Source organism: Sus scrofa, chromosome 6 (genome assembly GCF_000003025.6).
Source record: "Sus scrofa isolate TJ Tabasco breed Duroc chromosome 6, Sscrofa11.1, whole genome shotgun sequence".
NCBI lineage: Eukaryota > Metazoa > Chordata > Mammalia > Artiodactyla > Suidae > Sus > Sus scrofa.
The window spans coordinates 3,012,399-3,082,231 of NC_010448.4; the positions used below are offsets into that span (position 1 = coordinate 3,012,399).

Here is a 69,833-nt window from a genome sequence, read left to right on the forward strand (position 1 = left end):
GCCCAGACTCAGAGGGGGGCCGCCCGGCTCACACACACAGCGAGGTGGTGACACAGTCGGTCTGGAGACACAGGCTCGCGCTGTCCTCTGCTCACCCCTGAGTCACCAGCAGCAGGGGCCGTCCGGCCAGACCCCTGTGACGGGAGGAAGGTTCTGTCCTGAGAAACTGTCCTCAAACATGCAGGCGCACAAGCCGATTCTCTTCGCCTGCTCTTCTGGGTCACAGTGGGATGGTGGCCCAAAGCTGTGACGCCTGGGTCAGGGTGGGGGGACAGTGGGCAGGCCACTGGGCCGCAGGGCTCCGGCGTCTGGGGTGGGCTTGTCCTCTGTGGGGAGGGAGTGGCTCCGTCCGTGCTTGGTGCCTGAAATCCCTAGGATCCAGGGGTCACACGGGGCCTAAAGTGTCCCTTCTAAGGGTAGAAGCCCTTTCTGCCATCAGACCTACCCCAGCCCTACCACACTGACACCCAGAACGGGAGCCCCACAGCCCACGCTGCCTCTGGAGCCGGGCACCTTCACAGGGGCCCTTAACGGGGGCTGGGAAATGGCCACACCGTCTGTAAACAAACCGGAAATCCGTGTCAGAAGACCTGGAACGTTCGTTCGGCGAGCTGTCCTGTGCACCAGGCCCCTGCAGGACGCTGGAGACAGGATGCTGCAGCAGACATGGCCCACCCGGCACTAACGGTCTAGACTGAGGCGCCACTGGCATTCGGGGCCGTGGTGACAAACGCCCCCAAGAACAGTAAGGCCAGACCCCGGCAGAGAAAGCAAGGCCAGCCCTGTCTGAGGAGGCGACATTTGGGCAGAGCCCTGGATGCAGCACAGGAGCCGCAGGAACGGTGGGCAGAAGTGCGTTCTAGGAGCGGCAGTGCCCAGGCCCTGAGGACAGCAGGGAGCCCGTGTGGCTGCAGAGGGATGGGGGTGCCCGGGGCGTGGCCTGGAGAGGTGACCGGGGACCGGACCATCGTGGCCGCCCAGCAATGCCACTCCCAGACATGATCCTAAGAGAACAGTCAGAAAGAAGCACAAGCACACCCGCAGGCATTTGCAGCATCGTCCCGGAGGATCAAAAGTTTCCAAACCACCCTCGCGGGGCGAGTGTAACAGAGCACGGCCCGGCCGCCCCAGGGGTGCCCACAAACTCTTCAGACAGTGGGCAAGGTGTGGCAGCAGTGAGGAGGGCATGCATGATATAATATGCTTTTTAAAAAAAAAATCACAGTTCCAAATATATTCTGGCACCAGAAAGACGACCAGGAGCTGTTGGGTTAGTGGGGGCCTGGGGGAGGGGATGGGGGAACAGTTCTTTTTTCAAATTTTATATAATGCGGTTGCTGTATTATTTTTATAATTTAAAAAAAAAATAAGAGGGAAAACGTGTCCCAACCAAACCAAGGCTGGGGCGGGAGCGGGGGGGTGGGGGGGGGCAACGAAAAGCCTGGTTTCCCTTCCTCCTGATACCAACCCCCCCACAGACATTTCGGGTTTTCTCACCACGGCCGCCTGGAGCCCAGCCAGCCTGGGGACGCTGCGCTCAGCCCCACGGGGCCACCTGGAGCCTTGGGAATGGGGAACCTGGCCCCGAGGAGCCGCCGTGCCCAGAGCATCCGTGGGTGTTCTGTCTGGATCGGGCGTGGGGGTGTTCTAACCGGACAGCTGGGGAGACCGCACCCCCAGGTACCTCCCTGGCTCCTCCTGAAGCCCCAGCACTTGCGCCTCGGATGAGTCGCGGGGCTCTCCTCCCAACCCCATGGAGGCCGTGTCCTCTCCCTCGCGACGTGTTCTCAGTCCCAGGCAAGGCCAGGTCCGGGGTTAACCAGGCCCCAGCCCACTCTTGTGGTTGCCGCCCAGGCCTGCAAGCCAGTCAGAGGCTGCCTGGCCCCGGGCGGCCACCTGCTGCCCTGGGCAAGGGGGCACGAGGCCCTGAGGGACCACAGAGAGCCTGGCTCCCACCTGCTTCACCCACTGTCCCCTCTCCCAACCTGCCCCCTGCCCCAGTGTCAGACAGCCCACCAGTCCTGTTGCTGAAAGGCTGCTGCTGCTCCCTGGACTCAAAGCGTCCCGCCTGCCCAGCTCTGGGCCTGGCTGAGCCCTTGACACTCAGCTCTGATGTCCCCTCCTCCAAGCAGCCCTCCGAGACCTCACCACCTCCCAGGGTGGATCAGGGCCCTGGCCTGGCCTCCTCTGTCCCTCCAGCCTCTCTACCTGCCCCCTCCCCACCCCCACCTGTGCGAGTGCCCAGGGCCCCTGCTGAGAAAGCCGTGGAGTCAGGGACCAGGGCTCTGTGAGCCCTGCCCTGCCCAGGTCCCCCCTGGGGCCTGCATGGGACTGTGTCCTGCAGAAAAGACAGGGCTTCCTCTGCCAGCTTCACGCACTGACTTCCACGTGGCGGGAGTCTGGCTTCTTTTTTGGCCAATGGAAATAGCATATAAATTGTATCCTCCCGATACTAAAAAACAAACCCAAAAAAATGCTCATTGCAAAAATAAATTCAGAGCACATGAAAAATACAAAGACAAAACCCAGAATGGGACTCATTTTTACACCCACCCATAGAAGGATCTGGAAACATCAAAGAGAACTTTAAATAGGGGTGCTCAGCCATGCTGCCCATTTGAATCCCCTTGCCAGCTGTTCGTGTGGGTTTTTGAGGGCCGCACCCATGGCATGTGGAGGTTCCCAGGCTAGGGGTCCAATCGGAGCCACGGCCACAGCAACACAGGATCCAAGGCGTGTCTGCGACCTACACCACAGCTCACGGCCACGCCAGATCCTTAACCCACTAAGCGAGGTCAGGGATCAAACCTGCATCCTCATGGATGCTAGCCAGATTCGCTTCCGCTGCACCACAGCAGGAACTCCTCGGCCAGCTTTTTAAAGCACAGATGCCCAGGCCCCCTGCAGATGAGGGGGGCACCGGGTGAGGCTGAGCCTGGGGGGACTTTGCAGCCTCCGATTCCAGGGGTCCAGGGAGGCAGCGGGGGCCTTGCTACAGGGTCCCAGGTGCATGGTCCCAAACAGAAGTGCCCGGGAGCCTGAGCTGCCTCCGAAAGGGTTTGCTTTCCAGCTCCCGCAGAGCCTTTCCACGTGGCCTGGGCGGGCAGGCCCGTGTCCCAGCCAAGCCATGGAGGCCCGTCTGGCTCTAAGGGGCCTTCGGGCCTGAGATTCTGCCTCAGTGACCATGTCTCTGGTCCCTCCCATGTCAGGGGCACAGAGAGGCCACCTCCCTCAAGATCTAGTTCTCTGATTTCAGCTGCTCCCTTCAGGTCTTACACGGCCCCCTGATGCTGTGAACATGGACTCTGTAGCCTTCACCCCCAAACCCGCCCCATCACTCCAGACCCACAGATGGAGAAGCGGCCATCAGAGAGGCCAGGGCTTCTAATGAGCGAATCTCCAAAACTACAACCAAGGGGCCTCAGGAACCATTCCGCTTGGGGCTCCCGAGTCTGAACAGTTTCTCATTTTCGCCTTCCTCCTCGCTCCCAGCTGGTGTCGCCTCCACAGGCAGTGGGCCCATGAGCAGGGTCTGGGTGGGGAGGGTGTGCTGAGGTTTTGGGTCAAAGCCCATCTGTGACTCGAGGGGCTGAGAAGGGGACGGGGTGGGGAGCGAGGGGCCCCCTCCCGCCTTGTGTGTGGTTTCCGCATCTGCTCAGGCACGGGAATCGGGGCGGGGGGCGGGGGGTGGCTGCGTCCTGGAGCATCAGGATGCGGAACTCCGGAGCCCCGAAGAGGGGCAGGGGAGAGGACCAGGCCCCTGGCTCTGGGACCTGCGCCGAGGCCACAGGCCGGTGGCCATTCTGAGCCCTGTGTCTTCACCCCTGCAGTGGGGACTGTGAGAAGAGCCAGGGTGGTAGGCCATGGTCCCCCGAGACGTCCCACCCCGCTCCCAGGTCCTGTGGGTGTCCGATTACTTGGCAGAGGGGATTTGCCCTGGAAGACGAGTCCAGCTTGCTCATCAGCTGACTTAGAGATGGAGAACAAAGCCCGGGGCAGGGTCCAGGTGGGACCCACGGGAGTCACTGAGGTTGAAGAGAGGGAGGGGCAGTGAAGCCGAGGGTTCAGGCGGGGCTCCGGGGGCTGCGCTGGCGCAGGGGATGGAGAAGGAGCGTGAGCCGAGGCCCTCAGCGCCTCCAGGACCAGGAAGGACGGGCAGGGGGTTCTTCCTGGCACCTTCAGGAGGCACACGGCCCCGCCAGCACCTTGCCTCGGCCCGGAGAACCCCCTGTCGGGCATCAGATCTCCGCAACTGTAAGATCGCATGTTCGCAGCCGCGTGCGGGGCTGCAGGCGGTAAAGGGATGTTTGTACACACGCCCTCAGCGAACGCGAGCCATTCTCATCCCGCAGGACAGGGAGCCCGCGCTTGGGGCCGACCGTGCCCCCCACCCGCCTCCCATGACCCCCACCCCCGGCACCCCTGCCCCCCAGGACCCCCACTGCCCCCAGGCTGCAGGAGCCCTGGGCACAGCCGGCGAGTGCACCTTCTAGACGGCCCCCGGGGGCTGTGAAACTGGGCCCCGGCTGCCTCGGACAGACCATCAGAACAGCCTGTTCTTGCTCGCTGGGCAGAGCCGTGGGTTTAAGGGGAGGGAGGTCACGTCAGGCTTTTCTCGAGCCTGACGTCTGTTGCCCTCCCGGGCGGCGCGGGAGCCACATCTGCCCAGGCGGCTCGCAGGCCAGCCGTGCTGAGAACTGCAGACCCCAACTGCCTGGTTAAGAACAGTGGCAACGGGGCCACTCACAGTGGATGGGGCGCTGGGCCAACCCCCCACCCGTGGTGTCTACTAAGTCCTCAAACACGTGGGCGTTGTGGGTGCTGATATTCGCCCACTTTACAGATGAGAAAACAGGGGTTCAGGAGCAGGGACCCTGATCAGGGACCCACGGCCAGCACCCACGGTCTCGCAGCTGTGGAGGGAGGGACCCCGGACTGGACATCGTAACTGACCCACGTCGCCAACTTCCAACTTCCTCCTTAGCCAAGAGCCCGTACGTCCTTGCCCAGCACCCCTGTGGCAGGTGTGGGCTGCAGTGGAAAGCTCACACTGCTTTATTGGGTTTTTGTCTTTTGGTGGGATCACACCTGTGCCGCCACAATGACGACGCCAAGTCCTTCCTTGCTAGACCACCAGGGAACTCCCTCATGCCGATTTACATACCTGGGGCGGGGGGAGAAAACTGTATCTTCCATCACTGATTATAGAACACGTCTTGGTCTGTGGCTTGCTTTGAAGACACACAAAGCCTAATCACAATGAGTATCTCTGCAAATAAATGCCACATATTTTCAAAAAGATGCTTCGTGCACAATGCAGTGGAGGTGTGTTTGGCTGGAGGACTAGGTGTTTCGGAGCATGCCGAGGCCCTCTCCCAAGCCCCCTGGAGCACCCGCCGTGGAAGAACTGGGTTTATCCCTCGCTACATCCGGGGGGGACCCTCCCCATGGGGAACCGCGGGGCGGAAGGGTGTTCGCGAGAGGCTGCCGTGGGTCTGGGCTTCGGGCGGAGGTTTGGGGAGGGTCTGAGGAAGTGGGGTTCACTCTGTATTGGGTGCTGTCGGAAACGGGGGCAGTTCTGTGACAGGGATCTGACACGCAGGGCCGGGGGGTGGGGGGCAGCACCAGCGCGAGGCTGCAGTGGGTGTAAAGCAGGAACCCCTCACTGGGAACAAGCGGAGGCACGGTTTGCTGTTGTGTGGGTGCCCTCCTCAGTTGACCATGACCTTGTGTGAGGTCAGCGTGTGGGAGGTGGTTTATGTCCATCAGGAGGACAGCATGGTCCAGCTGGGAGCCGGGCCAGTGCCTGGGTGTCGGGCAGGGGGCGGGGGGCTTCTGCTTCCTCACAACTAGTAAGAGGGAACCCTTCTTCAAATATGCCCCCAATTCCTGCTTTTCACATCGGCCTCCCCTCTGTGCAGGCTCTGGGTTGTCGGGGGGTGGTCTTAGACACTTTTCGGCTCGACACCTCTGCTGGCTTGTTCACAGAGTTAAGCCATGTTTCCCAAAGCGTGTCCCATGTGACACTAGGTTCAGGGGAGTCATGGAACAAAAAGCATCCCTGGATGATGGGGTTTGGAATGCATTGGGCTCTTTGCTGCAGGACTTATCAGAGCCTTGAATATGCTCCCACGCGTTGTGAAATGCCCAGAAAGAACTAGGGTGCTCTGAAACTTTGTTTGGCTGTGAAAACTCTTGGGGTTTTGTTTTGTTTTATTTCCCCAGAACCATGACCTATAGAACAGGGTTTACAAAATGCTGAAAAAAAGGGGGGGTTCTAAAAGAATGGAGTCCAAGTGGGAGGACACGGGCTCCTCGGGAGATGAGGGGCTCACAAGGACTTCCCACCCTGCTCTTTCTCACACACGTGTACATGACTGCCGTTCAGAAAGACCAGAAGCTGATGTGATTAACAGAGCACAAATCTGTCGGCCGAGCATCTAACAGAATTCAGCGCGGCGTCAGATCATTTGGGAGGTTCCGTGTGGGGAGAAGCAATGTTAAACCCTCTGCGGGCCCCGCGAGGTCCGCTCTCCCCCAACCCGCCCCGGTGGCCTCAGGTGACCCTCCTGCTAAAACCGGACTTGGCCAGTCCATCGCGGAGCCCGGCTCCCCACGGGCGGCTCCATCTCCACCTCCCCCACGGCGGTCGGGGCACGGTCCCTGCTCAGCCTCACGGCCCCTTTCCTTGTTCTTTTCTGGCACCTTCCACGCTGTGATTTTCGTGGGTTCCTCTCCGCATCTGATCGTGTCTGTTCCATCCCCAGAGAAGGCGCCGTGTCCGTTTTGCTCACTGCTGCAGCCACGAGGCCTTGTACCAGGCTGGGCACACCCTAGGTGCGTGATAATCTCGCGTTGAGGGACCACAGGATGTGAGGCCTCCGCGGCGTACTGTCACACGGAAAAGGGTCTCTGAGACTCGAAAACGTTGGAAGCCGCAGCTCAGAAGGATGCACAAAAGGATGAAGGGTTAAAAAAATACCCCAACCGTAGGTGAGGGGTGGCAGGCAGGGGTGTGGGTTTCCTGGAGGAGGGAGCGACGAGGATGTTCTAAAACGGACTGTGGTGAGGGTTACACAACCTGTGAGGACACCCAAGGCCCCTGAAGGGTGCCCTTCAGCAGAGCGGGTCGTAGCCCATGTGAGCTACGTCTCAAAGCTGGTCCCCCAAAAATGGGTGCCTCGCGGTGGAAAGGTGGGACAGCACTCTCGGCCCTCGTATGAAAACGTTTCTGTCCGTTTGCAAACTGTTCCGCACGGTCGCGTCGGGTCCCTGTGTCTCGAGCGGGCAGGGTTTGAGGGACCCTGTCCCCCGCTCCCTCGTTCAGTGGACGCTGCGCTTGCTCTCCTCCCGAGCCGTCCCCATCTCTATGACAAGCCCCTGAGGACTGCTCAGTCCTGCCAGCCTCCCTGGGAAACAGGCCCATTAGCTGAGCCACTGTACAGATGGGAAAACAGAGGCCCATTCGGGGGAGCAGCTCCAGGACCCCAACCCAGAACGTCTCACCAAAGAGTGGGGACGCCGGGCTCCTGGTCCCTGAATGCAGGCGTGCATGTTGGCACAGGGCACGGGTCCAGAGACCAGCCCGGGGCACAACGGGGCAGGGCGGTGTTCTTTTCCAGGGGCTCTAATTCCGTCTCTGGCACATGTTTTGCCCACAGCACCTGGGCTGCCTCCTGACCAGAGGGGCCGCAGAAACCTCAGCAGCCGTGTCGCAACTGTGCGGCCCCGCCACCCGGCCATGCCAGCAGCTGCCCAGGAAGAGGCAGGTGTTGCCAAGGGTCGGGCTGCCCCGGCGATGTCCGGAGGGAATGCCAGGGCCCCGGGACCCCCCCCCCCCCCGCCCCGCAACACGGGCAAGGAGGTGAGATCCTGAAACCAAACCTCCCCCAGCAGTTCCCCTTCCCCCGCAGTGAAACGAGGGACTTCCACCAAGGACGCGCTCCGGGGGCGTCGCTTGTTCCCTCGGGTGGGACGCGGAGCCCTGGATTCAGGAAGTTGCAGGGCGTCTTCAGTTTGCAACTTCGTGTTTTCGCTTTTCTTATCAGAAAGGTGCCTGACTAATCCCGCGAGCCGGGCACCTTGTCACTATGGAACTACCTTGGTCTTCATGGCCTCGAAACTTCGCTCGTTTCTCCTGTGAGCGCGTCAAGGTAGGGGCCTGAGCCGAAACGAAATTCAGAATGAGAAGAGCTGAAATAGAAAGGAGAAGAGTGGGAGCCAGAGCGGGAGCCGGTCACGCACTCCAGAGCCCAGGCCATCCCCCCCACCCCATCTCTGCCAACAGGCGGGGGTCCCACTCCCAGCAGCCGGCGGGGGACGCAGAGACCTGGCTCCACCACGGGCCACGGCCCCACGCAGCATCACGCCTCTCCCCGAAGCCTCAGTTTCCACGTCGGAAAGACAGGCGACAGTAACACCCGCCCACCAGGTGTGGCCCACAGCCACACATGGGTCCTGTGAATTCTATAACCATGACTGGGGTTTTGCGGAGCCCGACTTATTCCATCCACCGAACGGTATGAGCCAGCATTTCCCTGTTCCACCCCGTCCTGCCCCAGGATCGTGCTGAACACTGCCCGGTTTCCTTACAGAATCTTTCCACCCCCGAGTGACAAGGGCTGACGACTCCTGATTTTAAAAAGTGAGCAGCCCAGCATGGATCTAGGTTTATGGGCCTTAAACAACTCGGGGTCCTCGTTCAGATGAAGAAAATAAAAATAAATTGAATTTTTAAAAATTAAGTAAGAGAATACAGAATTTGGCACGCAGCCGAGTAAAGGACCCACACGAGAAAACAGGGCTAGAATGTCAGCGGTGTGAGCCCCGTGGTAGCCCTGCTGCTGAGCCAGGAGCCCCCTCCGCCCCCACGCCCCCACCCCGGGTGGAGCCCAGCGCCTGGACCTCAGCCTCTTCACACAGAGAAAGCGCATGTCACCCTGGCACGGCTGCGAGGGGGGAGAAGAAGGGCAGGCGTGGAGCACGAGATGCCAAGGGAAGCCGAGGGCAGGGAGGGGGTTGGGGGGGCAGGTGGGAGGGAGGCAGGGAGGAGGAGGAGGAGGCCGTGTGGGTGGGGGGCGGCTGGGGCCTCAGAAGGTACCACCACTGATGGTTATGTAGAGATGGGAGGTGGCCAGTGACCCCTTAAGAGCCAGGCTCTAGATCATTCTGCTTGGCTCTTGTGTGGATGATGGAGCAGGAGCAGGCAGCCTGGAGACCCGCTGGGGGGCTGTCACGACCTAACTTGTTTAGTGCAAATGTAAACAGCCATGTGGGCCAGTGGCTGCCCTACTGAACAGCACGGCACTAAGTCATCATGGGCTTCAGGCTGGGGGTGGTGATGTGACCAGATCCGTGTGGCTCATGGCCAGCTGTCCGCCGGAAACTAGTTACCCCACCAGGGTGATAATCCAGGCAGGAGATGGTGGGGCCCTGGAGGGAGCCAGGGGGCAAGGGAGACACAGGTTTCTACTCAGCAGCTGTCCTTGGAGGAGACACAGAAGCCAAGAGGGGGGTGGTTTTGGGAGCAAGTGCAGTGGCCCAAATAACAAATTCGAGGTGAGATAATCTGGTTTTCATTAGACGGTTCGGGAATCTATCATGTCAGTGCTAAAAATGTGGATTTGGACATCAGTCAATGGTGGAGGCTGTGTCACCCTAGGAGATGGCAGATGAAGTGGCAGTTATCTACCTGGCCACCCCGGTGATGACACCAGCAAGAGGCTCACATGGCCTTGTCATATGACCGTCAGGAGAGCAACAGCCACGGGCGTCCAGCTCTATGTCTGCCAGGCCTGCCCCAGGCTCGCTGCCTGCCTCTCGTCCTTGCTGCCCCCCTGCAGGTCCAGGGCTGAGGCTGCCACTTTGCTAGAGGAAGCTTCTCTCTTTGCACAGTAGGCTCAGGATTTAAAAATAAAGAAAAATAAAGCTGGGTTCAAAATTAGCACAAGACTCGCTACAAAGAACACAAGACACACAGCTTCCTGTGTGTTTTTTCTCTTCAGCTTTTTTTAAGACTTCCAGAAAAGTTTCCTCTGCGAAGCTGAGACCAAAAGGGTAAAAAATGCAAATGTGATGGTCTAGCCTTGAACCATCAGCTGTATGTGCCCAGCCTGGGGCACCACGCAGGGGCTGAGGACAGAGGAATCCAGGCCTAAGGTCTCAGAAGCTCCAAACAGCAGTGGCCTGAAATAATGCGAGGGCACCAAGACTGTGGGCGCCTCTCGGGGAAGGGGCAACGCCTCTGACTCCGGGTCCCAAGCCTGGCACCATGCCTGGCTCGGGGATGGAAAAGGGATGATGGATGGACAGAAGCTGGGTGACGGATGAGGGCGGGTGACGAATGAGGGAGTGAACAAACTGTAGCGCTGCAAACACCGTAACCTGATGGCTAATAGAGCCGATCTGAGACAAGATGCAGCCTAGCGCCTCCGAGAGCAGACTTAGGATTCCCACGGACCCCGATGAGAGCCCACGCTCCACCCTCGCTGGCCCTCCATGCTCTTTGGACCACTTATTCCTGTTATTTTGAGGCTTTTACTCTTTTAGGGGACGGGTCTGATTCCAGCGTACCAGGACCTTCCTGCCGAGAGGCCCTGGTCGGAGTCCCTTTTTGACCTCTCCTCTCCCAGACACTAGTCAGCAAGGCCGCTGAACAAAGACATCTTGGAGGCAAACCATCCTTCCCTCTCGTGCACCAGTCAACACGGATGGCTTATTCGGGAGGGACACCTGCTCCTCCAGCTGAAGAGGATATTCCCTGACTTGGGCCTCCTCGCCTTCAGAGCCCTGCCGCTGCCTGGGCACCCACCTATCCTAGACGGTGAGGAGAAAATGCTCAGCCATGTGACCCAAGCTCACCAATCAGGTGGTAATCCTCACCTCCCGGCATCCCTTGCAGCATGGGGCAGGGTGTAAATGCAGCCATGTGACACAGGGTCACCAATCAGATGTTAGGCCTCACTTCCCAGCCTCCCTTGCAGTGTGTGTCGGGGGGAGAGAATGAAGCCACAAGTGACTCAGGCTCACAAATCAGATCCTAATCCTCACCTCCCAGCCTCCCTTTGGTGAGGTGGGGGGAGAGGAAATGTAGCTATGTGACCCAGGCTCACCAATCAGGTGATAATCCTCACCTCCCAGCCTCCCTTGCAGCATGGAGGTGGGGGGGATGCAGACATGTGACCCAGGCTCACCAATCGGATGCTAGGCCTCACTTCCCAGCCTCCTTTGCAGCATGGAGGTGGGGGGATGCAGCCATGTGACACAGGGTGACCAATCAGATGTTAGGCCTCACTTCCCAGCCTCCCTTGCAGCATTGGGGGGGGGGTAAATGCAGCCATGTGACACAGGGTCACCAATCAGATGTTAGGCCTCACTTCCCAGCCTCCCTTGCAGTGTGTGTCGGGGGGAGAGAATGAAGCCACAAGTGACTCAGGCTCACAAATCAGATCCTAATCCTCACCTCCCAGCCTCCCTTTGGTGAGGTGGGGGGAGAGGAAATGTAGCTATGTGACCCAGGCTCACCAATCAGGTGATAATCCTCACCTCCCAGCCTCCCTTGCAGCATGGAGGTGGGGGGATGCAGACATGTGACCCAGGCTCACCAATCGGATGCTAGGCCTCACTTCCCAGCCTCCCTTTGGTGTGGTGGGGGGGATGAAGCCATGTGACCCATGCTCACCAATCAGATATTTGCCTCACTTCCCAGCCTCCCTTGCAGCATGGAGGTGGGGGGATGCAGACATGTGACCCAGGCTCACCAATCGGATGCTAGGCCTCACTTCCCAGCCTCCCTTTGGTGTGGTGGGGGGGATGAAGCCATGTGACCCATGCTCACCAATCAGATATTTGCCTCACTTCCCAGCCTCCCTTGCAGCATGGAGGTGGGGGCATGCAGTCATGTGACCCAGGCTCACCAATCAGATGTTAGGCCTCACTTCCCAGCCTCCCTTTGGTATGGTGGGGGGGGGGGGGGATGAAGCCATGTGACCCATGCTCACCAATCAGATATTTGCCTCACTTCCCAGCCTCCCTTGCAGCATGGAGGTGGGGGCATGCAGTCATGTGACCCAGGCTCACCAATCAGATGTTAGGCCTCACTTCCCAGCCTCCCTTTGGTATGGTGGGGGGGGGAATGAAGCCATGTGACCCATGCTCACCAATCAGATATTTGCCTCACTTCCCAGCCTTCCTTGCAGCTCAGAGGGTAGGGTGGAAGCATGCAGCCATGTGACCTAGACTCACCAACCAGATGGTAGGCCTCACTTCCCAGCTGCCCTTTAGAGGGGCAGGGTAATGCAGCCCATTGACCTAGGCTCACCAATCAGATGCTAGTCTTCACTTCCCAGCCTCCTTTGCAAAGGTCATAACCATGTGACCCAGGCTCACCAACCAAATGTTAGGCCTCACTTCCCAGCCTCTCTTGCAGCATGGGGGGGGGGGTGTAAATGTAGCCATGTGACACAGGGTGACCAATTAGATGTTAGGCCTCACTTCCCAGCCTCCCTTGCAGCATGGGGGGGGGGGTGGGGGGTAAATGCAGCCATGTGACACAGGGTGACCAATCAGATGTTAGGCCTCACTTCCCAGCCTCCCTCTGGAGGGGAGGGGCACCCAGCCCAGTGACCTAGGTTCACCAATCAGATGCTAGTCTTCACTTCCCAGCCTCCTTTGCAAAGGTCATAGCCATGTGACCCAGGCGCACCAATCAGATGCTGCCACACGTGGGTCTGATTAAAGAACAGGAGACATTAAGGAGGCGCCGGCTTCCTGGCGTCCTCTCCACAAGCTCTTTTTTGGCATAACTCAAGGGCTGACGCTTCTGTCTGCTTCCCGCGTGTAGGGACCTGCTGTGCCTCCCACGGGGGACAAGCACACGGGGGCCCTGCTCTTGGAGAGCGTGGCGCTGCGGCCGTGCAGGGCTGTGACGCCGTCCTCGGAGGACCCGCGGCCCCCACGCCGGCTGCTCAGGGAGGGCTGGGGAAAGCGAGGCCCAGCTGTCGCTGCTCCGGATCATCAGCCGCCGTGGGAACCACACAGCCCGCGAGCGCGGACTGAGGTACGACGCCCATCGCAGAGGTGCAGCTTCCAGGCACATGAACTCCGGAGCATCCGCGGCAGAGACGGCGCTCCGGGTAAGTGGCGAGACGCTCCGGACGTTTTCTAGCTCGTGACACTTCCGAGGGCGCCTGCTTTTGCGTGCGATTCGATTCTTCGCTTACACGCCCGCTGCGCTGGGGCGTGGGCCGCGCAGGAGGGGCCCGTTGTACCGCTGAGCGCAGAGGCCGCAGGGCCCTCCTGCTTTTCCAGCGGGTAAAGAAGGGAGGTTGAGGCCAGGAGGAGGAGAAGCCAGAGACACCCTCTGGGATGCTCTGAGCAGCGAGGAGCAGAAATCCCCGGGCTCAAGGGAGCATCTGGCCCTGAAAGTCAAAAGTACTAAACTGAGGCGGCCTGGGACTGGTGCTTCTCACCGCCCCCTCCCAAGGTGTCAGCGTCACCCACAGGCTGGCAGCCGTTGGGGCAGCAATTCCAGCCCCTGCCCAGACACAGCCACATGCCGAGGAAGGGGGGACCGTGTCCCCCCCTTAAGAGCAAAGAGACTCCCCCAGAACATCTTTTCTTGGCACCCATCACCATTAGTCAGTTCCAGGTCCTCCCCTGCACCCTCACTGCCAAGGGCAGTGGGTGACACCCGTGTCTTAGAGACGGGGGTTTACAGCTGAGTCGGAGGAGGGGCCCCGCTCCCTGAATCCCCTGGAGGAGGAGATGCTTGAACAAAATCCGGGCTCCGTGAGCGAGGAGGACGTGCGGAGTTGGATGTCACCCCCACACAGCAGTGCCCCCATCACCTGCCAGCCTCAGGCGAATTCTGGCCTGTCCCCCACCCCTGGGCAGTTTCCCTCCTTATACGTCGCTGAGGCTCAGTTTCCTCATCTGGTTAATGGGACTTGAGGTCTTGTGAGGCTGTCGAGGTTCTCAGCACCCGTGGGTCCCTTTCCTGATCTGGAAGCTGCCCTGTTCCACTGGTTCCCACACACTCTCGGCCTTTGTGCCCCCGGGGTACGTAGTGAGCCACGGCTGGCTGGCTGTCCCCGCCAGGCTCAGAGAGCTGGCTCCCACCTGGCCCTCCGGTCCGTGAAATGCCCCTTAGTCCCCATCGAGCAAGACTCTCAGGGTCGTTGGCTCCGCCAGATAAACTGTTCAGGGAGAAAGCCGGCAAGTCAGAGGAAGAGCTTGAGGGGACCTGGAGCGGGTCGTGGCTTCGGCGTCACGGCTCCCCGGCTTCCGTGTTCACTCGTCACTGGCAGAATGCACTTTTTGGAAGTCCACAGGCCATCTTTTCGTTTGACCGACGGTTTCCTTTGCTGTGCTAAGGCTTATTAAGTGTGGCTGGCTCCCATTTGTTCATTTTTGCTTTTATTGCTGCTGTCTTGGGAGAGTGATTAGAAGGCGTCGGTCTGATTCCTGTCAGGGACGGTCTTAGGCCCTTTCTAGGAGTTTGTGGTGTCTTGTTTTTAGGTCCTTGTGCCGTTTTGAGTGTAGTTTTCTGTGCGGGGCAAGGAGGTGTTCAGACGTCACTGATTTACACGTGGTTGCTCAGCTGTCCCAGCACCGCTTGCTGAAGAGACCACTCACTTGGCTGGTTGTTCAGCCAACCTCCCTTAAGCACCCACCGTGTGCCAGGGAGTAAGCGGGACCCCTTCCTGGCTGCTGTTAGGTCGAGCCTGTATGGGAAGCACAGGCTTTTTTTTTGGTTGTAGTTATTTTAACACCTTTGGCATTTTTGAAGCATTCCTACCTGAAATGAAACAGAAATTGTAAGCCTCATTTAGAAAATAATTCCTTTCCTCCCACACAAGCTGAGATGTGGCGTCAGATGATACTGTTCAGATTTTCCAATTGCAAATCACCTTTCGGTCAAGCCCGAGAACTCGCTGGAATAGAGGAAAATGTGTTAGGGCTGCGCCATCGGTGGTTTTGAGTGGAAATAGCGTCTTGCCTGTCGTAGCATCATGGTTGAATTTCACACTAGAGAAAGGAAGCACCGACTTTAACCTCAAAACGAGGAAGGCTGTAATAGTCACACCTCAAAAGAAAAACAGCGCTTCTCTGTAGCCGGGAGCCCCAGGTCGCCGCGGGCCAGCCTGGAAACACAGCAGAAATCTGTCCCCAAGCACAGAGTCTTCCAGACCGGTGGACAGCCTGACCCAGCATGCCTGAGGGCCTGGCTTTCGGGGAACTGAGCTGAGGAGCTGGGAGTGCGGGCAGATGCCAGTGAAGCCGGGCTGGCAGGAGCGAGTCAGGAGGAAGTGGCTTTGCGAGTTGTCGACCTCACAGCAGGCTGAGAAGCAGAAACTGAACCACACCGGGTACAGAGCTATTTTCAACCTTGGGGTTTTCACCCCCTGTCCCCAGTGTGCTGGGCAGTGTGGCTCACGTATGTCACCGTCAGGGCCCTGAACTCGGGACCGAGGGGCAGGCGGGTCTGAGAAGCAGAGGTGTGTGTGTGGGGGGGCTGCAGCGGCGCAGCCCCTCCCAGAGCCTTGGCCACGGGACGCCCGCTCTCCGGGCCTCAGTCTCCTGCTCGCTAAGGTTCTGGATCAGTTTCCCCTGTCGCAGATGACCCCGAACTTAGTGGCTTGAAACAGCACACGCCTGTGCTCCCCAGTTCTGCAGGTCAGTAGGGGCTGAAGTCAGGTGAGGGCCAGGCTGCGTCCTTCTGGAGGCTCCAGGGGAGAATTTGTTTCCCAGCTTCTAGAGGCGCTGTTCTCCTTGGCTCGTCTTCACAGCTGACAGGTCGCATCTTTCCGTCTCTGACGCTGGCCGTCCTGCTTCCCCTTGTGAGGACACGGGGCCCACCCAGGCCGTCCAGGCCGTCTCCCCATCTCGGGGTCTTTCACGTCTTACCACCTGCCAGGTCCCTTTTGCTGAGGGTCACCAGGATATGGACCCGTTGGGGACATTAGCCAAAGCTTCGCACAAGCTCCTAAGCGCCTGGGTCAGAGGCGAGTCTTCTGTGAGCCCGCTGTCGCTTACAAGGTGGCTGATGTTCGGAGAGCACCCCCTCCCCGGTTACCCCAGCGCCCCATCTATTCCACCAGCAGCCCCCCGACGATGAGCCCACCCGCATCTCCCGTCCACAGAGCAGGAAAGTAAGGCCTGGCGTCGGGGATGGTCTTTGATCTGCCGCCTTCCTGGGGGACGTCAGCAGCGGAGCCTGAGCTGTTGACCGCGGCCACAAGCGCGGTCCTCGTGTCCCACGGAACTGCGCCTGCGTAGTTGAATCAGCAGGGATCCGAGGGTTAAAAAGCAAACGGAGCCACGGCCCCCTGCTCACTGGTTCACTGCTGCTGGGGCTGCGGGGCGCACGGCCACATTGGAGGGCAGTTTTGTCACAAGCAGACGTGTCTTCAGCCTGTGCCCCAAGCATTCAGACGGAGAAGCTGAGAAGGGACTTCCACGCACACCCGGCCCGGGCGTCGTAGCTGCTTTATTGACAGTCGCTGGGCGGGACAGGAGCCCGAGCGGCCACGGGGCACGGAGGTCGTGAGACGCCACCAGCTTCACCACAGTGAGATGTGAGCTCTTGAAGGAGGACAGCCCAGCAGGAAAGCCACCCCTGTCACCACGGCGACCCGGCCGCTGGCGTCCTCACCAGTCCCCACACTGCACGCTCACGTGCCTTGACCTTTGGCCCCAGCTGTGCCTTCTCCCTCCTGGCCATCCTGACGTCTTGTTCGTTACATCCTGGGCCCGTGTCCCCTGAGAGTGGGCCGGGGGCCCCTCTGGCCATGGGCGTCTCTCCACTCAGCGCTGGTCCACGGCGCTGTCAGTTTCCTTTCTCTAGACCTGAGCCGGGGAGGGGGCCAAGCAGTGACGTGCCCCCGCTGGCTCTGCACCCTAGCACCGAGCCTGGCTCCCTGAGCCCTCAGTGGGCGGCTGGCCGGCCCTGGGTCCTCACGTGGGTTCTCCGCCCTGTCCTTTCTGTTCCCACCGCCCCACGCAGCCCAGGGGCCTCCTGCACGCACACCTTGCCCTGTGACACCAGCCCTGTGGAAGTGACCAGCAGCAGCCCTGCTCCCAGGGCCTCGAGTGGCCCATCGTCTCAGCTCCACGGCATCCCTAGGAGAGGGGAGGGTTACAGCCAAATCCACTCCGCCATGAGGAGGCAGAGGCGCGGGAGGGCCGGGGGGGCGGGGGGGGCTGGCACACACTCGGAGCCAGGAGGGTCACAGCCAGGTCCACACACCTCAGCTGGGTGCCTCCTGCGTCCTTGACCTCAGCCTTGACCTCAGCTTCCACCTCCGAGGGTGCCATTGTCCAGCGGCGAATCTAACGCACAGACGCGTTAAGGCTGTTCCCGCTGCGGCTCCAACCCCAGGCCTTGCCCAAGACCCTCTGCACACCCACGTGCTGCAGCCCCCGCCCCACCCCAGCTCTTCTAGAACCCCCTTCTCTCCTTTGTCCTGACATCACATGTTTTTATGCCCCGTCTGAGATGTGGGAACAAAGACAAAGCCAGGCTGGATGGCGGAGCTGCCTGGAGGCCCCAGACCTGGGTGGGCTGCCACGCGCACACATGCTGAGGGGCCCGGGCTGGGCTCAGAGGCGCCGGGGCCACCAAGACCTGGAAGAGGAGCCAGAACAAAGCCCAGAGGAGCAGCCGCACGTGTCCCTGGTGGGGTCCCTCTGCACCCCACGTGGAACCTGAGTCATTTTGTGACTTCAGACCTTCTGTTGGTTTCACCCACAGCTTGTCTATCGGAAGGGCCCAGCTGGGGTGAGCGGGGGTCCGAGGAGCTCTTCAGAGCCTTTGCCATCCCGCCAGGCGCTAGGACGAGCCTGCGCTCCCACCGGAAACCAGGGTGAGAGCCAGCCCTTGTCCTAGCGGCCAGGAGCTCAGGCTCAGACCCTTCACTGAAGTCCTTCTTCAGTAAACAGACACCGGGAAGCCCAGAGCCCTCGGCCATCAGAGATGCCAGGTGACAGCAGACCAGAGGGCGTGGCACCACCTCAGTGACCCAGCAAGATCGACTCAAGGTGCCAGAGGGGATGTGGGGCACCGGGCACCTCGCGCTCCACGCCCACCACACACACCTGCGCCCCGGAAGTCTGGGAGGAGGTGGGTACCACGCTGCACCCTGGACCCCCCAGGACGGCCAAGCCGAGACACCCAGCGCCCCACTGCGCCCGTGGAGGGGGGGACAGGCAGGACGACGTCAGGCACGGACGCCACAGCGGAGCCAAACCACCACGACGGCGACGCTCCTGAGTGGGGGGGGGGGGCGGGGAGCGAAGCCAGACCCGCGGAACGTGTGCGGCGGTTCTGGAAAATCCCGACACGCAGGTGCTTAGCGGCCGCTTGGGAGTAAAGGTGTCAGGGAGAGCGGGAGGCGGTGGCCGGGAACCTCAGGCCAGTGCTGCGGGGGAGGGGCGGGCGCTCAGGATGCATCTCCCGCTCACTGTGCAGCATCCCAGGCCCTTCGACAAAATCTAACTCACTGCGGCTTTGCACTCATTTGCCCGACGAGGAGACCGAGCCCGGAGAGGTGGGCAGCGGTCTGGGGACGGCGCCAGGGTGCCGCCGCGCAGAGATGCGGGGAAGTGATCCCGCTCACGGCACAATCAGGAAACGAAAGGCGAGGCGAGGGAATTACCTTGAGTTTCAGGACGGCTGCGTCTCGCACCTTCGCGGGAGACTTCCGGAAAACAGGCTCGTCTTGAGTAAAACCCTGAGCCTGGCTGGCCGGGCAGGGGGTCTGCTGTTTGCCCTCTGGCTGCCCGCAGGCCTGGTTTCCCTCCAGAGACCTCCAGGCCCCAGCGCAGGCCGCCTCCCCTCGGGCCACCCTGTCCTCCTCCTCCGTCAGGTCCACCCACGCCTGCACAGCCGTCCACCTCCCTCCTCTGAGCCCCAGTGCGTGTCCCGCCCGGCACCTTCGGCCCAGTTCCCGCAGGGCCGTGAGCGCACGCCCGTCCATCAGGGCCTCTGTTCTGAGTGCTGGTTGTGCTGCAGGTTTCAGAGTGAGCAGGACAGACACGGCCCCTCCTTCGCGAAGCCTGATGGAAGCTTCCTCCCTCCGACCTCCTGCTGGGGCTCCCACTGGCCGAGCGCCGCTGGAGGCCGGAGGGTGGGGACCCGGGCAGTGGTCCGTGGCCGTCAGCCTTCTGCAGAGCGAGCAGGGTGGGCCCTGGGGACCATGCCTGATGTCCCGGCGATGCACTGGGAACCCTGCGGGCCCAGGTGGATCCTCACGCGGTTGAACCCCCCCCACCCTGAGGACAGGCCCTTTTGAAAATCTCAGCTCCGTCTGTTCCATTCCACACCTGCCAAGCAGGGCCCCTGGTCTCTGCCCACGTCACCTGCCCACGAGCGACCTCCGTGAGTCCTCACCGCCACTCCGGGGAGGTCAGGGCAACGAACCTCTCAGCGTCCACATGAAGGCAGGGTGATGGGTAATTTATAGCCGAGGATACTGAAATTCAGGGATGGGGCCCCGTGGCCCCAGGGTCTCACAGCTAATCAGCAACAGAGTCAGGCTTGAAGCCCAGGTCTAGCTGACGTCACAGCTCGTGCAGGTGCCCCAGGCTGGACCTGGCTCCGAACTCAGGGCTTCTCCCCACCTGTCTCCCCCTTTCTCCTTCTCTCTAAACTCCACCCCCGCCCCTCCTGGACCACAGAGCCTGCCACCCAGCGGTCAGCTCCCAGGGGTCCCTGCCTCCATCCTGTGGCCCTGTCTGGCTCAATGACGCAATAGCCCCAGGCAGCCTTGCAGTTGAAATGTTCTGGAATGTACAGTAGACCAGGCCATCTGCTTCCTCCAGACTCTGCCTTCTGCCTCCATCGGGACCCAGCGCAAATATGCAGGGACCCAGAGCAACAGTCACTTTATTTCTGGGCCCAGGGTTTCTAACTGGCCCGATTGCTCAACGCGGGTTTCACCCAGGAGCCCGAGGAGGTGAGGAGCCGGGGCTGCGCGGAGGCTGCAGGAAGGGAAATGCTAGGGGAGACACAGCACCTCGGTCGGCTGAATGCACCGTGATTTCCCCCTGAAAGCTCTGCAAGAAGATGGCCCGAGTCCCTCCCTCTTGTGTTTCTCCGAGAGATTTTTATTTCCAAGACTCTCTGTTCGGCCCTCACGCTGTAACACGGAGGTGAAGGCGGGGTGACTGCGTGTACCGGATGCTCGGCGTCCCGCTGTAGCCATTCAGAAGCCAGGAGCCATAGGGCTCCGCCTCAGAGACGCCCTCCTGATGGAACAGAGTTCTGCGAATGAAGTTCCAAACGGGCTCAGGTGCCCTGGTTTCATGTATGGAGAACGGGGAGCTAGGTCCGTGCCCAGAGGGGTGACCCCATCGCACGAGAGAGGGGCCGCCTTCAGAAGGTCAGTGACCTGTCGCTGCTCCCAGGTTGGAGTGCGGGCAAGTCTCCCTGCCTGGGATTCAAGGGGTCAAGGCAGAAAGGGGTCGGGGGCAGAAGGTTGGTTTTTTTTAAAGTCGGTGGGATGGGAGTTCCTGTCGTGGCGCAGCGGAAACAAATCCGGCTAGGAACCGTGAGGTTGCAGGTTCGATCTCTGGCCTCGCTCAGCAGGTTAAGGATCTGGTGTCACTGTGAGCTGTGGTGTAGGTCGCAGACATGGCTCCGAGCTGGCGTTGCCGTGGCTGTGGTGTAGGCCAGTGGCTACAGCTCTGGTTAGACCCCTAGCCTGGGAACCTCCATGTGCCACAGGGACAGCCCTCAAAAGACAAAAGACAAAAAAAAAAAAAAAGGTGGGATCTCTGCTGAAGCTGGACAACCCGTGACTGCTTTGACCAGCAGAGAGTGGCAGCAGTGAAGCCAAATGGGGCCTGAAGCTGGGTCGTCAGATGCCATTCAGCTTCCCCTTTGTCCCCTGGGCTGCCCTGGGGCCACCATGTCAGGAAGCCCAAGCTGCCTGGAGAGACCACATTCCGAGTGACAGCCCCAGCGTGCCCAGCCCTCTGGCCATCTCCTCCCACACAGGATGTGGATGGAAAGCCTCGGATGCTGCCACCCCGGCCCTCCAGCCACCCCAGCAAAGACCGCGGACGTGCCCAGCACCATGGTACCCGGTCTTAATTCTACCACCAAAGCTGTGAGCACAGTCAAATGCTCCTGAAACCACCAAGACTGCGGGTAGTTTGTTACACGGAGACGTGTGGAGCAGTCCGCGTCCTGAGCTGACCCCATCCTGAGCTGACCCCATCCTGAGCTGACCTCTCCCTGAGCTGACCCCGTCCTGAGCTGACTCCGTCTAGACCGAAAGGGGCCCAACCAGCACTTTCCTCTCGATGCCCGAGATTGCTCACCTCGGACGAGGCAGCACGTCCTAGACACGCTGCAGGCGTCATGTGAGAGCAAATACATCGAAGCCACACTGGGTTAAACGAGTTTCCCGCCATGAGCCCGAACTCGTCAAATGCCCACGTCCGTGCACACATCCAGGAGGAAGATGCAGGACGTGACGGGGTGAGACATTTGCCGCTTCTCTTCCACTTTTGGTAAAGAAGCCAGACTTTCCCCTGAGAAACTACCTCCTCAACTCTCAGCTCACTGAACTATAGGTCATTCTCCACAGAGAATTTCTAAATGCTTCCGAGTAGCTGAGTTGCAAAACTTTCTGTCCTGGCGCATCGGAATCACCCGTGTGACTGGTTTCCTTCTGGTTCCCACAGTTGCTCCCGCAGCACAGAGGCCCTGCCTGGCGGGTCCCCCTGGGGTGGATTCGCCCGGGTTCCCTGGTCCCAGCAGGTCCCAGGGCTCAGCAGCGGGCTCCGCCTGGACGCTACCACAGAAGGGAATGACCATGCATCCCAGAGGGGTTTTGCAAAGTTACTTGGCTACGTGGCAGTCACTCACAAAGCAATTGTCAAACTGTCTCAATCGTGTTGATATTTTTAAGATACAGAGCGTGAAGGCCGCTTGCTTTATGGACTCTTCTCATCAGCTCAGTCCCAAGACCCCAGCAGCTAATTGTTCAGAAGGGTCAGCATCTCAAAACTTAACTCACAGCCAGGACCCAGCCACGCGTTCTAGAAGTCCCAGTTCAGACTGAGGCGTCTGGTCAGTGAATTCCCTCCCCTGGCAGCGAACGCTGTCCTGGGCTCCACTGCCTCGGAGGTCGCTGCAGGAACTGGCGCGGGAAGGGCCGTCTGCATCCGGCTTTGAACTTGGGGGAGAAGAGACTTTATCCAGGCTCCACACCTGGCCCTGACTCCACCGCACAGGATGAAAAAGAACTTGCTGGTAGACACAACCCCGAGAGCCATGCGATGCTGGCGGCCAGCCAGCTGAAGTCATGAGGCAGGAGCTGTCCTGCAGGACGCAGAGGCCCCATCAGTGTCCCTGCCTGGAAACTGAGTGAGAACTGTCCAGTCTGCTGGGTTCGGCTGAGGCTGGAGGGAGACGGCCGCTGCCTGGCAGACAGTGTGTCTCTGTGGGCCTGGCCACGTCTCTGCCACCCACCCATCCATCTGTCCAGGGAGAGTCAATGGGCAGGTCCCATGAAGGCATCTCCATGACGGCTGGACAGGGCCCCTCGTGTCCCCACTGGATCCCACAGGTGGCCCTCCTCCACTTCGATGCCGGCAGCTTGCCGCGTGCTGTCCAGGGCCAGCCTTCACCCACGCAGCCCCGCACCCGCCAGTCAGCTCACAGAAAGCCAGGCGTGAGAAAACCCTCAGATTTTATAAAAACACGATGTGCCCCACCACGTTGTCCCCCAAGGTTCTGTGTGATCTGCGCACCGCCATACCTTTCTGCTGCTGTTCTGGGCATGGGGAAAAGATAAGCAAAAAGTCCTTAAAAGCAAGTGCAGTATTGGTTTGCAGCTCCCCCCTTTAAAGAACCTAGAAGCTGGAGTTCCTGTCATGGCGCAGCAGAAACAACCTGACTAGGAACCATGAGGACGCAGGTTCGATCCCTGGCCTCGCTCAGTGGGCTGAGGATCTGGTGTTTCTGTGAGCTGTGGTGTAGGTTGCAGACGTGGCTCCAATCTGATACTGTTGTGGCTGTGATGTAGACCAGAGGCTATGGCTCTGATTCGACTCCTAGCCTGGGAACCTCCATATGCTGCAGGTGCAGCCCTAAAAAAAAAAAGAAAAAAGAAAAAAGAAAGAACCTAAGAGCTGGTGAAAATGACAAAAGATTTAATAGGCTTAAAAAATAAAAAATGGAATACATATCAGCTTTGAAAAAGCACTTTATTTTAAATGATACATTTTTAAAACAGATACAAAAACATTCATCCAGCATATGAAAGGTATATTTATGTGAAAGACTAAAGCCTGTTTTTATCTGACAAAACTTCAGGAAAAAAACAGGTCTATTATTCTTAAAAACATCATGCTGGCTTCGTTGGCCCGAGAGGACAAGCCGTTTCTCCTGGAGGGTTCCGTGTTCTCGTGGGCGGTGCAGCGTGTCTGGGGAGGCCGTGCCGCAGTCCTGCTGGCCCACCCAGCCCTCGCCTTCGCAGGAGTGCCAGTGGGAGGGAACCCTGGGCATTCCTGGGCTTCTCAGACTTTAAACCAGAGACGCTTGGAGCTGCAAGGCTGCGGCATTGGCTGAGCGGGGACAGTCCTGTCCCCAAACCCCAGCTTATCTCCCTTCTCGAAAGGAACACTGGCAGAGGTCCGGTGCCTTCCTGCCCTGTCCTCGTGAGTGTCCGACGGTGGCGACCAGGCTGGGAGAGGAGGAGGAAGGGAGAAACGTTCTCCTCTCCACCCCAGGGAGCGTGGGAGGGCAGCACGCAGCCCCGCCCCAGCACCCTCCCCAAACCTGCCCAATGTCTACACTGGCTGTGAAACTGACTTGGCCTGATCCACAAACTGCGCCGCCAAGAAGTGGGGCACCTGCAGGCGCGCAGCACACTCAGTCCTGGCGGGCCCAGCATCCTGATCTAGCAAAACACAACGCGGGGGCTTCCTGGGTGTGTGTGTTCATTTCTAAAAACTTTCCTGACATATAGTTGACTTGCAAAGTTGTACTTCTGCTTGTACATCAGAGATTCAGTTACACATGCGCGCACACACACATACACACATGTATACGAATATAAGCCTCCTTTCCCCTTTGGTCACACACACACACACACACACACACACACACACGAGAATATAAGCCTCCTTCCCCTCTGGTATTCCTGAATTTGTTTTCTACATCCAGGAGTCTGTTTCTCTTTTGTAAATAAGCTCGTTTGTGTCTTTTTTTATTAGATTCCCCAAGTAACTGATTTCATATGTTGTCCTTCTCTGTCTGACTGACTCAGTATGATAATCTCTAGGTCCATCTATGTTGCTGAAAATGGCAATATTCCTTTTTATGATATTCCACTGTGTATAAACACCATGTCTTCTTTATCAGTTCCTCTGTCGATGGACACTTGGGTGGCTTCCATGTCTTGGCTGTTGCAAACAGTGCTGCTGTGAACACAACACAGGGGCGCATGTATCTTGGCGCATGTATCTTTTCAAGTGATAGTTTTGTCTGGATGTATGCCCAGGAGTGAAATTGCTGGATGATACGGAAACTCTCTTTTTAGTTTTCTGAGGAGCTTGCATACTATTTTCCATCGTGGCTGCACCAATTTACATTCCCACCAACAGTGTAGGAGGGTTCTCTGGTCTCCACACCCTCTCCAGCGTTTATTGTGTGTATATTTTTTTTAATTCAATGAATTTTATTACGGTTTTACAACCGTAATTGCAGAAGGTTTCCATGCCAAACCCCTAGCCCATCCCTCCCCCCAACCTGTCCCCTCTGGTGACCATAAGTTTTTCAAAGTCTGTGAGTCTGTCTCTGTTATGCAAATAAGTCCATTTGTATCCTTTTTTTTAGATTCCACAAATAAATGATATAACATGATGTTTGTCTCTCACTGTCTGACTTCACTTAGCATGATCGTTTCTGGGTCTATCCATGTTGCTGCAAATGCCATTATTTCTTTCCTTTTAATGGCTGAGTAATATTCCATTGTGTGAATGGACCACATCTTCTTGATCCACTCCCCTGTCAATGGACATTTAGGTTGCTTCCATGTCTTGGCTATTGTATATAGTGCTGCAGTGAATACTGGAGTTCATGTATCTTTTTGAGTCATGCTTTTCTCTGGATAGATGCCCAGGAGTGGGATTGCTGGATCAAATGGTAATTCTATTTTTAGTTTTCCGAGGAACCTCCATACTGTTTTCCACAGTGGTTGCACCAATTTACATTCCCACCCACAGTGTAATAGGGCTCCCATTTCTCCACACCCTCTCCAGCTCTTACTGTTTGTTGACTGATGATGGCCATTCTGGCAGGTGTGAGGTGGTACCTCAGAGGGGTTTCGATTTGCACTTCTCCAGTAAGTAGTGACGTTGAGCATCTTTCCATGGGTTCTTTGGCCATCTCTGTATGTCTTCTCTGGAGAACTGTCTGTTTAGATCTTCTGCCCATTTTTTTGATGGGGTGGTTTGGTTTTTTTGGTGTCGAGCTACAGGAGGTGTTTTTAAATTTTGGAGATTAAGCCCTTGTCATTCAGTTCATTTGCAAGTATTTTCTCCCATTCTGTGGGTTCTCTTTTCATTTTGTTTATCGTTTCCTTTGCTGTGCAAAAACGTTTTCTGTCTTTTTAGGGCCACATCTGAGGCATATGGAGGTTCCCAGGCTAGGGGTCAAATCAGTGCCATAGCCGCCAGCCTACACCACAGCCACAGCAACTCAGGATCCTTAAGCCACTGAGCGAAGCCGGGGATCAAACCCATGTCCTCATGGATACTAGTCGGGTTCATTAACCACTGAGCAATGACGGAAACTCCCTGTGCAAAAACTTTTAAGTTTAATTAGGTCCCATTTGTTCATTTTTGTTTTTATTGTCATTGCTCTAGGAGGTGGATCTGAGGAGACACTGCTGTGGTTTATGTCAGAGAGCACTCAGCCTATGTTTTCCTCTAAGGGTTTTATAGGGTCCACTCTTAGGTCTTTAATCCGTTTTGAGTTTATTTCTATATAGGGTGTTTGACGAGTTCTAATTTCATTCTTTTCCATGTAGCTGTCCAGTTTTCCCAGCACCACTTATCGAAGGGGCTGTCTTTTCTCCATTGTATAGTCTTGCCTCCCTTGTCATAGATTAGTTGACCATAGGTGCGTGGGTTTATTTCTTGGCTTTCTGTCCTGTTCCACTGATCTATATTTGTTTTTATGCCAGTACTATACTGTTTTGATGACTGTAACTTTGTCGTATAGTCTGAAGCCAGGGAGCCTGATTCCTCCAGCTCTGTTTTCCTTTCTCAGAATTGCTTTGGCTTGCTCATAGACCTTTTCTTTTCTTTATTTTTTTTTAGGGCCACACCCACAGCACATGGAAGGCTAGGGGTCAAATCCAAGCTACAGCTGCTGGCCTGCACCACAGCCACAGCAACACCAGATCCGAGCCGCATCTGCAAACTACACCACAACTCATGGCACTGCTGGATCCTTAACCCACTGAGGAAGGCCAGGGATCGAACCCATGTCCTCATGGATCCTAGTCAGGTTCGTTACTGCTGAGCCACAACAGGAACCCCTTTAGACTTTTTGATGATGGTCATTCTGACCGGTATGAGACGGTACCTTACGGAAGTTTTGATTTGCATTTTTCTGTAATAATTAGCAGTGTTGAGCATCTTTTCGTGTGCCCGTTGGCCATCTCTGTGTCCTCTTTGGAGAAATGTCCATTTGGGTCCTCTGCCCATTTTCAGTTGTTGTCATTGAGTTTTATGAGCTGCTGGTAGATTTTGGAAACGAAGCCCTTGTTGGTCACATGATTCGCAGATCTTTTTCTCGCGGTCGGTAGGTTATCTTTTTCCTGTGTTCATGGTTTCCTTTGCTGGGCAAAGGCTTCTAGTTTGATTTGGTCCCATATGGTTTTCTTGGCTTTTATTGCCCTGGGAGACTGACCTAAAAAAGACTGGTGCGGTTTATGTCAGAGAATGTTTTGCCTTTGTTCCTTGCTAGGAATTTTATGGTGTTGTGTCTCATGTTTACGGCTTTAAGCCGTTGTGAGTTTACCTTTGTGCATGGTGTGAGGGCAGGTTCCAGCTTCACTGATTTACATGCTGCTGTCCAGCTTTCTTACCACCACTTGCTGGAGAGCCTGTCTTTTCCCCCAGGCATAGTCTTGCCTCCTTCGCCAGAGATGAACTGACCATGGGTGTGTGGGCTTTTTTTCTGGGCTGCTTGGTTATGTCCATCTGCATATCTGTTTTTGTGCCAGTACCACGCTCTTTCAGTTACTGCAGCTTTGTGGTACTGTCTGAAGCCTGGGAGGGTTTTTTGTTTTTTCCCTCGGGATTGCTTTGGCGATTCCAGCTCTTTTGCAGTTGCATTTAAATGTTAGGATTGTTCTAGTTCTGTGAAAAATGTAGGGGCAATTTGATAAGGACCGCATTCTATATGGAGATTGCTTTGGGTGGTGTGGCTGTTTGCACACTACTCTTTTCTTCCAATCCAAGAGCACGGCGTGTCTTTCCGGGTCTTGGAATCATCTTCCGTTTCCTTTATTGCTGTTTTGTGGTTCTCAGGATGTAAGTCTCTCACCTCCTTGGGCAGGGTTGTTCCTAAGTATTTTGGGGGGTGTTGTTTTTAAAAGCCATGGTTGGTTTACATGTCCTTTCTGCTCTTTCGCTGTTAAGGAAATACAGCCGAGGTCTGTACATGCATTTTGTATCCTGCTACCTTGCGGAATTGGTTTATCAGTTCTCGCCATTTGTGTGTGGAGGCTTTAGGGTTTTCTGTGTGTAATATCCTGTCATCTGCACAGAGTGACAATTACCTCTTCCCTCCCACTCCCTCTCTTATCTGTTGATGTAGTCTGATTGCTGTGGCTGGGACGTCAACACTATATTGAAGAGAAGTGGTGAGAGTGGGCATCCTTGTCTGCTTCCAGATTTTAGCAGAAAGGCTCCGCTTTTCCCTGTTGAGTATTATATGGACTCTGGGTTTGTTGTCGTTTTATTGTGTTGAGGTATATTCTCCCTATACCCACCTTTGTAAGGGTTTCTATCATGAATGGATGCTGAATTTTATCCAATGTGTTCTTGCACCTACTGAGAGGATCATGTGGTTTTTGTCTTTTGCTGCTGTGGTACAATTTTTTTTTTTTTTTTTTTAGAAAAATGTTCCAGTGCTTTTTCATCACAAAAGCGACTTTTAAGACGCCTGTGGCAATGCATCGAGCTGCACCTTGAAAGGTCGGGGAGATGCCATGAACCAGGGAGCCAAGCCGATGTGTGCAGGCCTCTGCCTGGCTCCTGCCTTGTGTCACCATTCAGGGAAACCATGTGGACACGTTTGGGGACAGCAGATGCTTGCTATTTGCTATGCTCGTCAGTAGTGTGAGTTCATCCTGGGCTAAAAACTGGGACTTCGCCGTGGGTTTCCCGCCATGTTGAAGGGCAGCATTTGCTGTGGCCTGGGGTCATCTTTGTTTGGTTTTGCTTTTCATTTTATGTACATTTTACCACCAATCTTTTTTAATTTTTGTTTCTCAATTTTATTGAAACATATTTGATTTACAGGGTTGTGTTATTTCTGCGTGTAGCCCAGAGCTTCAGTTCTACGTCCGTATATTCTTTGATATTCTTTCCATGCAGTTTATCCAGGAGGCTGACAAGAGTTCCCTCTGCTGCACAGTGGGACCTCGCTGATCTAATTCCGATGGAGCCGTTGTGTCTGCTCATCCTAAACTCCTCATTTATCCCTGCCACCTCCCTTCCCCTTTGGTAACCAGCAGTTGGCTTTCTATGTCTGTGAGTCTGTTTTGCTTTGGTAAATCAAGTTCATTTGCGTCATTTTTTCATTTTAAACGACAGCCTATCGTCTCTGTCTCTCTGACCTACTTAATATGAGTCTCTGTAGAGCCATCCAGGTTGCTGGAAGTGGCAGTATTTCATTCTTTTTATGGCTGAGTAATATTCCACTGGCTGTATGCCCCTCTGTTGATGGACATCTGGCTTGTGTCCCTGTCTGTCTCGGCTGTCGTGACTAGTGCTGAAGTGAACACAGGGGGTGACTGTGTCTTGCCAAGTGACAGTTCTGTCTGGTGGATACATGCCCAGGAGTGGGACTGCGGGATCATTATTTGGAAACGCTTGGTTTTTTTGAGGCGCCTCCAGACTGTTTAGACGGCCACCAGCCCGTGAACAAGGAGGCTAAATCGAAGGCACAGGCAGAACGCTTGAACAATTCTGTTACTTTGGGATCTGGTGGTTTTCCATCTTGCCCATTTTATTAAAAAGATCAAGGCATTTTACAATAGGACAATTAATTTAACATACGGCAATTAAAACCAGTCAAAACTATTTAGAAATAAGGAGAGACAGACGTATCAGGATTACTTAATTACAGGAATGAAAAAATAAACCTAGCTCTACAGTTTCTGGCCACCAAGGCCCTAAAGCAGGGTTTCACGGTCTGAAGATGGAAACACACCAGGGTCCCTGGTGATGTCAGGGCGCTGCTGGCCCCGAATTCCACGGCGTGCGCTCTCACCGATTGGAAGGCTGGTATCCGGGTCTTTTCAAATCTTATTCATATGCCTAAAAGTCAAAGGACAGTTCCCACGGAAGCAAGCACAGGAAATCCTTACTAGTCAAATGGAAAGCCGCATCTTTGGAAGCTCCGAGTGCCCCCAAGTGCTGGAGGCCTCGGAGGCCTGAGGAGAACGAGGAAGAAATGCCGCGGTCCCAGCGCACATGCCGGCCGCTGTGCGCGTCCACGGCTTGCTCCAAGCAGGGAAGGGGCCCGGCTCTGCCTTCCTGCCAGTCCTCCGAGCGCCCTTACTGCAGGGAGAGCAGAGGGAAGCCTTCCGCCCCGTCCGAGGGCTCCACATCCGCAGTACCGGAATGCCAGGTGCGGCCGGGGTGGGGCTCCCGAGAGAGACACTTAAACTGTGATCTGCTGGTTTTCTCGGAAGAGGGGTCTCTGGTATGAAGCGCAGATATCGGGAAACATCCGGAAGACCTGGTCTGGCTGGGCCTCCTCCGGCACCTGCATCATGGAGCCGGCGCTGCAGCTCCTGCCGGCTTCTTCCACCAGCTGCCGGACGTAGAGCTGCTCCACCTAGAGGGACGCACACAAGGTCAGAGCCGGAGGGGGAGGGCGCTGGGGCGCTGGCTAGCACCCCGGTCCAGGGCTACCCCTCTGGACCGCCGCATGAAGGAACTCAGAATGTGCAGCTGCAAAGCAAGAGCACGCAGTAGGCCTGCAAGACTCCCACGCAGACTCTCCCAGTATTGTTCCCAGCTCCTAGCAAGGGTCCAGAATCACACCATTAGAGTTTCAGTTCTTGGACTGGAGTAAAACCAGGCAGGCACAGCCCTGATCTGTCACCTAGACCTTAAGACAACTAACTGAACAGGTGGACTCTGTTGGAAAAGGAAGTTCTGATTTTTGAAAACCAAACCAAGCCGAAAAAAGGAGTAGAAGCACAGGCCGTGAGAGTCCTGGAACATGAGAAGATGGTTCAGAGGTGCAAAGACCCCTCTCTGCACGCGAAGGTTCTGCCCGGGCCGGCCCCTGCACACAGGCGGAGCCCCCAGTCCCCCCACCCGCTCCCCAGCCCGAGTCACAGACGGGGCTGCAGTGTGCAGGCGCCAAGCTCTGGCCGATCCTACCTGCACGAGGATGAGCTTGGAGCGCAGGGGCGTCATATCTGGGAACTCTTCTCCAAAGCACAGTACCACCCGGCTGTCGGGGAGCCGGCCCTGGCTGTTATAGAACTGCTGCAGCTCTGCAGGGACACAGGGAGGGGTGGCATTTGCACCTGCCGGCCTCACGACGGTCTCCTCCCGGGGGGGGCTCCCCGGGGCCCTGGCACCTGAGCTCTCCCACCATCCCAGGGCCCCTGCCCTGGGGAGCCCCCAGAAGCGCTCCGGCCGCTGCTGTCCCAGAGAGAGGAGCAGAGCTTCGGGGCACAAGGCACCACCCCCTGGCTGGAGGGTGACCGGCCTCCCCCGTTCGGCCCCTGCAGGAGGATCTCACGGGGCGGGACCCTAACCACACGCCCACAGCGTGCCATCTGTGTGCCATCTGTGTGTGGGCGGGTCTCCCTGCCTGGGGACCCAGCATGCAGACGCGGCGCTGCGGGCTCGAGGTGGGGCCTGAGACCCTGTGTCTCACCAGCTCCCAGGGCCTGGGACAGCCCCCACCACCGCTGCCAGTTCCTCCTGGGACCTCGGCCAGCTGTGCGAGGAAGGAGCGGCCCTGCCCCGCACTCTACCCACCCGGGGTCAGGCAGGGAGGCCCGGTGGTTCCACCGCCGTGCGGGGCAGGCTGCAGGGCCGGGGCGGCGGGGGGGCACTGACCTCGGAAGAACTGGCTGGTGTCGAAGACCTTGACCACCTCGTCGCGCTCCAGCTTGTTGGGCCCGTCCCGGCCCGGCGCCGCGTTGCCGCTGTAGAAGACGCGGCCCTGGCACAGCCGCTTGACCAGCACGCCCTGGCGGCTGCTGTGCAGGATGACGCCGCGCTCCAGGTGCCCGAACAGCTTCCGCGTCACCTGCCTCTGCCGCTCGCTGGGGATGGCGTCGGCCGGCGGGAAGCGCACCAGCTCCAGGCCCTCGGGCCCGTACAGCTTGCCGCTGGGCAGGCCGGGCGGGCCCAGGGCCAGGCGGCAGCCCTCGGGGCAGCTGGTGGTGGTCTGGCCCACGAGCTTGCCCCCGTAGTAGAAGCTGATGACCATCTGGGAGAAGGCTGTGGGGAAGACGGGGGGCAGTCAGGCGCTGCCCCGGAGCGCCCGGCCTCGCGTGCTCCCGCACGGGGCCAGCCCGGGACCTCCGCGGCACTCGGGGGCGTCACGCGCCCCTTCTAGAAGGAGCGTGTTTATCAGCATGAATAGACTCCCTGAGGAGGCCCACGCTTCCAAACGTGAAGGGCGCCGGCCGCGCCCTCCCTGCTTCCTGAGGCCTGGGACTGCTGTGGTCTGAAGGGCAAAGGACGCCGTCACCTGCTCATCTCTTAGGAAGGCAGCTGCGTCTCACGGCACGGCGGGGACCCTGCTGCTCCTGCCTGTACAGCGTCCAGTGTTTACTGTACACGTACAGAAAGGTACATGTGTGTACACACACACACGCAGACACACACAGGGTGTTACCTCCGCTGTAACAACGCGGCCTGCTGCCTCACTCGTGCTGGAAAGCCATGCTGGGGCCGGCTTCCAGCTTAGTGAGCTCAAAGATGTCATCTTTCTCCTGACAGAGTCAGTCTCCCCGGGATTCCCCAGATTTCAAACCAAGACTCTCCCGAAAACCCTTCATCCAAACCTGTCCTTAAAAAACACTCCAGTTGAGGCAGTGTTTACCCAAATGTGCCACACGTAAGAGGATGGGGGGGGCGTGAAATCTAAGATGTGAGCCGGAGACCGGATGCTGTAGATCATCCAGGTATGAAAGTGGCTTTGAAGCCGGGGCTCGGGGGCCTGAAGGTGGGGCACCTCTGAACTCGGGCTGGGGGGTACCGAGGACAGCAGCAAAGCCCATGACACTCCCAGGGGGACTTGCACGTTCACACTTCCAGAACTACACGTGCTGTCCCTCAGCCTGGTGAGTTCGGCACCTTCCGAGGGTCCCAGACCCGTCGGGGCCACCGATGGAGCCATGCGAGCCATAGCTGCCCCACTCCCTGCGCCCCCTGGAGCCGCGCAGCCCCCCCACCTGCACGCGCCCCTGCCTCCTGGGCCCGTGCTGTCCCTGCCTCCCTCCTGCACCCATGCTCCGGGCCCCGCCCTCTCTCGGGCAGAGTTCAGCTGCCTTCTAGAACCACGGGGGCTTCAGGGGCTCTAGCCTGACCCGTTACACTTGACTGAAGAACTGAGGCCCCGGCGGCCGCCCAGCCCCGTCTGCTGGCACCCGCTCGCCACCCTCCCCACGGGCCACGTCTGAAGCATCCACAGCGCCTGGAACTCCACACGCTCCACCCCTTCTCTCAGCAACTGGGAACTCGTCCCAAATGACAGAAATGCCCCAGACTGACCCGGTCCCCACCGAGGCCTGGTCTCACCCTGCGCCCCTCAGCCATGTGATCGGGCTGGTTGCACGGGCGGCCAAGGCAGGGGTCCCAGAGACAGTGGGCAGGCTGTGCCAGTGACCCAGGGGGCCCAGCAGAGAAGTGGCCCAGGTCAGCGCTCCTGCACGTCTGAGACCGCACTGCAGCCCCATCCTTTTCCCCTTTCAGTCCCGCATCCACCAGGATGGCCCCGCTGGGCTACACAGCAAAGACGCCAGGAGCACAGACCCTGGAGGCTGGCCACCTGACCCCAGCTGGGCGACCTGGGCAGGTGGCTTCGCCACCCTGGGCCTCGGCTCCCGGTCAGCGACGTGGAGACGGCAGGGCCCTGGGTGGCTTGAAGCCACCTGAGCCCGCGTTTGCATGTGGCACCTGTAGGCACCATATAAACAGCTGTCAGATGAGCTGGGATGACAGGACAGAGAGGGGTGAGGCGTGGGCAAGACCCCCGAAGCCACGTGCCTGGTCTCATAGCCACACCTGATGCCTGGACCTACAAGCACCTCTCGCCACACAGAGACCCTGGGCGGTGGAGGCTGTGAATAAGGACACCTCCCTGCAGGGAAGGAAACCGCCCTGAGACACCCCTGCCAGGTGGGGCCTGCACGCGCCCCTCTCGCTGCAGCCTGGCTCTGCGTCTGCATGGAGCCGGAGCCGCACTAAGCCACGCGGCCAGTGCTTGACCTGGAGGACACGGTCAAGGGCACAGCCCGGCAGCCGGTGTGCAGCCCACCTGTCACCCCACCCTCCATGTGGGAGGGCTTCTCAGAAACACCCAGACCTCTGGCTTCTCTAGAAAAAATGGACCCATGAGTCTGCGAGTCCCCAGGACGGCGCCCCTCTGCCTCACCCGCCACTGCTCCACGTCCCTGCGGGTTGAGAACCAGGGACTCCTGACACCACCACGGTTACACAGTGGGTGTGCGGACTGAGCAGAGGTGCCCAAGTTCCCGGCTTCTGCGAGAAGGTTTTGGACCTTTTTTGGATGAAGCAGTGGCTGGGAGGCGCCTGGCGCACTGGGTGCTGAGACAGCTCGGGGACTTCCTCCTCCTGGGGCCATCTCCTCACCCGGAGGCGGCGGCCCTGTGCCCAGCTCCTCTCCCGCCCCCAGAGGGCAGGGTCAGCAGAGTCCCCCGGCCGCTAACCAGGTCACAGGCCCGACCCCATGACCCGGGGCCGCACGGAGCCGGCTGCCCAGCGTAAAGCGGCCTTGAGAACAAGCTTGCACCAAGGCCTGGGTCTGAGCCTGCCCCGGTTCCCAGCAGAGTGACCTCGGGCGAGCCGTGTAACCACTAAGCCAGCTTCCTCCCTTGCGAGGCCGGGTCCCCGCGTCCCCAGCGGGCAGGGCTGCCAGGCAGTGGGAGAGCTCTGGAAACAGCGGGGAGGGGGGGTTCTCTCTGGGGGAGACCTGCCTCCACCACCCCAAATACACCGGCCCCGTGAGGGCCTTGGCGAGACGCTGCTCCCTGAGCTGCGCTTCCTTCTCTGCGCCAGGAGGCCCTAGACCCTGGGCCCTGACGTCCTGCGGTCCCTCTTCTCACAAAACAGGGCAGCTGTTGGGAAGACACTGCCTTCATCCACCCAGAAAATGCCACCAAGGAGCCTGAATGTAAATTCCGGGGCCACAGCCCAGTCCCCGGCATAACTAGGCAACAACGCGGCCAGCTCTGTGGCCCCGGGTCTCCGAGGCTGTGCAGTGGGCCTGTAATGGCACCTACTTAGAGCAGGTGGTGAACGGGGAGGGGCCGTCAGAGGCTCAGCGCAGATCCTGGCCTCCAGCTAGTGTTGAGTAAGGTCAGCCCCTGCCGTCACCGTCACTGTCACCACGAGCAAGACCAGCCCCACCATCGGTGTCGGCGTCGCCGTGCGCCTGGGTGTGAGAGCTCAAAGGAAACGGACGGCAGTGGCTCCGACCCATCTCGTCCCTCCCCGAAACTGCAGTGATGCCACGGACGACCCCACGCGGCTCTGACCAGGCGGCTGTCCCTGCCAATGCCGCTTCACCAATGAGGAGCCCGAGGGCCCTCGTGGTTCAGTGACTCCCGCTGCGGTCACACCAGAGGGCAGAGCGAGGCCTTGGGCGTTTCTCCCCCGGCTCTTGCGTGGTGACGCCTGCAGGGAGCTCTCTGGGTCTAGCGGTTGGTCTGACCCAAGAAGAGACGCACGAAGGCCGGCCACCTGCCTGCTCCAAACCACACGGCCCCGGAGCAATGGGCTCACCCACAGCCCTCGTACCCCCACGGGCCCCTCACGCTTGTCTTGGAAGGGAGCCCCCACCCTGCCCCGCCCCACGCACCCGTACCTGAGTGGTGAGCATCGTAGGCCGGGTACCCGGGCACCAGCGGCAGGCCTGTGGGAGGAGGAAAGGCAGCTTCAGCCCCGGGAGCAGCATTGCGGGAACCAGCCCAGGGTTCCTCCCGCGGCCCCGCGAGCTTCCGCCACAGCCCTGCCAGTACAGCCACCGTGTTTCATAAACCAGACTCAGCCCCCAGCGCCAAGGGCAGGAGACTGGGGGACTTCTGACCACGTGTCCGTGTGACACTGTGGGGCCAAGGGCCTGCTCCCAAAATGCCTCTGGACGGCACCCCACTCAGGCCCTGTCTTGAGGGGAGTCCGGGGCCCGGCAAGTGTTCCTGGATGGGCCGTGGTGGCCCCAGGAGTCAAGGTGACACTGTTTCCCTGCAGCCTGACCGCCTCAGAGGCTGCTGGGTCAGCTGTCACCTCCCGGTCTCCCACAGGGGTCAGCGGGGAAGGGGGCGACAGAGGAAGCCAAGGGGCCGAAGCCCAAGGTGGGCACGGTGTTTCAAGGAGCAGGAGGGGGCCCGTGAGAAGCTAATGAAAGCGCAAAGGCCTCATTCCGTCCTCACGACCCCTGGGGGCAGGGCCCAGTGTCTCCATTTCACAGTTAAGTAAACTGAGGCTCCACGTGGGATGCACAGCCAGGGTTCCGAGCTCGCCCCATCTCGGATGCCCTGGACTATCCTTGGCTGTCAGGGGTCTTTGATGTCCTAAAAGACGGACCTAACAGACCTGGGACACACACAGGCCACAAGGGCCTCTTGCCTCTGCTCCTGGAAGTGGGCCCCGCCCCTCCGCCGGCTTCCCAGGAGCCCAGTGTCTCTGGAAAGGACACTGCCTTCCAGGGACAGGAGCGAGCAAGCAGGACAGAGGCAGGACCAGGCCCTGCCCTCGGGCCCAGCTCCCTCCCGTAAAGAAGGGGTCACGGCAGCCCCCGGCCCCGTCCTCACCTGCGCTGGGCTGCGGCAGCCCCCAGTCGGGGAGGAGCTGACTCCGGCAGGCCTCCGGCGGGGAGGGGCTCCTCTTGACCACGCCCATGTAGTCGTCCACGGAGGGCTGCGGGGGGGGGGGGGGGTGAGAGGGGCAGCCGTCACCGGGCTTCCAGAGCCCCGACGGGGTTGGCAAAGCCCTCACTGAAGCCGCACGGTCACCCCGTGGCAGGGGACGCAGCCACGTCTCCCTCCGCATCTTGAGAGATGCAGGCAATGCAGCCACCAGGCTGAGCGCTCAGACCGGGGGACCAGAGCCCCTCCTGAAGGTCCTGGCCCGTGACACGGAACGGCCCTGTCACAGAGCCTCGGATGCCCTGGCAGCGTGAGCAAATTCTGGGAGCGGGTGACGTGGACAAAGTGCCCCGCTCCACACCCACATCGGGAGGCTCCACCTCGCACCCGCCCCTTCAAGAAGCCTGGTCAACCCGCTTAGACGTCTGCGCGCCCCGTGAGCCTGCAGTGCCAGTCCAGCTGTCGCGCTCTCTGAGCTGAGTTGGCGGAAACGCCTTGCATGGACGACAGGACCTCGGGGCAAAGAAGCGAATCCGGGAATTCGCTGGCTCTGCTGCCAGAGCCTCGGGGCCTCACAGCAGCCTCGAGCAGGAGGGCCGGGCAGCCTGGAGGAGGGGACGTTTGCTGTCCACATCCTCTGACTCCAGAGGCTGCCACTGCCGCCACGAGGGCACTGAGTGTTTCCCAGCACCCACGTCGCCTTCTGCAAACACTGTGTGGAGTCACTTCAGCTAAACAGCGTTGGCCTTGCGGCATCCATAGCCAAACAGCTGAAGTTCGTATGCAAAAACCCATGTCTTTGGCCTAAGGAGACCCTGTTAGGTGTTACTCCGACCCCGTGAACTGCGAGTCTACCTACAAGTCTAATGAGCTCGGCTGTGGGGCTTTCCGACCCGTCAAGGACTAAAAGCTGCACGTCACACGACAGCGACAGCGGCCCGCCAGCCCCCAGAGCTGGTACGCGAGTCCAAGTCGGAAGGACAGCCCCGAGCAGCAAGTTTGTTTGTTTTTTTTTCATTGCAGCCTAAAAAGGCAAGGGGAGGGAGTTCCCATTGTGCTCAGTGGGTGAAGAACCCAACGTAGCATCCATGAGGATGCAGGTTCGATCCCTGGCCTTGCTCAGTCGGTTAAGAGTCTGGCGTCGCTGTGGCTGGGGTGTGGGCCGGCAGCTGCAGCTCCGATTCGGTCCCTGGCCTGGGACCCTCCCTGTGCCGCGGGTGTGCCCCTGAAAAGCAAAAGCAAAAGGCTCAGGATCGTAGCACGCTGTTCAAAACGTTTAAATAGGAGCAGGTCAGACCTTCGGGGAACTCCGCTAACAGAGCAGGCAGGTCCGCCCCAGCCCTCGGGGTGACGGCCGGGCACTGGGGCACAGGGGGCTGCCCAGCAGGCGGAGGCTGTCTCAGGGGCCTCACAGCCCATCCCTGTGGGGTGGAGGCTGGGCAAGCCGAGCCCCGGCTGCCCTGGCAGCGCGTTGAGAAGGGCGCCACTCCTCCGGGGACCCCCCGGCTCCCTCCCTCACCTCCTTGATCAGCTCCTCGATCTCCGAGCGCCCGCACTCCATCTCTGTGGCTTCGCTCATGCAGCCAGGGGCCACCACGCCCAGTTTGCCTGCGGAAAAACGGGACAAGGGCATGACAATGACAAAGGGCACCGAGGCATCCCGGTCCTCATGGAGGCTGGAGACGGTGGCTTTTAAAGGCTCAGCCGAAGGAAAAAGACATCAACAAGGCGTCTTCACTGGTTGGGAAAGGCCTACACTGTTTTCCCAGCCTGTTCGGTCCTCTGATGAGCAGCGCCAAGAGAGAAGTGCTGCTGAGTCCAGCACTCCGGGGACAGAGGTAGCACTTGGCCGCTTCCTTGTGTCGGCTGAGATCTGAGGTGCACTATCAGATGAACTTCACACCCCGCCGAGCTGCGAGTTACAAACTGGGGCATTTGAAGACACACACAGATTTCCTGGCAAAAATATGTTTGCAGGTTGGAGTCTTTTTTTAAAGCACATGGGCAGGAAACCTCTTTTCAGCCTTTCCAAATATACACGTGTGCACCTGTGCATGCACGCAGCTCGCCACAGAGACACGCGGATGCCCAGCTTGGAAGCTGCTGGCAGCCGAGCCGCCTAAAGGCACAAAAGTGTGCCCACAACAAGCCTTCCAGACCAGGCTAGTCTCTCCCCGGCTCCAGCCTCTCCTGGGCCAGAAGGGCCTTATCTGTGGATCCGAGGGAGCCTTACTCTGACCCACAGACACGCGTCTGCTGGATTCATCAGGCCAGTGGTCTGGAGCTGACGCACCCTTTATCCAGACTGCACTGGGAAGAGACCTCGCTCAGAGGCTGCTGATGGGGGAAGTAGGGGCAGGTGGGCACCCCCAGGGCAGCCGGGAAACCGCTGAAGTTCAGAGAAGAGCGCCCACCTGACTATGCAAATGCAGGGCCTGGCTGCCCTGAGAAGCACTGCTTCTGTAACGCCCACCCCTGCAGGTGACACTGCAGCCCTCCGCGCTGTAAACAAGCCGGGTCACCTGCCCGTCCAAGGCTGGCTGATCCTGTGGGCGGGGGACTAAGAGAAACTCCCCTCCTCCTCCAAGTCACAGTTCACTTTATGGTGATGCACCCCTATCCCGAACCAGCAGTCAAGTGAGATGGAAACGGGGCATCCCAGAGCACCCTGTAGGAGGTGCCCCCAAGGGGCCTCTGATTCTCCAGGGAGAAGGTTGTTTGCCTTACTGCTGACGACAGATCAGGCTTCAGGGAGGTGTTAATTCACCGACAGTTAGGCCACACGTGATTAACAGACTAGATCCCCCCAACCACGGCTGTGCTGCTGGCGGGACACTGTCAGGCGGGCCTCGGCCTCTGCCTTTTGCTGACCAGGGGCCCCGGCGCTGCCTCTCTGTTAAGCACTCTTTGTCATCAGGCTGGTGCCCTTGTTAAGGAGTTTAAAAACTGTCTAGCCCAGGCTCACCAGATTTTGTCAGGGTCACGATTTTAACTTTAAAAATTCTACTGTCAACATGTTTAACCTCCCTCGGAAACGCAGAATCTGCCCGGCTCAAGGCAGTTTTTGAGCGGTCTCTGTCTTTCCAGAATTACCAGACGAAGGAAGCGTCCAAGGAGCAAGGATGCTGTGTCAGTGCTCCAACTGCTACATTAACAGCAGAGAAAATCCAGGTGCCAAAAGGACGTTTTAAACCAGTGACGGTAATCAGGTTTTCTCTCCCGGGCTGATTCTGAACTGTAGCAGCTGCAGAGCCAGCACTTCGAGAAGACAGAGGCCAGACCTCTGTCTTCTCGAAGTGCTGGCTGATTGATTAGTGCTGTCTGGCCAGGGCACGGGCAGCAGGACCAGGAGACGGGAGGCCGCTTTTTAAGACTTTCATCTCTTCTCCGAGCCTTTCCCGGGATTTTCCAGCAGGGGGGAGACTTCAGGAATGACCACCTCCGGGGGTTCCCGACCGTGATCAGAACCTAGAGTCTAGAAGCCTGTCCCCACTCCAGCGATGACGCCAGGGGTGCAGCAGCATCACCCACCCAGTGGGGATCTCAGCCCTCGACCCCATCAGCCAGGCTTCCCTGCCCGCCTCCTCTTCTCCCAGGCTGCTCTGGGAGCTGCTGGAAACCAGGAGGAGCCCCTCGTCTTGCTGCAGAGGAGCCTTGCTCCTGGCGAGGCCTCACCACACGTTCACCTGACAGTGAGCAGCAGGGGCTCCGTCGGCAGGTGGTGGGTGAGGTCCGGGGAAGGCGGTCCTGACCTCTGCTCCCCCAAAGGAGAGAGCCAAGTGTTTAGATGGCTCAGCCTCGTGGGTGGCAGCCAGGACCCCAGACCCAGGCTCTCTGGTGGGGGTGCACGCCAGGCAGCCTCCATCAGGCTGAGGGCCCATAAAGAAGAGAGAGTTAGGGAGTTCCCACTGGGGCCCAGGGGGTTAAGGACCCAGTGTTGCTGCAGCTGTGGTGTAGGCCACAGCTCCAGCCCAGATACAGTCCCTGGCCCAGGAACTTCCGTCTGCCATGAATGCAGCCAGAAAAGAAAAGAAAGAAAAAAGTAGTTACATTTTTGCTCTTCCTCGGGGACAATGCGGTAAACTTTATATGGTTCAGAGATGTCCAGCTGGGACCGGTCTGTCACTTCCTCAAAATCCGGGCTCTTGTTCAAAGCACAGCGTAGCCTCGTCTTCCACGTGGCTGGTTCGGCCTTGTCCCCTTCCTTAAACTTCCCCTTAAAGACGGCCCAGGCCTGAAGGAAGAAAAAGCAAACACATGAAATACACAGCCGGCCCCTGGGCCACGGACACCAAGGGCCAGGGTCAGAGCTGCTCCTCCTTGTCCCCTGAAAGTCGTCTGTGGCCAACGACTCTGGCCCGGGAATTTCAGGGCTCAGAGACCCCGGTCAGACCACCTTCTTGGACAGAGGGGACAAGACCCAGGTGGAAGAGGGCCTCCCCCCCAGGAAGGGACTCGAGCCCAGACCCAAGGCGCCACACACACACACACACACACAGACACGCGTCTTGGATGTGCCTCTTGCAAATCCCCCCCGGACCAGCGAGCCAGGAGAAGCCTGAGGTCAAGCACCGCAAAGAGGAAGTCGCACACGGTTTCACTAGAATGTTCAAAACGAACCATTTGTTGCTTTTTCAAGCCAACCTCTAGCTAAAATTTAGCATAAAAAGGGAACATTTGCAAAAAGCCTGAATGGGGTCATGGGCGACCCTGCCACTTTGAACAGAAATTTTGTTTTGCATTTTGGCATTTGCTCTAACCCTCCCCACCCCCACCCTGGGTATGCTTAAAATGCACGCAAGTGTATTCCCTCTGGTTTTTCCCAGCTCTGTTTTCTGACCTCTCCAAACCTTAGACTCGGAACTAGGATCAGAACTTCAACGCTGGAAACTTGAAGTCAAAATGTAAAACGAGGCAGGAGTTTTAAAAAAAGAAAAAATCAGACCTGTGACCAGGCAGTTTTTATGTTCCAAGGCTGGAATACAGACACGCACCAACTAGGAGGCCACTGCTGTCAGGTGTGAACGACCGCTGCCGTTGGGCAGCTCCGGACAGGTCTTCCGGCCTCAAATAAGAGAGCTCTGGCTCAGCCCCCCTCGGAAAGGGCAGTTCTGAGAGCCACCTCCCCCACGGTGGCCGAGTCTGGGATTGAACACCAGCTGTTCTGACTTCCAGCCCAAGGAATGCCCACGGTGGCAGCAGGCCCCCGTGCCCAGCCTCACGCGCATACCCGCCGGGCCGGCTCGCTCCAAGTGCAGAGCCCTGGGCCTTGGCCCCTCACGCCTCCCTGGGTGGGGGGGCGAGGTCTGGAGAGGGCATCTGCAGCCAGCTCCGATGCCAGCTCCCGGTGCCCCCTCTTCGCCGCCACCCTGAGCTCAGAGGCTGCCTCTCCGGCCGAGGAAGGGAAACCCAATGGTCCCGTCTGAGCGTGAGCAGAACAGCACGCCGACCCGCCGGCTTCTGAGCATGTTTGCAAGTAAACGGTTTGCAGTCCTTTTGGTCATTTTTCTTCATGTATCAACTGCATCACAGAGCACACGCACGCACAGACAAGGGAACTCTGCACACAGTCAACAGGGATTTCAGGTTTGCGTTAAAATGTGAAATCTGAGGTTCTCTACCCGGCACTGCCCTCGCTGGGATCGGGTCCCTGTGGGGGCACCGTCCTGTGCAGGGTGGGACATGCACCTACAAGATACCAGCAGCATCCCACTCCCTGGCGTGACAACCCCCAACATCCCCAGACCTGCCAGGCGCCCCCCAGGGGAGTAAGGTCACCACCCCACCCTTGGGAACCGCTGGGCGGGTTAACCCACATTCCAGATGGAAGTGGGAGAGCGTGGACTTGGGGCACACGAGGACCAGCTGGTGTCCACCCAGAGCTGCACAGCCCAGGGGGTACCGCCGTGGTCCCTGCTCCAGTCAAAGCTCACACCCCATAAAGAAAGCAGGACACCCACAAAGCAGGGCCGGGCCTGTGGGCAGGGCGTGCGCCAGGCTGCTGACCTCAGGCTCCCCACGGCCAGCCTGCCCGGAGCCCTCCCAGGCCCCCAACTGTCCACTCAGCTGTGTGCCCTCTCCAGGCTCCGCAAGAGCAAACGCTGGACAGGACAGAGTGATGCAGCCCGGCTGGGAACCCAGTGGCACCTGTGCCCACGCCCGCCCGCGGCTCTGCGCCCATCTGCGGCCGGCATGAAACCCAGGCCCACCCTGCCCTTCCCCGCTTCTCATCGGGAGCTTTACAAATCGGTTTTTCCCTCGAAGGCCTACGGAATTTGAACGGGCTACTGCTGGGTTCTAATTGGTTCGGTCTGTCATAAAGTAACAAACCAACCCTCGCCTAACCAGATCCCCTGAGCTTTAGGAAACGGAGGCAGAATACCTCCCGACTAAATACGAGCTGGCCTCAGGGCCTCATCCGTGTACTCGGGGGACCCCAAGAGGCTCCCGCAGACAACGAAGGACTCCCCGGTATGAGCGGCTTCTCAGGATGCTTCGCTAAGGCAGAGGAGCAGGCTCGTGTTTTTTCCTTAACGCAGACATTTGTGAACGGTTTTCTTGGAACACGGGAAACAAAAGGTTCTCTACTGAACCAGAAAATCCCCAATACGGCCCAGGCTGACGACGGCTGCAGAGCTGTGCCGGGGAGCCGCCGGACACGGCGCCTCGCGGCTGGAAGGGAGCACGGCCGCCGTGGACGTCCCAGCCGCCTGGCTCCGGGTGGGCGCCCAGCCTGCCTCCCGCCCCCATTCCTGCCGAGATTGTAGACTCACTTCTGATTGCCACACCGAGCGACTGCGTAACCAACGGAAACACCGGGAATCTTGCACATTTTCTCAACGCTGTTGAAACGGCCGTGAAGACCATTGCATAAGACGCATAAATCTGGGGCTCTATGTCCTTACTCCCAGAGCGAAGCGGAGCAGGCTGAAGGGAGGCCGGCGGGCCCTGCGCGGGGCTGTGCAGCTCCTATCCGGCCCCCTCTGCTCGCCTCCTGAACAGGCTCTGCCGCTGGTCCGCCTGCAGCTGTGCCCTGAGCACCCCGTGCATCCTGGCGGCGGTCAGGCCCTGGCAGGGTTCTCAGTAGGGAGGGAAGAGGGTGCCCGCTGGGGGGCGTCTGGCATTGTCACACTGCGGCAGGGGATGCAACTGGGTGGAGCCCAGGTCCCCTTGGTGCCAACATCCTCCTGGCTGCGCAGGACGGCCTCACACAGGAGTGACCCGGTCCAGGTGCCCAGGTGCCGAGGACTGAAGCCAAGTCGGACCTACTGGTGCTCTGCTCCGGGGCCAGAGTGTAATCTGTCATCTAGGGTTTTCTGTTGGGGACACTCATCCCTGGCTAAGAGTTGGCTGCTACACTGGGGTCGTGCAGGCCTTGGTCCCCCTCACTCATGATGTCTGGGGTCTGGTTCTGGCCCCCCAGACTCAGCCTCCCCTCCCTGACTCTGGCCCCCAAATGCCCACAGAACAAGCACACACAGCAGCAGGTGGAGCACGTCTCATGTGTCAGTTTGCAAACATGGAGGCCTGGGTTCACCTTGGCCTTGGGCTCCGCATCTCCCACAGGGTGAGGCCTGCACTTCTGGAGCCTTAGAGGAGCTCAGAGGGCACTCTGATGACCCACAGGAAGTCTGCTGACTTAGCTGGACAGCAGAGCTGGGAGCTCTTGGACAAGTCACCTCTCTGGCCTCTACAGGACAAGGACAGGAACAGCACCTACGGCATGGGATTGTGGGAGAGGAAGCCGTAAACCACGTGGGGCCGGCCTGGCACAGAGCAAAGTCACAGCCGGCACTGGCCGTCACAGTGCGTGTGGCGGAACTAGAGAGCGTGTCTCCCCACGCTTGGGGAGCTTGCCGTCCTCAAGGGAAGTGAGGCTATTTTGAGACACCTGCCGCAGGTCCAGGATATCCACGTGACCTGGCCCCGGAAGCAGTGTCAGATGCTCTCTCTCATCTGAGCCGACCCCTCGCTGCCAAGCAGAAGGAGGAACTCGAGAGGACGAAAAATGAAGCCTTTCCCAGAATTCTAAATGGAATTGAGGCGGCAGCCAGGGGAGGAGGCCTCTGTCTCGGGCCCTCAAAGACGTTTCTTCCTTTCCGTGTCTGCTACGCCTCGTGTAAGAGGCCCGGCAGCGCAGGGGAAGGAAGCGCCCTTGGCTTTTTCCTTGTGGGAAGAAGGCCAACAGAAAGACCTGACCTCCGTGGTGACTAAGTCACAGACAGATGTAACATCACCTTAGTCTGGTTTGGGTGGCACCTGTGCCCCTCGACCGACTTTAAAGAAACCGGAGTCCTGTGCAGGCAGGTGAGGCAGGCATCAGCCCGGAGCCCCGGCTGCGCGGGGGCGGGGGCCGGGTCTCTACCTTGAAGATGGAGGCGTCCACCTCCTGGTTGTAGTCCTGCTTGCCCGCGTGTTTCCAGGGGATCCGGAACATGCTCTTCTGGTCGTTCTCCCAGATCAGCCCCGGGTACATGGCGCTGTCGATCTGCTCGATCAGCCACTGCCGCAGCCGCCGGCCGCCGTTCCGGTCGCACATCCTCGGGAAGGAGAAAACATCCTGTGAGTGTCGTGACACACGCAGTCTCACGACTCACAGCGCCCCACGTACGCCAGAGCCAAGGGCCGCTCCCAGGACAGAGGTGCCGCTTCAGGGGGGAAACGCCGAAGGTCCAGGAACTCCCGGCCACCTGCCGGGAGAAGACAATGCCTGCTTCCAGGACCTCCAACCCCAAATGGAAACCGAAAGCTCCCTGGGAAGTCTGCAGCTGTGTGGCAGCCAGCTGCGGGGCGGTGGGGGGGATGCTCTCGCCAGCTCTCACCCTGTGCTGTTTCAGACAAACAGCCGCATGTGAGCGCATGGGTCGTCATCCATTTTTACACCAGCTGGGGAAGCGCTTGTACCTCTCCAGGTGCCTCCAGTGAGCAGGCCATCCCTCTGGAGCCAAATCCATCACGAATGCCCCGCTGGACCAGCGTGCGCAAGCATGGCCTGAGAGTCTCCGGGAAGCAGGAGACCCTCGAGGCTCTCCCTTCTGGACAGCGCCCTCATGGCTGGTCTGGGACTGGGCCAGAGATGGGGCGGCACCCCGGCCTCTCGCGGCTGGTGGCCTGGATCGCCGGCGGACAGGCCGGGGGAGCCGTCTGCACAGGGCCTCGCTTGAGGCATACACGGCACCTGAGATGGTGCCTGGACCTTGGGTGCGCCTCCCTTCGAAACACGTGCTGCTGCCCTTCTCCCAGCCGTCTTCCTCAGGGACTCAGGACCCGCTGGGGGACGGGGGACACGGGGAGGGAACCAACCACAGCGACAGCGCAGACAGAGCCCGCGCTTCCAGAAGCCGCCAGGCATCCTAGGGGAGGACATCCCTGCCGGAGCCGGCGGCCTTCCCAACAGCCCCGAGCAGGAAGGGCAGCCCTGCCTGTCGACTCCCAGCCTGTTTACGAGAACAGGGTGGAAATCCCCTCGGCAGTTGGACAGACGCCCACCCAAAAAAAGAGCACTTCAGTTCTTCTGATTAAAATGGGACCTCTTCGGGCAGACACGTTGGAAACAATCGGCAGTGACAAGACCCCATGTCCCCAAGGACATGGTCCCATCCAGAGCCAGCCTGGTCCATAAAGCAAGAAGCCTGTGGTGTGCACACTCCGGCCGCCCTGCGGGGGGCAAAGGGGTCTAGGTCCGAGGGGGCAGGAGGTGCGGGCCCCTGAGTGCCAACCGTGACTTTTTCATCCAATGCCCCCAGCTGCCCACTGGCAGTTTTAAAAGGACTCAAATCTGTGAGATGGGAGTCGGACTCAACTTGGAAACTGTGGCCTTCAGCAAAGGCTCTTCTCTAGCCCCGGGGAGAGTCACCTGACGGCTCTGTGAGGGCCTCCCCGTCTGCAAAGCGGATGGGTCTCAGAGCCCCCGAATTTTAAAGCGGTCCCTCGTGGGCATAAACACGAGGGACAGACTGGGGAGGGGCACCCGGTGAGAGAGAGGAAACGGCATCACCACGCACCCCTAGAGAGTCACCCAGTGGAGCGGGACAGTGCTACAGAGCCTAGGGAGTGAGCCGCGCCAGCCCGCAGCGCAGAAGGGGCAATGTCCCTGCTGGGCCCTGAGCACAGCGCTCACAGCCGAGAGTCTGTGCTCCAGGAGCCTTCTGAAAGAAAGAGCGAATTTTGTTTGCAGGGGATTTTTCTAGAAAGCCGATCAACACCTTCCCATCAAGATTTCCGATGGGTCATAACCCCCAAATGGTGAAGGACAATTATCTTGGTGATTTATAAGAAAAAGAAAAAGGAAAGTAAGAGAGGACACTCAGAGAGAGAGGAAGAGTGAGTCACAGAACACGAATATACTCCAGAAATCATCTAACCCAGCCCCCTTTGCCCAAGAGGGAGAACTGAGGCCCAGAGAGGCCCCCCGACCCCCAGCAGCGCCTCGTCTTCCTCACTGTGCGGAAAAAGCCGGAGGGAGGCCGTCTAGCACGTGGACAGCTCACCTCAACTGCCACTGTCGCCCTGCCACGAGTCTGAGCACTAAAAGCCTGAGAGCCTCCTGCAGTGTGATCCATCAACCAACGTCCTGTACGCTCGCAAATTAATTTCACCAAATGCCGAGCCAAGAAAAATTTATAAGGCCGGTCACATGTTTATAACTTCCTCTTCCTTGATTTTTAGGTAATAATTCTCTTTATAGGTCAGCTCCTATCTGGAGCTAATCTGCATCCCTATAAACGGACCCGGGGTCAGGCTTCGCAGGCAGGAGGTGATAAGAGACTGCCCCGGGCCCACCCAACCCATTTCCAGGAAGGGCCTGAGAGTGGCTACAGGTGCGGGACTGGCCTTCACCCACGCTTCTCAGAGCACCTGGGCGTTTGCCCCGGACCTGGTCAGACCAAAGGCAGAAAAGCCATTTCTCCCTCTGGCCCCAATCTTGCTGAAACACCTAAACCTCTCCCAGTTCTCTCCAGGGCCGAAGCTGCCTTAATCCAAAGGACACACAGAGAACTGTCATTTAAGGGCTGGCACTAACTTAGGTCCCCCCTTTAAAGAGTGTGTTACTTCCCCCCTCATGTCTGGGGATAGTTTCAAAACTCTGGAAAACTCAGTCTCCATTCGTAAAGCACTCACGGCTCTGGTGGGAGGGGAGCGCACCTCACCCTGGAGAATTCTGCCCTTTGCCCTGGCTGGGCCCACCTTTCACCAAGAGGCTCTTTTAGCTGTGACCCGACCCACGAGGACTTTCCTGCCAGGGACAACTGAGCTACGATGGTAGCAGAGGACCTCCAACCCCACTCAGAAATCTTTATTGTCATCAACCAGAATAAAAAACGCGTCCGCCTCGCTGATACACAGTCTAACCCCGGGAGCGGCTGGTCACGGCGCGGTCCCACCGTTTTGACTCCAGCCCTGCTCCATGAGCAGGACTTGAGCGGAAAAGGAGCAAGTCTTATAACAAGGGGGGTCATTACTTCCCTTCATAGTATGGACCATTCTAAAGTTTCCCTTGCAAACTAGATTTTTAAGAAAGATGGGATTACTTTAAAGTATCAGCCAGTCTCTGGGAGCAGCCACAGAATGACCCTCGGCGTGGACGCTGGGTTCGGATTCAGAAGGAGGAGGAGGGGAAAAAAACAGGCCGGCGGCGGCGAACCCCCCGGGCGGAGACCGCACGAACGCGGCACACCTGCGCCGCCGGCCCGGCTCCACGGCCGCCCAACACCTGAGTCCCCGGCCGGGGCAACTACGCCCGCCGCCGCCCGCGACCCCCGCCCGCCGCCGACTTGGGCCTCGGTCTGCGTCCCGGGCTCCAGCCCCCAGCCCGCCGTCTACCTCCGCCGCCGCCCGCCGTCCGCGCCCAAGGCTCGAGCCCCCAGCCCGCCGCCTACCTGAGCCGCTGCCTGCCGTCCGGTCCCGGACCGCGTTGCCACACTCACCGCCGCGCTCCGGCGTTTCAGCGGCTGCCACGGGCGCCCGCGCGAATTTAAGGCCGGGGGCGGGGCGGGCGCGCGGAGCGACGGCCTCCCTGGCCAATGGGCGTGGGAGGGCCGCCGGGACCACCCAATGGGGGCGGTGCGCCGGGCCCGCCTTCTTCGAAGCGCTCCGCTTTCCGAGAAATCACTTTGCGCGGAGGCGTCGGCGGACCGTCCGGGTGTCTTCCGGGGTCTGCTCTGAGGGTCCCGGGAGTGCCCTCAGGAATTCCCAAGGGCCTCGGGGGCGTCCGCCGGCCCAGGTCAAGGTCAGGGCGCGTGGTGGGTGCCAGATGGCGGAGGCCAGCGCCGAAGGTGGAGGTCAGATAGCGCAGGTCAAAGTGGGGGCGCAGAGGTCCTCGATGCTGCAGACGGCTACAGGACCCCGCAGAGTCTCCCCCCGGGGCTCCCACCCAGGCCTGGGCGGACCGTCATCTAGCTAGTGTGCCGAAGTCCCTGGTGCTGTGTGGGAGGCATCCCCCTGTCCCGACGAAGCCCTTAGCAACGTGGCCAGGCAGTAGCAACTGTGCACCTGAAATGTGGTTTCGGAAAGAACCCGCCACGTACAAATCTGGCCCTCGGTGACCAGTCACCTGCAATTGGCCAGGAGTGTGGAAAACAACAACAACAACAACAAAAGCCAGCTGAAGACGTGTCTGAAACCACTGCCCTCTGAAGTTGAGAAATAAAAGCAGCAGTGTTTAGCTGTTAATGCTAGAATGTCCAGTTAGGGAAATTTTCGTCATAAATTCTTTTCCCCAGAAAACATGACTTGTGTTGAGGAAAGTTCCCCTTATGTCTGCATTCAGCATCCATGTTACCTGACACTTCATGGAAAGAGAGGAGTGGAGTCCGGGGGCAAAGCTAAGGACAGAAATGAGAAAGGAAGTCCAGGAAACAGCAGGAATGGGACACGTTTTCCCCTGTTCTCTTCCGGGGGATCCTCAGACTAGAGAAAAGGGAGAGTCTTCATTGCCTTTTATGCCTAATATACACAAGCCGCAGTGTTGACCCGGCCAGTTCAATCCTTGGGCTTCTCAAGGACCGAGGAAAAGATCGGGGGCTGAAAAAGAAATGCTGTGAACCTCAAAATGCAAAAAAAAAAATGCACTGCAAATTTGAAGTGAACACGTATTCAACAAAGATCCCTGAAATACAACAGGTCAACTTCATAAGTGTGATATAATTATTGATCAACACATCATTATATCTGAAAACCACGTGTAAATTAGCAGTCATTTGCTAAGAATTTCCTATTACCATCATGGCCAGGAAGTCACAGCAGTCATAAATAAATTCCCCATCTCCGAATAATTCCAAATGAAAACTCTCTTTACGCTTAAATTCTTTAAGAGTATTTAGATAATGGGGGCGTATTTTAATGTTTGTTACGATGTGGGATGAGCATCCGGAACTCAGAGTGCCGAAGGCCTTCGAAGGTCTTGTAACAGCCTGTGTGCTTGTTTATGCGCCTGTCTTTTTACAGATGTGCCCCTTACACCTACGCAGATTTACTTACCTACACTCGCTGTCCACGGCACACAGATGTATGCGCAGCTCTCCACTCAGCACTCCCCTTAAGCCAAAAGACAGGAGCAGCAGTACAGAGAAGTCAGCGGTGGAAGGGCCCCAGCATATACTGTTGGCAGTAGGTGTCACTATATACATGACACGAATCGTTCACGATACCCTGGCTGGCATTAAAGCTGCTCCTGCAACCCTGTATTTTCCATGTGGTGACGCCTCGCTGCCTAGGATCAATTTCCAGATTTAGCAGCTTAGCCCCACTCTTGTGCCGTGAGCTTTTGTTGAGCACCTCTTAGGCGCTAGAGGTGGTGCCGAGGACAGGAGATCCAGCGAACAGAGGACCCCAGTCTCAGGCCTGAGTTAATTCTGTGCTGCCCTTGCTCCCAATTCTGGAGCGTGGGGGTTAACAGGCAAAACCTGCGACCCTCATTCCAAACATGACCATGGCTGAATTCACCTGCCATCAGTTACCTGTGTTTACCTGCCCAGAACTAGGATGCGTTGCGTTTTCTCGTGCTTCTCTGAGACTGGGGGCTCATGACTGAGGACACAGGAGCCACTCACACCAGCTTTCAGAGGGGGGTGGGAGAACCCGGGCACGGTGGGATGCGAGTCCGGCCAGGAGAAGCCTCTCTTCCAGCTGGGGGCCTCGGGGGCCGACACGCCTCACGGGAACACCTGCTCCGCCCAGCCCATGAGGTTGCCAAAGTGTAGGAGTGGAAGCTCTTTTCCCTCTCCTAGGCTCTAAGCTTCCCGATTTCCTCTGCTCTCCGTGGTGCCTGCCGGCTCCTGCTCTGCTGGCAGCCACGTGCGTCTCAGCGTGCCCCCGGTTTTCCCCTCTGCCCAAGGTTGACTCCAGTGCCCTCCGAGGACAGCTCTGGGCAGAGGGAAGGGAAATTTAGGAAATTTTTCCTGACTGCGTGTTTCCACGAGACTGATAGATGACAAGGGGAATGGAAGTGACCCCCTTCGCTACGACTCTAAATCGAATTTTCTCCTTGAGCCCACATCCACCCAGTGACACTGCTGGATGGCAACACCGAATCAGGGAAATGCGAGGTCACTGCAAGCAATGGGGCGAGGGCTGAAACTGCGAAGGAGCAAACCAAAGAAAACCAGAGAGATAGGCTCACGAAACAGGAAGTAATGAGAGGTCTATCAGTCGGCAGATGGGTGATCTGGCTGATAAGAAAGGCTTTGAAGAATATCAGCGCCCTGGGGTCACGGCAGCCAGTAGGCAGAGATCCAGAGCAGATGAAATAGGACATTTGCCATGAAATAAGCCAAGAGGCAGGGAAACATTAGAGCTGAGGCTGGGGGTGCCGGGTAGGCAAAGACAGAGCCTCCCTGAAACAGGACAGAAAAAGTACTAATCAGGAGTTCCCGTTGTGGCACAACGGTTAATGAATCCGACTAGGAACCATGAGGTTGCGGGTTCAATCCCTGGCCTCACTCAGTGGGTTAAGGATCTGGCGATGCCATGAGCTATGGTGTAGGTCTCAGATGCGGCTCAGATCCCGTGTGGCTGTGGCTCTGGCATAGGCTGGCAGCAACAGCTCTGATTAGACCCCTAGCCTGGGAACCTCCGTGTGCCGCAGATGCGGCCCTAAAAGGACAAAAGACAGAAAAAAAGAAAGAAAAAAAAAGTACTAATCAGAAAACAAAAGCTAGAGATTGGGCTTCATTCAGTGCAAGAGCTTGTGTCCATTAAAAGACAGCATTCAGAGGCAGCAACAAGCCAGGACTGGGAGCAGACACTCACCAGGTAACCAAGCAGGACCCTGGGGGCCTTTCCAGAACAGACCCCCACCCATGCCCTCTGCCTGCCTTCTGTCTGCACTTAATCAGGAGTTCCCGTCGTGGTGCAGCGGAAACGAATCTGACAAGGAACCGTGAGGTTGCAGATTCGATCCCTGGCCTCGCTTGGTGGATTGAGGATCCGGTGTTGCCGTGAGCTGCGGTGTAGGTGGCAGACATGGCTTGGATCTGGTGGTGTTGCAGCTGTGGTGTAGGCCAGCAGCTGTAGCTCGGATTCAACCCCTAAGAACCTCCATATGCCACAGGTGCAGCCCTAAAAAGACAAAAACAAAAGTAATAAAAAAATTTTTTAAACAAATTTAATCAGAGAAGTGAGAGGATGCAGAAAGAAAGGAAAATGGTCAAGCAAGACTAAGAAACACTTTAGCCACTCAACAAAGTCAAGAATCTTTAGTTCCTCCTCAAGGGCTTGAATGTTCTCCGCCTTGTCTTTCTCGCTGTTTTGCAGAAGCTGAAGCCCCACCAGGTGGAAGAAGTTAACTGTGTGCTGCCCACCAGCACGGAGACCCCGGACCGGTGAGAACCAGAAGGTGGATGATGCTGACTCCTAGTGACCGCACCACCAGCCACTCAGAAGAGTGTCCGCAAGCTGATCACGCCCTGCTCCTTGACAACCGTGACTCCTGGCTCCCCCTCCAGGGTGGGACACAGGTTTGAGGGCACTCACCCACTGTGGCCCCCTTGCCTGACAAAGTAATAAAGCTCTTTTCCGCTTCACCCTAAACTCTGTCTCCGTGTTTCTTTCCTTTTTTTTTTTTTTTTTTTTTTTTTTTTTTGTCTTTTTGCTATTTCTTGGGCTGCTCCCGCGGCATATGGAGGTTCCCAGGCTAGGGGTTGAATCTGAGCTGTAGCCACCGGCCTACACCAGAGCCACAGCAACACAGAATCCGAGCCGCATCTGCGACGTACACCACAGCTCACGGCAACGCCGGATCATTAACCCACTGAGCAAGGGCAGGGACCAAACCCGCAACCTCATGGTTCCTAGTCGGATTCGTTAACCACTGCGCCACGACGGGAACTCCTGTCTCCATGTTTCTATTCTGTGCTGACGAACAGAGGCCGAGTCTCCACAACCAAGAACACATACTTCCAAGAAAGGGCTTAGATCCGGACATAGAAAGAAATCCTATGAATCAATTAGAAAAGACTCCATCCTAAATTCTCAGGCAGAGGCAGTTTATTGCATGGATCTCTGCAGATATTTTAAGTGAGAAAACGCAGCAGGAACCACGGCTACTACAGACAGGCACTTTGCTCCGAGCGGAGTTGTTGCCGTATTTGATTATCCGCTTGGTTGTTACGAAAGAGGTCTCACTGGTGGTTGCTGATGTGATAGTATATTAGCCATGCTGCTGGCTGCAGTGCTTTTTTCTTTCCTTTTCTGGCCACACCCGCAGCATACAGAAGTTTCCGGGCCAGGGATGGAATCCCAGCCACAACTGCGGCAACACCAGATCCTTAACACCGGTGCCGGGCCGGGGCTTGAACAGGTGGCTCCGCAGGGACCCAAGCCGCCTCAGTTGGATACTTAACCCCCTGTGCCAGAGTGGAAACTCCTCCAGGGCTTTTTTATGGCCCAAGAGTTCATACCCTTGCCGCCTGGGCAAGTGCTGAGCCTTTTAAAAGAAACAGGACCTATCAGACACAACTTAGATTTACAAGGAGATCCTGCTGAGTAGCATTGAGAACTTTGTCTAGATACTCATGTTGCAACAGAACAAAGGGTGGGGGAAAAACTGTAATTGTAATGTATACATGTAAGGATAACCTGACCCCCTTGCCGTACAGTGGGAAAAGAAAATAAAAAAAAAAGAATGAAAAATATGTTTAAAAGAAAAAAAAAAAAGAAAAGAAACAGGACCTAACTGCACAAAGCCGATCGGTTTTGAGAGACCGTTGATATCCTTGAAGTGTTTTGTGTGGGTTCGAAACAAATGGTGCTTTGGAATTGTCCCTCTTCCAAGAGTATTAAGTCTGCTGAACTTGTGAAGCCATGTCCAGGCTCTGGTTTTATATACTTGTGTCTATCAATAAATATTGCGATACTTGAGTTAAAAAAGAAAATAGAAAGATGGACCCATCGCTGCACTAACCAAATAGCCAAAAAGCACATAAAAAGATGGTCAAAATTATTAGTCAGGAAAGTACAGACGGAGAGCCATAAGACATCACTCCATACCCACCAGAACGGCTAAAATGCAAAAGATTAGAGCTTTTGTCCACTGCTGGTACAACCACTTTGGAAAACGTAGATGAGACCCGTGCCTATCCTAAACCCGGAGATCTAGCCCTGAATATACCCCAAGAGACACGCGGGCGTGAGGACCATGACAAGACACGCGCAGGGACCTTCACTGCGACTCAGTTCCAATAACTCCAAATGTTGGACTGGAAACAGCCCAAACGCGATGAGCTGGGCACCAGGTACACCGACGGTGGTACATGCGCGCGATGAAACGTAAGGTGACAACGAGAAAGGACAAAGCATCGCTGCCCTCGAGGCAAGGATGCAGCTCCCAGACGGTACCCCCAGTGGAAGGAGCCGAAGCAAAGAGAGTGTATGAAGCTCAAGAAGAGACAGAACTAAGGGGACAGGGGGCAGGCAGAGGTCAGCTCGGGGGCAGAGAGGGGTGAACGGGGAGGGACCAGGATGACACCCCGGGGAGACTTCCCGGGCCTGGAACGTTCCACGTCTAGAAATGGGGGCTGCACACATATGGAAAACACGTCCCGCTGTACCCTGAAAGTTCATACAAACATCACTGCAGTAGCAACTGACAGAGGTGTCGACTCTGATTCCTGATAAAGCTTCGCTGGGAGCCGAGACCCGGTTCCGCGTCTGGGCAGCCCCGGGCCCGGGGGGGCAGGAACGTATGTGACTCACCCGCGAAAACCATTTAGTGCCCGAAAGTTGGCAGTTGCTCCTGGCGGGTAAGGCAAAGATGTATTCACGAGTTTACCCGACAGAGAACAAATGGCTACCGGTTACGAGGCAAGTAAGCATGTAGGGGTGTGTGTGTGTGTGCGTGTGTGTGTGTGCGCGCGCGCGTCTGTGTGTCTGTGTCTCTGCATGTGTGTGCACACAAGCCCAGGCAAACATATACGTGCAAAAAAGGTCATTTTTTCATCTAAGAGGCTCCCTTCCAGGAAGCGAGCGTTCCTGAAGATGGTGAATTGGAGCTGACACGAGGGCCGTGGGAAGAGAAATATTCAGAAACTGGGAAGACTTGTCTGCCCCGAAGGTGTGACCTTTAACCCCTCTGCTTCAGTGCAGTTTCTCTCTGAGCCGTATCAATTGCTCTGTTTGTTCAAGGTGGGTCCGGAAGCTCATTTAGAGCTGCTAATATGGCCCCCAATCTATGTCTTTCCTCCGGAGGATGAAAGATCTGGGGCAAGTCGGTTTGTTTATATCCTCAAATTCATTTCTTTTAAAGACGTTGTCATTCATTTATTGGATGACTATAAAATTCCTGCCGAGGGCCATGTATCTACTTCATAACCAAACTCCAGGGGTGTGGCGACCCGAGCACACAAAACAGCAACATAAAGAAAAAGAAAAACAGCATCAAAAACCTATGATGGGGAGTTCCTGTCGTGGCGCAGTGGTTAACGAATCCAACTAGGAACCGTGGGGTTGTGGGTTCGATCCCTGGCCTCGGTCAGTGGGTTAAGGGTCCGGTGTTGCTGTGAGCTGTGGCGTAGGTCGCAGACGAGGCTCGGATCTGGCATTGCTGTGGCTGTGGTGTAGGCTGGCAGCTGCAGTTACGATTCGACCCCTAGCCTGGGAGCCTCCATATGCCCCAGGGGCAGCCCTAAAAAACAAACAAACAAACAAAAAACCCCAAAAAAACTATGCTAAATTGTTGCCTTTCATATGTAATCTTTCCTCGTATTGATGGCTAAAGAAAAAGCTTGAAAGAGTCCTGGAAAATTACAGCTCTTCAGAGTAAAAGGATGCTAATCACAGACGAAAAGCATCTGTAACATGTAGGGTTACTGCTGGGAGACACTGGTTTACCAAAACTAAACTCTGACAGACACCATAGATGGGTGTTTTTAACTTTTTTCTTTTTTTTTCTTTTTAGGGCCGCACCCTCAGCATATGGAAGTTCCCAGGCTAGGGGTCAAATCCAAGCTATAGCCACCAGCCTACACCACAGCTCACAGCAACGATGGATCCTTAACCCACTGAGCAAGGCCAGGGATTGAACCTGCGTCCTCATGGGTCCTGGTCAGGTTCATTGACTGCTGAGCCAGGAAGGGAACTCCAGAGTGGTTTTAACTTTCGATCCGCATACATTACGTGGGGCGCTTTGTACATCCAGGGGGGGTCTAGGAATCGCATGCTTAAATAGTCCAAATGCGATTCTCCGTCTCCTTCTCTGAGTTACCTCTGCAGACACGCAACAAATGGATCTCTAACAAGTGGACGCCTCAGTCTCGGGGGGGGGGTGGTGGCGGGGAGAAGCACAATTATTTATCATGAAAGAGCATCACAAATTTTAAGGATTCTAAGAAATCTTTAAAACAGTGTGCTTGGGAGTTCCCGTCGTGGCACAGTGGAAACGAATAAGACTAGGAACCATGAGGTTGCAGGTTCGATCCCTGGCCTTGCTCAGTGGGTTAAGGATCTGGCGTTGCCGTGAGCTGTGATGTAGGTCACAGATGCTGCCAGGATCCTGAGTTGCTGTGGCTGTGGTGTAGGCCGGGGGCCACAGCTCCAATTAGACCCCTAGCCTGGGAACCTCCAGCTGCCACAGGTGTGGTCCTGTAACGCAAAATGCAAAAAAATAAAATAAAATAAAATAAAAAATAGCATGCTAGAACTCCATCTTTAGCCTAGTTCTAAGAGACAAGACTTGTGGCACGTGTGGCATTTCAGGGCTCTGTGGCACGTGGCGGTTGTGTGTCACTGAGCAGAATTTGCTCCCATGTTTCCCTCGGTCCTCTGAGCAGTGGGCTGGGCTTTAACCATCTTTGCAAGAATGGGAGGAAGCGCCTGAGGAGGTGGGAAGCCGCCTGTTGCTAGAAGCATGAAAGGGACAGGTGCTTGGTCACCTGCGAAAGGTTTTGGCAGGAAGTGCCGCTGGGTCACGGGGGAGAGTGCCTTCTTCGTCTTGCTAGTCGCGTCCCTTCCAGTTTTCAGATTCCACGATTCCTGTTCAACGTCACGACCACCCAGCGGGTCTTTGGGAAATAACTGCTGGACGGAGGCAGTTCAACTCATGCCAGGTCGTAAGTTCTTGCGCTGTGAGCGCATGGTTGGCTGTGATGTGCCACATAACTTCCAAGGAAGAAGCGATGCAGAGAAGAGATCAAGGGGCGTCGAGCAAGACCCTGCACCAAAGAATTGCACCGAAGAACTCCGAGCAGAGGACAAAGGGGAGGCGTTCCCGGGGTGGAACGAATCCAACTAGCATCCATGAGGACGCAGGTTCGATCCCTGGCCTCGCTCAGGTTAAGGGTCCGGCGTTGCCATGACCTGTGGTATAGGTTACAGGTGCGGCTCAGATCCTGTGTTGCTGTGGCTGTGGTGTAGGCCAGTGGCCACAGCTCCAATTTGACCCCTAGCCTGGGAACCTCCATATGCCAAAAAAAGAAAAAAGAAGGCGAAGGGGAAAGATTGGTTCGCTATGCAGACCGTGGTGAGACTGGCCACTGCAACTTCAACCTGCAGGTGTTTCTCTCACAAAATACTTGTTCTGCAATCTTCTCAACTGGTTCTCATAACAAAAGGCAGGATGGGTAAGACTATCCCCAGTTGACAGATGGGAAAACTGAGGCTCAGGGAGGCCAAAGCCTCTCCACACCAAGCCCAACGCTCTTTCCAGCTTGGCACCTTGCTTTGCTCAGGGGATGGTGGTGCTGCCGCAGCGGAGGGGTGTAATTCACCCCTCTGTTTCCTCTTCTGGAAAATTAAAGGGCTGAACCCATCCAGCACTCCAGTTCTTCTAGATCTAAATGCCTCATTTCTCCAGCCAGAGTTGTGCTAAACTTAAAAAAACACCACCCCAGGGACTTCCTGTTGTGGCTCAGCGGGTTAAGAATTCTACCAGTATATCCATGAGGATGCGGGTTGGATCCCTGGCCTCAGTGGATCTGGCGTGGCTGTGGCTGTGGTGTAGGCCGGTGGCTGCGTCTCCAATTCGACCCCTGGCCTGGGAACCTCCATATGCTACAGGCGCAGCACTAAAAGAAAAAGAAAAAAGAACCAACCAGGAACTCTGGGTGGGGGAGGCGCTGGCAAGAGGACACAAACGGCTGAACTTTCTTTACAAGTTAGTAATTTCCTGCTTCTTGTCGTGACCTCTCCATTGTCACCCCTGTCACCCACTCATGCAAATAAATGCTCCCCTGCTTGTGAGTCAGGCTGGAGATGTGCGCAAACAACCCTTGCTTCCTGCCCTGCTCCTGGAACAAGGATAGAAGCTACGTTTGCGTGAGGGTCGCTGTGCACGAGGGTCCTGCCAGTTCACACCAAGCCTCAGGAGCCGCTTCGATGCTCTGGCCTCACTCAGCTCCGGGTCGTTGTGTTGCCCTAGGGGCGCCAAGGGTGTACAATGACCCCTCTGAAAAATAATTTCCAGGGACTCTCTTTCAGGTTTCATGGAAAGGAAAATCTGATCGTTTCATCCGAGGAGGCAGGATCCTGGAGTTCCCATCGTGGCTCAGTGGTTAACGAATCCGACTAGGAACCATGAGGTCGCGGGTTCGATCCCTGGCCTTGCTCAGTGGGTTCAGGATCCGGTGTTGCCGTGAGCTGTGGTGTAGGTTGCAGATGAGGCTCGGATCCCGCGTTGCTGTGGCTCTGGCGTAGGCCGGCAGCTACAGCTCCGATTCGACCCCTAGCCTGGGAACCTCCATATGCCGCAGGGGCAGCCCTAAAAGACAAAAAACCAAAAAAAAAAAAAAAAGGCTGAAAGTGTACATGGTTGCTAGGGGCCAGGGAGTTTGGAAGAAAACGGGTAAAAGTGTTTCCTTTTATTTGTGCTCGCACAACTCTGCAAACAGACTACAGGGCACAGGATTGTACACTTTATTTTTTTTTAAGGCCACACGCATGGCACGTGGAGGTTCCCAGGCTAGGCGTCCAATCAGAGCTCCAGCCGCCGGCCTACACCACAGCCACAGCCACACTAGATCTGAGCTGCATCTGCGGCCTACACCCCAGCCCACGGCAACGCCAGGTCCTTAACCCACTGAGCGAGGCCAGGGGTCAAATGTGAGTCCTCATGGATACTAGTCGGGTTCATTACCACTGAGCCACAGTGGGAACTCCTTAGACTGCACACTTTAAATGGGTGAACTGTCTGGTATGGGACTTCTAGCTCAGCAAAGCTGTTTTTAAATACTTTGGATCATCCCTAGAAGAGAAAAAATCCCCAAACCCAGCAAGTTCTTGCAAGATGCTCACCTACAACAGGAATGAGGAAAGTGCTGGAGAAAACAGGGAGGCAGGATCCCGGAGTCATCACATCAGCAAAGCCTCCAAGTCCAGCAGGGCTGACCTCGGCCGAAAAAGGGAGAAATGGGGGCTGGAGCAGTGGCAGGGTAACTGCGAAGACGAGAGGGCACGGCCCCCGCAGGGCCAATAAGAAACCTCGCACACTCTCACTCGGAAGCACAAGGTGCAGACTCGCCACCTGCACTCTCACGTCATTTACATAAAGTTCGAAAGCCTGCACAACAGGATTGTGTGTTGTTCACAGGCACCACACGTACAAAAACAAGAGGAAAACGTGCGTGGGACCGACAGCCTCTACATTCACGCGAGCTGTTCCCTCTGAGGAGCAAGAAGTATCCGGAGCTCCCTGGGAGAGCCCGGCAAGGCCCGGCTGGCTCTGCCACCGTTTGTGTAACAGACACGGGCCGCAGACGTGGACGTGGGGTCCGTTAAGGCGGCACAAACTGGAGGTGGGTGTTCGCGGAACCTGTTCTCCTCGATGTGCCTCAAACCCAATCGCTTTTTCTTTCTTTTGTATATTACTCAATGCAGTTACTACATCTGTCGCTGTACAGTGATCATCACTATTCAATTTTAGAGGATCTCCAACCCACACCCCCGGCGCATCCCCCCACCCCCCAACCTAGTCGCTTTTGAGAAAAAGCGCTGGTATCTGTAGCTCCCCTGAACTGTTCCCATGAACACACGTGTTACCATGGAGACGCCCAGGTAAACTCTTGGAGGTGGGGGGGCAGTGGAACCAGGAGTGCAGGGCGTCTGCAGGTAGAGCCCAGGGAGGCACGTGCCTGGGAGTGGGCACCAGCCAGCAGCCAGAAGAACTTCAACTTAACCCAGGGTCCGACGAAGGGCCCATCTGGCGATGGCTCCAGGTTTCCAGAAATGAGAGGCAGGCGAGAACTGATGCACTCACACCGAGTCACAGGGACGAGACAGAAAGCAGCCAACGGCAGGTCAAGGACAAGGAGAGCAGCCCGCCTCGGTGCTTGAGCCGGAACTGGCTTTTAAGCGCCCTGCTTGGAAAACACACTCGCAGCGCGTGCTGAGTAAACAGACGCACAGAGGAACCGCACCTCCCGGCTCAGCCAGCCGGGCCCCGAGTGCGGAGGGCGGGACGCGGCACGAATCACTTGGAGTCCAGGTAAAGTGTACACGTGCTAGGGCCTCCACCTGGGTCAGCAGATGGGATCCAGAAGGAGAGAACGGTACCCAGACTTGCGCACTTGGACAACAGCTAAGATGCTCTTCCCAAGGCCGCTTGCCACAGCTTCTCGGCAGCAGGTGCAGCAAACAGCTTCCCGCGGTACCCAACGAACTCACGCAGAAGCCAATACATGGCAAGATGAGGAGTTCTCGTTGTGGCTCAGCAGTAAAGAACCGGACTAGTATCCATGAGGACACAGGTTTTTTCCTTGGCCTCACTCAGTGGACTAAGGATCGGTAGTTGCCCTGAGCTGTGGTGTAGGTCAGGAAGTGGCTTGGACTCGGTACTGCAGTGTCTGCAGTGTAGGTTGGCAGCTGCAGCTCTAATTTGACTCCTAGCCTGGGAATCTCTGTATGTCGCAGGTGCACCCCCCCCAAAAAAAGACATTGGTTCCCGTCGTGGATCAGTGGAAACGAATCTGACTAGCATCCATGAGGACACAGGTTCAATCCCTGGCCTCGCTCTGTGGGTTAAGGATCCAGTGTTGCCATGAGCTGTGGTGTAGGTTGCAGACACAGCTCAGATGCTGCATTACTGTGGCTGTGGTTTGGGCTGGCAGCACAGCTCCGATTCCACCCCTAGCCTGGGAACCTCCATATGCCGCGGGTGTTGCCCCCAAAAGAAAAAAACAAAACAAAAAAAAAAAACAAGATGCAGCAAGATGAAAAGAGTTCACCAACCAGGAGCAATGGAGGAGGAAACCCAGGGTCCCTAACGTGAAGGAAGCAGGGCTCACCCCCTGCATGGGATTCAGTCCAAGCAGGAACACTCAAGAAAGGCTTCTCCATGGGCAAAGTGGCATTTGAAATGGGTCTTAGGGAGTTCCCGTCGTGGCGCAGTGGTTAACGAATCCGACTAGGAACCATGAGGTTGCGGGTTCGGTCCCTGCCCTTGCTCAGTGGGTTAACGATCCGGCGTTGCCGTGAGCTGTGGTGTAGGTTGCAGACGCGGCTCGGATCCCGCGTTGCTGTGGCTCTGGCGTAGGCCGGTGGCTACAGCTCCGATTCAACCCCTAGCCTGGGAACCTCCATATGCCGCGGGAGCGGCCCAAGAAATAGCAACAACAACAACAACAACAAAAATTTAAAAAAAAAGAAAAAGAAAGAAAAAGAAATGGGTCTTAAAGGCCAAGGAAGGCTTGTCACAGGTCTAGCAAGACAAGACCAAAGCAGGAGAAAAGAATCCAGCCAGGGACCCCTGGGCGGGGGTGGGAGTGGCGGAAAGCCTGGTTTTATTTCTTGGAACCGATGGTCCCTCCTGGTGTAAGGGCAGTGTCAGCATGAACCTGCTGAGCGCGCCAGGGGACAGCAGGGTCCCAGGGGGCAGTATCCAAGATACAGATGGGACAGTAAGGGACATGCTGGGGAGGGGGCAGGAGCCACGCCCAGAAGAGCTTTCTGGGCCAGAACTGGAGGGACGGGCTGGGCGGGGCTGGGACACAGACGGAGGCGCCCCTTAGGAAGGTCCCCACGACCACAGGCAGCCTCTGCGGCATCTTCCTCTCGGGCCGTCGACAGGATAAAAGAACGCATGGTGTCATCCAGAAAAGTTTTCTGTGGGTGGTGGGTCTCTGTGACCATGACCCTGGGGGTTTCCAGGGTGCCAGTTCTCCTTCCTGGCGGCCCTTCCTCCTGCCGTCCAGCGGGGCAGCTCCTCATCCCAACCCAGCAGACTCTGTGCAGAAAATAGTCATTTTCTATATCCTTCACTTCCGAAACGTGATTTTACCTCTGGGCTCCTTCACACCGGACAAATTCCATGCCAGAAAAAAAAATTGAAAGTGCTTTGCCTCTGCAATAGCCGAGCCTCTCAAATGTCACTTGGGTCACCCCGTGAATGAGCGGCACCCTATAAAACGGTGTGTTTTTATGGCATGTGGATTCTAACCCCCTAAAGAGCAATGAAGAGAACCCAGCATCAAAGAGCAGCCGTGCATCTGGGAGTGGAACCGTGTCAAGCCCAGTATGATGGTCACCTTTAGCAACCGTGCTGATCCAGAGAAATTCTATGTGAACGTTCAAACTAAAATCACCCCAGTTTAGTCTACCTAAGCCACTGAAAGACATGGTTTTCACCCAAGGTTTTCCACTTCTCTCTTCTGGTTTTGACTGGAGGAAATTTAAAAATTATGTCATCCTGAGGCACTGAGGTCGCCTGTCTCCCCGCTGTGTCGTTGTCATCGGCCAAGGACGACGAAGGAAAAAGAGAAGAGAAAATGCGAGGGACCTCGGGGCAGAGGAGGTGGTCAGGCAGCCTCGAGGAGGTGACATTTAAGTGAGACCCAGAGCAGAGGAGTCCGTCACATGAGCTGGAGCGGAGTGGGCATCCCGGCCCCTGAAGTCAGGTGGGTGACAGTGCTTTGGAAACTACAAGGCTCCCAGCCAGCTCCGACCAGAAGAGGCTGCCAGCCTCTCGGGACAAATGGAGGGGGCGTGGGCGTTGCACTGGAGACTGAACGACATGACGCATCGGCCCAGAGCTGGGTGGCGCTGTCCCGAGCCCTGTGGGAATTTCCTCCTGCCTAAGGGCATTTCGTAAGTTTCGCGCTGTCGGATGCAGGTGTTGGGTGTACGCACTTGAACTCCTGTCCAGTGCTTTCCTGATTAGATCATTTTGGGGAGTAAAGGGTCACTCCTCACCTTAACTTAATCCTGTTCAGAAGCGCTTCGAGGGGGCACAATGCTTTGTTCTTTTCAACTTGCAAGCCAGGAATGCAGGCAAGTCAGAGCAGCAAAAACTATGAAAAAGTGCAACTTGGACAGGAAAGATTAGCAATCCTCTAAGGAGCTCACGGCGTTCTTGCCCTTTCTAGGGAGTTGAGTGGCAGCCCCTCCAAAGAGATCTGGCCACGTGCTAAGGCCCAGGACCTGGGGATAGGAATTGATTTGGTGAGGGTTTTTCGGTTTTCTTTTTGTTCTTGGTTTTTGTTGTTGTTGTTGTTTTGTTTTTGTTTTTGTTTTTGCTTTTGCTTTTTAGGGCCACACCTGCAGCATATGGAAGTTCCCAGGCTAGGGATTGAATAGGCACTGCAGCCACCAGTCTATGCCACAGCCACACCAACGCCAGATCCCAGCCACGTCTGCGACCTACACCACAGCTCACGGCAACCCCGGATCCTTAACCCACTGAGCGAGGCCAGGGATCGAACCCGCATCCTCATGGATCCTAGTCGGGTTCATGAACTGATTTGGAAAGGGGGTCTTTGCAGACGTGATTAAGGATCTCAGGGTGAGATGGTCCTGGATTTAGGGTGTCCTTATAAGGAAAGAGGACGCGGGCCATATGCAGACAGAGATGGGAGACGGAGATGCAGAGATGGGAGTGACGCCACCCCAATCCAAGGACCACCCAGGGTTCCCCGCAGCGGCCAGAGGCCAGGATGGGAGCGCGTAAGAGACTCCCCTTCGGGCTCGCTCACCCGGATTCAGACTCCGGCTCCCAGATCTGTGAGAAAATCCATCTCTGGTGTTTTAAGCCCCTCATTTTTTGGCAATTGGTTCCACAGGACCATTCTGGTGAGGCCTGCTGGGCCCCTGGGCAAGAACAGCGTTTCTGATGAGATGCTGCTGTAGAGCCCAGGGAACTATGTCCACTCACGTGCGATGGAACACGATGGACGATAACAGCAGAGAGAGTGTGAGTCTAGAATAGGAGCGAGCCTGGGTCGCTTTGCTGTATAGCAGAAATTGACAGAACGATGTAAATCAAATACAACAACAACATGTTTAAGAGAGCGATGTTTCTGAAATGCATCTAATAAAACGTCCCTAAGGACTGAAAAACAGCAACTGCATGAGGGTGTCTCTCCAGGGACCCCCGTGGGGCCCGGGCGAAGGACTGGGAGAAACCGCCATGGCTCTTGCTGGAGAATCCCTGGGTGCTGGTCCCTATCTGGTAACAGCAGACATTCCAGGAACCCTGAAAACTGAACCACTTCCCTTAAGAACAGCCACAGGCCAAGAACCTGTCACTGGTGACCAGGTAGGCATTCTGGGATACGGTGGTGTCCCAGGGCTTCCTCATTCGGACGAAAACGTGAGGCCTTTCCTACTGCACAGCACAGGGAACTAGATCCAGTCTCATGATAGAACAGGATGGAACGTGACATGAGAAAGAGAATGTATATACATGTTCATTCCCATTGAGCCACAATGGGAACGCCTATTTTATTTTATTTATTTTTTATCTTTTTAGGGCCACACCCATGACATATGGAGGTTCCCAGGCTAGGGAGTCGAATTAGAGGTGTAGCTGCCGACTTACACCACAGCCACAGCAACGCAAGATCCGAGCCGCATCTGCACACTACACCACAGCTCACGGCAACGCCAGATCCTTAACCCATTGAGCGAGGCCAGGGACCGAACGTGCATCCTCATGGCTACTAACGGGATTCATTTCCACTGAGCCAATAATGGGAACTCCTTTTTTTTTTTTAGGGCCGCACATGCAGCATATGGAGTTTCCCTGGCTAGGAAGCGTTGAATCGGAGCTACAGGTGCCAGCCTACACCACAGTCACAGCAACACAGGATCGAGCTGTGTCTGCAACCCACACCACAGCTCCCTACCACACCAGGTCCTTAACCCACTGAGCAAGGCCAAGGATCGAACCCACAACCTCATGGTTCCTAGTCAGATTTGTTTCTGCCATGCCACGATGGGAACTCCATATCAACTATACTTTTTAAAAAATTATTTTTTTTCATTTTTGGCCACCCTGTGGCATGAGGAGTTCCCAGGCCAGAGATCAGGTCCAAGCCATAGTCATGACCCAAGGGCAGCTGTGACAACGCTGGATCCTTAACTACGGTGCTAGACCGGGTATTGAACCCACGTCCCAGCGCTCCCATGACACGGCCGGTCCTGCTGCAGCGCAGCAAGAACTCCTAATGTAGAATTTTTTTAATAAAAATAAAATGCGATGCCTCACTCCAGCGCCAAGTGAATAAGGTAGGCTAGGCGAGCCTGAAGGCCGACTGCCAACACCAATAAAAGATACGAAACGTTTCTGTTAGATGCCTTCTATTTAACGTCCTTGTAAGACGCAAAAGCACGCAGCACATGTATTTCAGGGAAGGGGTACGAGGCCCAGGCGGCCTCCAGAGCAGGCTCTGCTCAAACCCGAGCTGCGCCTTGAGCCCGTCCACACTGCCCTCTGTGGGCAGGGCTTCTGCCTGCATGGGATCCAGTCCTCACAAGCAGGGGCCAAAAAAGCGCGGCGATGACCAACCTCTCAGCGAATATGGCTCTGCTTCCCCAACAGCCCAGACGATCTTGCCCGAAGCGCACCGCTGCCTTCGGAAACCCAAAAGGACCAAAAAGAGTGTCCGCATCAAATCCCAGTGCCCCGATCGACACGCTTAGAGGGAGGACCCGTCGCCAGGTGGCCTCAGTCCAGCACTTGGGAAGACTGTTAGTGCAGAGAAGAGAACGCCCAGAACACTCTCTAGACTCGGCACTAGTTGAGACTGACGTGCGGGGTCTGCAGACGCTGGGTCCCCTTCGGCGCTCTCCCTTCCCCCCGCTCCTGGGAGACACCGCCTCGGAACACCCTTCAGCCTCACTGTGACATTCGGAGCAGGTGGCCAGGACAGCCTGGCGGTTCTGCCCCTCATGCTGTGTCCACGTCCACCGACGGGACCCACCCATGGCCCAGGGGTTCCCATCTTAATCCCTGGACTATGCAGGTGATGGGACAGCACACCCAGAATGTGCTCTGTTACCTGGAAAAGGGGAGTTTACAGGTGTGATTTTTTGTTTTGTTTTTGTCTTTTTGCCTTTTCTAGGGCTGCTTCCTGTGGCAATATGGAGGTTCCCAGGCTAGGGGTCCAATCGGAGCTACAGCCACCAGCCTACACCACAGCCACAGCCACACTGGATCCGAGCCGCATCTGTGACCTACACCACAGCTCACGGCAACGCTGGATCCTTAACCCACTGAGCAAGGCCAGGGATCGAACCCGCAACCTCATGGTTCTTAGTCGGATTCGTTAACCACTGCGCCACGACAGGAACTCCCAGGTATGATTAAGGTTACTAATCAGTTGACCTTGAGTGAATCTCTGGGACATTATCTGCAGGTGTCTCATCTAATCACAAGACCCCTCGAAAAGCAGAGTTTTCTCCAGCTGGTAGCAGATGGGGCAGTGGGAGGGTCAAAGCATGAGGGGGGCACATGGAAAGCATGAGAAGGGATATTGGTGGTTTCTGGGAGCAAGGACTGGTCCCCGGATGGCATCCAGCAAGGAAACAGGGACCCTCAGTCCTACAGCCACAAGGACCCAAAGTCTGCCAACAGCCTAAGTGAGCTGGGAAGCAGAGGCTTCCCACTCCAGCCTCTCTTTGTTTGCTTCTTTTTAGGCTGCCTCGCAGCATATGGAGTTCCCGGCCTGGGCTCAGATCTGAGCCACAGTTGTGGCAACACAGGATCCTTTAATGCACTGTGCCCAGCCAGGGATCAAACCTGCATCCGAGCACTCCAGAGACGCCACCAACCCCATTGTGCCACAGCGGGCACTCCCCAGTCAAGCCTCTGAATGAGAACGCAGCCCAGCTGACCCCTTGCCTGCCACCCACGAGACCCTGGGCAGAGGACCCGTCTGGGTCCTTGTGAATTTCTCCCCGACACAACTGAGATGATGAATGGGTGATGCTGAAAGCCGCTAAGTTCGTGGCAACTTGTTATACACATCGGGCGGACACTGACACAAGGAACATGCCATCAGGAGTTGCCAACTGCTTGGCCAACTGAGGCTGGTAAATCCACAGAGGGAGGGGGCAAGGGACAGTCCACAGAGCACCAGTTTCTGAGCCTGCCCTTCATGCCGAGCGGTCTACCCCCGCTGTATCCGATAGGGCAGCCACTAGCCATACGTGGACACCGAAATGGGGCTGGTATGAACTGAGATGCCCCACAAGTATACAATACACCAGGCTTTGGAGACCCGGCACAGGAAAAATGAACGCAAACTCTCTCATTAATACTTTCTTTTCAAAGCCACACCTGAAACATACGGAATTTCCCAGGCTAGGGGTTGAACCGGAGCCACGACTGAGGCCTATGCCAGAGCCAAAGCCACACCAACTCCAAGCCACGTCTGTGATCTATGCCACAGTTTGCAGCAACGCCAGATCCTTAACCTGATGAGCCACAGTGGGAACTCCACATTAATACTTTTTATATTCATTACATGTTGAATTAATAACATCAGGAATCTATTGGGATAAATGAGCTGTATTATAAAAATTGATCTCACCTGTTTCTTTTTAGTTTTTTAAAATATATGCACCATTAAGGTGTATATTTTTATTTATTTTGCAGGGGTTTTTCATTTGTTTGTTTGTTTTGACTTTTTGGTTTTTCTTTTTGGCCATGCCTGTGGCCTGTGGAAGTTCCCAGGCCAGGGATCAAACCTGCATCACAGCAGTGGCCTGAGCTGCAGCAGTGAGGATGCCAGGTCCTTAACCTGCTGTGCCTCTAGGGAACTCCTCTCAATAGTTTTTTAAAGTGACCTCTAGAAAGTGTTAAGTTAGGCCCGCGGGTCAAGTGGTGTTTCCACTGGACTGTGCTGATCTACCAAGTATCCCAGGTCACCCAGCCGCCCTGAGAAGTGGGTGCTACCCCGCGGTTCAGAGGAGAAACCTGAGACTTTGCAGAGTAAATTTTCAATGCCAGAAGGTGAGGGAGCCAGAGTCGGGGTGGGAACCAGGGTCGGCAGGGCCCAAAGCCCCTCTCCCACAGCTTGGTGGGCTACTTGCTCAAACGACAATGAAACTGGCATTTTTCAACAGAGGCCAATAATGTCTTAGACCAAACAAATGGCACCCGTGGGACAAAGCCAGAAGCTGATCAATGTGGGGACGTATTTTGGGGCAGAGGGAGCCCTTTCATCAGCCCTCAAATCACACTCTAGGACCTGGCTCTGATAAGTTATCCAGGGGATAAGCCCAGGAGCCTGGAGCTTTTAAATGAGCGATAAAGGAGTCATTGGGGAGGCGTTCCCATCCTGGCTCAGCAGAAACGAATTCAACTAGGAACCATGAGGTTGCAGGTTCGATCCCTGGCCTCGCTCAGTGGGTGAAGGCTTTAAGGATCCAGTGCTGCCATGAGCTGTGGTGTAGGTCGAAGATGCCGCTTGGATCCTGCGTTGCTGTGGCTGTGGTGTAGGCCAGCAGCTGTAGCTCCGATTCACCTCCTCGCCTGGGAACCTCCATATGCCGCAGGTGTGGCCCTAAAAAAGAAGAAAAAAAGAAAAGGAGTCACTAGGGAAAGTTGGGGGTCTTGGTCTCCTTCCTTCTCCATAATATCGAAGGACAGGCTGTAAGAGAGAAAAGGCTACAATCCACACAACGTGAGCCATGTAGATAAATGCCTTTCTAAGCCCTAGCATTCAAATTCCCAATAAAGAACTAAACCTGCCAGCTATCTTTTTTCTTTGCTTGTTTGTGTTTTATTTTTGTTTTGTTTTGTTTTTTTGTTTTTTGGGGTTTTTTGTCTTTTTGTTTTTGTTTTGTTTTTTTGCTTTTTAGGGCCACACCCACAGCATATGGAAGTTCCCAGGCTCGGGGTTGAATCAGAGTCGTAGCCGCCGGCCTACGCCACAGCCACAGCCACACCAGATCTGAGCCACATCTGCAACCTATACCCCTGCTCACAGCAATGTCAGATCTTTAGCCCACTGAGCGAGGCCAGGGATCAAATCCGAGTCCTCATGGATGCTAGTCAGATTCATTTCCACTGGCCACAATGGGAACTCCCTTTTTTTTTTCTTTTTAGGGCCGCATCCTCGGCCTATGGAAGTTCCCAGGCTAGGGGTCAAATGGGAGCTGCAGCTACCAGCCTACACCACAGCCACAGCAATGCAGGATCCAAGCAGCGTCTGTGACCTACGCCACAGCTCACGGCAACAATGGATCCTTAACCTGCTGAGTGAGACCAGGGATCAAACCTGCATCCTCATGGTTCCTCGTCGGGTTCATTAACCGCTGAGCCACAAAGGGAACTCCCGTGCTGGCTACCTTTAGGTAGGTTCCCCCCAGTGCCCCTTCCAGTCACCCGAAACAAAACCACGCAGGAGCCTGGCTGTCTGGCATGTGCCACCTCTGTGTCCCCCTGTGGACAGTCTGGGAACAGAAAGGGCAGGGGTGGCCTGTGCCCCAGTGAGATGAGGAAAACAGCAGGACACAGGCCCTTCGCCTACCCAGGCCCTCGAGTGGCAGGGGGCCAGGGGTCATCCTTGACACCAGGAGACACGCAGGGTTATTTCAGAAAGAGGTGGTTTAAGGTCCCTCCGAATCACTCGCTGTTCATCTGTTTTCATTCCAGCTGCTGATCCCAGATGCCTGTATCTGACACTCTTCTGGTGTCGCATTTCAATTTATGTTCCATCTGCACTTCCTCTTCGCAAATTTTGCCCGATTTACAAGTCAGGGTGTAATGTGCCAAGGATGCAGAGTTCCAAATCCCCCCCTTGGCAAAGCTGACATTCTAACTGCCAGGCCGATCATCAAGGACGCGAT

The 69,833-nt window shown here is 56.8% G+C and overlaps 1 protein-coding gene across 3 annotated transcripts; it reads right to left on the reverse strand.

Moving 5' to 3' along the window:
* On the reverse strand, positions 29,219-48,287 carry IRF8 (interferon regulatory factor 8). 3 transcript variants are annotated; one of them, XM_021093480.1, is made up of 9 exons: positions 48,218-48,287; positions 44,704-45,028; positions 40,389-40,572; positions 37,858-37,946; positions 36,285-36,390; positions 35,339-35,386; positions 31,339-31,725; positions 30,649-30,764; positions 29,219-30,094 (listed from the first exon to the last, which is right to left on the reverse strand). In XM_021093480.1, exons 2-9 carry the CDS (start codon positions 44,875-44,877, stop codon positions 29,918-29,920), a joined length of 1,281 nt encoding a protein of 426 aa, XP_020949139.1. In that variant the 5' UTR covers positions 44,878-45,028; positions 48,218-48,287; the 3' UTR covers positions 29,219-29,917. The 3 variants fall into 3 exon arrangements, with proteins under 3 accessions (XP_020949139.1, NP_001239356.1, XP_020949138.1); NM_001252427.2 differs by having other exon boundaries at positions 44,704-44,878; positions 48,218-48,270; XM_021093479.1 differs by lacking the exon at positions 48,218-48,287 and adding an exon at positions 46,829-48,195 and having other exon boundaries at positions 44,704-44,878.

Coding starts and splice junctions, on each gene's coding strand:
- IRF8 (XM_021093480.1), bottom strand. CDS start 44,877: ATGTGCGACCGGAACGGCGGCCGGCGGCTGCGGCAGTGGCTGATCGAG. Junction 40,573..44,703: donor TGGACGCCTCCATCTTCAAG/GTAGAGACCCGG, acceptor TTCTTCCTTCAG/GCCTGGGCCGTCTTTAAGGG. Junction 31,726..35,338: donor CTACGATGCTCACCACTCAG/GTACGGGTGCGT, acceptor TCTTCCCCACAG/CCTTCTCCCAGATGGTCATC.